The sequence below is a fragment of the Mesitornis unicolor genome, unplaced genomic scaffold (assembly GCF_000695765.1).
Source record: "Mesitornis unicolor isolate BGI_N332 unplaced genomic scaffold, ASM69576v1 scaffold17429, whole genome shotgun sequence".
NCBI lineage: Eukaryota > Metazoa > Chordata > Aves > Mesitornithiformes > Mesitornithidae > Mesitornis > Mesitornis unicolor.
Genome location: NW_010206734.1, coordinates 1 through 61,230, shown reverse-complemented (window position 1 = coordinate 61,230; position 61,230 = coordinate 1). Strand labels below are relative to the sequence as shown.

Genomic DNA, 61,230 nt, shown 5'->3' with positions numbered 1-61,230 from the left:
AGGAATGGGCATCTGGGGGTTACAGCTGCAAGTGGGGAATGTGTTCTATCACATCTGGAGCACCCGCTGGGTAAATGATGGTGCTTGCCTTTCATCCCTTCCCTCTCCAGGAGAGCACAGGGTGGAAAGAGCTGAGCTGGAGTGACATCCAAGTGGGTCTGTTCTGATGGGATGAAGCGTTGTTCCCAGCTTGTCCTGGACCGGTACAGCCTCCAGGTTCTGTGAGGATCAGACCATGCAGCACCTTTCCCATCTTCTCTTGGTTGGAGCACCAGGGTGTTTTTCAGTCTTTTTGTGCAGCTTTTTAGGGGAGAAATCTCATGTGCCCAGGCACATGGCTTTTTTTTTAATACTGTGGAGCATGAAGAGAAGGTGTTTCTGGCCTCCAGGGAGGAATGTGCTGATCCATCTGCCCCACCAGTGCTTTAGACAGCGAAGTGATGGGGCTCCTGCCAGTGCAGCTGGGAGCCTGTTTTGTCATCCAAGGAATTTGGGTTTTCCTGATGTTCCCCACCTATGCTGTGCTCTGGGACTCACTGGGATCAGTCCCCTCTCCTCTTCAGTCTCGGTTTTGGCTGTAACAATGTGCTCTGCACTGATGTGCCTGGTTAGTCTTACCCCACAAGGAACACCACTTAATTTTGGGCGTTCCTAATATTCTGTGATTCTGTGATTCTGTTACCACTGGTTTATCTGGAGTTGCACGGTTGCAGAGTTGGTGTAGATAGAAATGCTTTCCATGTGTTATTGCTGTTACCTGCACTTGCAGAGCTCACAGGATGTGATCCTCAACTGCGTTGGGTGCTCTACAAACAGGACAAGTGAACCGCTTCCACCACCAAGAGCTGAGTGTGTCAGGTAGGCCCAAACCCCTCTTCAGAGGGCTCGTTTTCTTCTGCCAAGTCTGCTGTGGGCATCCATGTGAGCTGGATGGGGCTGTAGTTTCTTGCCCATTACCTTCTTCCCTCCTTCTGCTCGTTACTGGGCCCAAGACGAGACCTAGCAAAGAGTCTCAGGAAGACACCCAGCACTTCTGGCCCAGCACCCTCAGCTCTCCTGGTGGTGGCAGCAGTGACGCTGCTCTGCGAAGAGCACTCTCCCAAACTTCTGCCACGGGCCACAGCAGAGTTCTCTGTGCCAAGACTTAGGTCTTTTAAACTCGCACCCCCCCGTTTATTCTTCATTTTTAGGTAATCGTTATCTCAAACCACAGTTCTGACTTCAACGCAGAGGTAGGGATGTGCGTGTGCAGGGGCACACAGGTCATACGTGGGTTTGCTTATAACTTACTGCATGGATTCAGTCAGTAAAAGACTCTTTTTCTCAGACAGTGGTACCCCTTAGTTAGCCAAAACTACTATAAAATACACTCTGCCCTCTGCACCCCAGCTTCCCTTCCGAAGGACGGCGGCTTCCCTCCAGCGCAGAAGCACACCACCATTCTCTTATTTGTCTTCTCTTTTTTCAAACTTGTTTAAGTCTTTAGGAGCCGGTCTTGCCTATTTAGCCACAAAATGCATGTGCGTGCATGCGTGCGTGTGTGTGCTCCCAGTGAAAAGAAGGGAAAAAAACCCACAGGTTTGAGTTTGTACAATGTTTGCCCCTTTTCCCAGCAGGGATGGGTTTTGAGAGCCAGGAGACAAAAAGCATGGCCTCAACAAGCTGAATTTAAAAAAGAACATCATTTTCATTATGTAGTCAATCTCAATTACAAGCAAATGTTTTCTCTGTTGAGACTTTTCTCTTTTCAGAGCATTATGCAAGCCTCTTTTGTGGGTTGAGAGAAAGGATCAGTGGTCAATAGGGAGCAGAGTGTTGTGTACAGTGGATTTTTGTATCCTTTAGTCTACTACATAATGCGTTTTGTCAGGAGAACAGCCCAACATCCTGAGCAGATTTGCTGAATTAAAGAGCACAGCAGGGATAGGAAACTTGTTGCTAGGTGACTGACAACTGCTGCATGTCAGTATCTCTGCGCCGGAGGTTACTCTTCCCTTTTCTTCCACCACTTGGTCTTGCTTTTTTAATCTGCATCTATAATTAACTCTCTTAATACTGTGCAGCCATTTCTTCCCCTTTTTGCCTCGTGTGGCCGTCCTGCCATTATTTCATCTCGAACAGAGAGGAAAAACTATTTAATTTTTGTGCTTCGCTTGGCGGGGAGAAGTTGGGAGTTCTGTGCAGCGCGATGTCTCATGTCTGCGCCGCGATGAGATGGCTCTTAAAGGGCCGCTCAGAAGATGTATGCTCTTTGTTCATCTTAATGCTCAGTGAAACGTTGCTGTGTTTACCGTTCTCTCTAAAGCCTGTTTGTTTCAGTTCGACTTAATTGAAACGCGATTGCTTTTAACTGTTTAGGTTTGGTGACTTTCCAAGCTCTTTCACTTGCGTATTTTGCGAAATAGATTTTCTTTGTATGAAGCTCTTTCTTCAATGATTGGAAATCCAGGGCTGCATCTGGCCTAGATTTGTAGTGGCAGAAGTCAATTAAACAACAATGTTTACCCTGCTTATTTTTACTCTTATTTTACTCTTGATTTTCAACCATCGGTCACATTTGCGAAGCTCTGTCTTGTTCCAAGGATGGATCTGTGTTCAAGAATCACATCCCTGGTTTACACTCATGAGTCGCCTCAGAAATACGCTTATTTTAATTTTAGTTTTATTCCAACAGCTGATCCAAAGTACGTGGTATTTAGTGAATGTCCCAATTTCAAGAATGTGACTCTTTGCTTGACTTTTTATTAGCAAATGATAACAAAATATGTCAATACTTATTTTGGGCTCTCTTTAAGATATCCCATTTTTTCTGCACTATATGTACACATGTTTTGGGGAAGCTAAACTCAGAAGTTCAGAGGAATTAAAACAGCAATGAAAGCTCTTATTTTTTCTTTCAGGTTTGTAATGAAGCCACAACCATGGAAAGCACACACCTTAGACACTATTTATACCAAAAATTAGACAGCAACTTAAGAAGAGCCAAGTCGATGTGAGAAGCGCTGCTGGCAAAACCAAGCGGCAGTCACGGCTTCTAGGTGTCTGTCCCCTGTTTGCTCAGTAAAGTGCTGAACTTAGGTAATTTAAAGGAAAAAAATCCAAAAGACAGTCAAGTAACTGTTTCTAAGCAGGAACTCTTTGCCCACCAGCACAAAAGGTTTTACTGACACCAGGAGCTGTACATTTTATCACTCTCTGTCAGCTTCTATGAAACAGGTCCACTGAGGACAGATTTGCTCACTGGGAGCCATTAGCATAATGAGCAATATTTTTTTTTATGTCCATGATCCCCAACTTTAAATGTGAAGCCCAGGAACATGAGTGAAGGGACTTCCACCCATGTCCATGGTGTTGTTTCTCCTGCCGTTAGCCGAGGTCAAAATCCTGCCTGGACAAACCCAGCTTCACACTGGAGGAGAAGGAGAAGGAGAGGAAAAATTCACCAACTCAAGTGTTTGGAGGAGCAGCACACACAGGGACAGGGAGGGCCAGGAGAGGGCAAGCAGTAAGAAGGCACTGGCATGGGGGTGTGTTGACATCCAAACCTTGAATTATGAGGTACGTGAAAACCCACAGGGGCTGATCAAGAGGCACGAGTACCCAGAAAGGATCAACCTGTTCAACTGAGGCTTTCCAACCAAAACAAGGCACAAATCTAACCACGTTAACTAACACTGACTCTCATCAACTGCTTGGAAGCCAGAAAAAGGAGCTGAAGACCTTCTCATGTAAGGCAAAGGTCTGGAATTGAAATCAGCAATTTCATCCTTTTTTGTGCACCAGGAAGCCAGCACCAATGCTGACTAAAGTAGTTTTGCCTCAGCCTCTTCTGACCACTCTGAGACCAGACTTTGCTCTTCAGCCTTTGTACAAGTTTCAAGCCACCTGGGACAGGAGGACAAATCTGGGGCCGGCTGGGGTGGGCTGTATGGTCTGTAGGGTAGGCTGCCACGTACAGTGCATGTGGTAACACGGTTTTGTTTGAGTGACGTTCAGCGTGCGTGTCCTAATTTCCTCACAATTGTAGGTCACCTACGTTTTGCTGACACATTCCGCAGTGAATTTTGGCCAAGTGGAGCAAACATCAATCCTTTTGTTCTGCTTTCTTCACTCAGGTGAACGGTCTCTGAAGTCACCTGGAGAAGGTGAGTGGAGTTCGCTCTACTACTGGGGGATTTGCTATGAATTTAAGCAGTTGCACTAGTTAGTCTGAGTTGTAATCTTTATAATAATTGATTGATATTGAAAACTTGATGATTAAATGATATGTTATTAGTGACAGGGTCAAGTTCATCGTAATCTCCCAGCCCCAGATTCGTGCTCTAAGCACAGAAGCAGGGTCTTGTCTTTCTCTCCTTGACTTTGCGAGGGCGATGGACACACAAGTGTTATGGCAAAGCAGACAAAAGTGGGAACTTCCTGCTAAGTACCTAAAAAGCTGTAATTTTCCCGAGTGCAAGCTCCAACCCCAGAAAGCAACTGCAGCATCACACGACCCATTCATTACTGCCTTCCCCAGCTCCTGCAGAAGTGCATTACTGCAGAAAAGCAGGCTCTCCAGCAAGAAAGGTAGCACAGGCCACCTCCACTCTCATCTGACACCTTTCCTCCCCTGCACCCTTGGCTTCCCGGCCCTCTCTTAGCTTGTTCTGGTTTTAATGTACTTCCTGCTGCAGAGGCAGCTGCTGTCAGAATCTGCCACTCCAAAGCTGAGTGAACCCCTTGCAGACACTGGTTCCCTCATCCAGAATGGGAGAAGAAAAAGGAAGATGAAAGGAGCTGGTGGGAAAGTAGACAGCATGGACAAGAGGAGAAGACAGCAGACAGTGGCAGCTCAAAGCAAATGCCTTGGTCTCTCATCCAACACTGAGCAGTTTCTGGACATGGTCTACACCTTCAGGGGCTGATTTTCCCAAGTGTTACACATAAAACCTATGACCCTACTGGCTGCACCTGTGTTGTCTTTGCAGGAGAAATGCGTCGTATGGGGCAGGAAGATCATGAGGGAAATGGGAGACAAGTTTCTTAAGGCCAAGACTAGTGCCCAGTGCCTGGAGAAGCTTCCAGGCTTCTTCAGGAGATAAGTTCTTGCCACGCCATGCCATGCCTGCGAAGTACAAGGATATAAAGGACAATAAGACAGATTGTGCCATTAACTACTCTGAGGTGACACCTTCTTGCTTTCTCTCCTCCTCAAGGAAGATGAGATTCAATCCCTTCCTCCAGTGAAGGGAACCAATTCGCACTTCATATCCCACCTCTTTCTCTTCTTACCTTGCCATGCGATGGATCTTCTGTTTGGCTGTATCCTCATTTGCACAGCACGAGGGACAGATTATTTATTCCTGGTATAGACTTGTTTTCTTACTTGGAAAAAACTGTGAAACACCTGGTCGTCCCCTCAGCACGGGGCAGTCCTGCTCAGGGCTGCCCAGGGAGTTGTTCTTCCACAGTGCAGTTTTTATCATAGTTAAGAGAATAAACCTAGACTTACACATGTAAATGGGATAACACAATATGTGCTTCATATCCCAGTCTATCCTTGACCCACTTAAAGGAGAAGCAGCTCTGCATCTCAGGGATTCTTCCTGACTCGTCTTGATCTCCCTTATTAATAAATTTATGGACTCTGAGATGACTCGGCCAGACTGTGTTCTTGTCTAAATTTAGCAGTCAATTTGGTTTATTGCTTTGGGGCTGCACTGAAGAAGACTCAACAAAAAAGCATCCCTTTTTTTATCACCGGAGTTGAGAGTGCATTTGTGTGAAAATGGATCTGAGCTTGGCAATAACAGCAATTAATAATTTATTAAGCACACACTGGGGACGGGCTTTAAAAGAAATAAAATCACATTGCACGTCTTTCCCTCAGAGTCACTCGTTTCTCCTTTGCTTGTCGTCTGTGTTTTGCACTGGCTCTGCCAACACAATTCCCCAAACCCAAATGATGCTACAGGAAACTGTGGGGACAAAGCAGATCTCTGAGCTGACACAAGGGAAACAGGCGCTCTCGGTGTTGGACCAGTGCTGCAGCTTTTCTGGGGCAGGTTTCTGCCATTTCAGGAGCCTGTAAAGCATCTCCCATATTTTCATCTGCTCTGCTGAGAAATAAAATTAAATCCCTTCAATGAAATCAATAGGACCAAGAAAAACTTATCTGGAGCCATCTGCTGCCTAGTTAGAGCACAAAGAGAGACAGTTTCCCAAATTACTCTTTCAATGGAAAATGAGTAGCAGGTTTTATAACAGAATTTCATCTGGCGGGAAACCAATCAGAAATGCTTTTGTATCCGAACTTAGTCCCTGGCTGCATCTCTCATAATCTCTTACTGAGACTCCAGCTCTGGCAACTGTGAAAGAGTCTGCTGTTTTATTTTATTGAAGAAAAAAGTCCAGTGGGAATTAGGTTAAGATCTCCTCGCTCTGCCCCAGATATCAGTTGTCTGAAGAGTTGTTGGTTCAGTGTCTTATTTTAACCCATTTTCAAGGCTCAAGTGTGTTGGGCTGACAAAAACCCTCACTGCATCTTCACTGTGGTCCTCAGTCCCTCCTTCTCCACCCATTTAAAACCAGACTCAGGGGCTGGGGAGTGGGTAGCACCCAGTTTTACCCCCCCTGCACCCTGACTGTGGCAAGTGGGTGCTGAGGCGGACCAGGGAGCATCGATGGGGGTGAGCCCTGCAGCACACACCAGTTGCGCACACACAATTTTTGCACCCCAATTTTCTATGTCTTTCTTGGTATTTAATGAAGGAGAGGGGTAAAGGTAACGCAATTCTTCTAAACAATCCCCCAAAAGTTCCGCTGTTTTGGCTGGGGAGATGTTGGCAAATGTTCTGTTGAGTCTGGGCTTTTCTTACACTGTATTTCAAAACACGTACAAACGACACAAATGTAGAAAATGATCAAAACTGGAATTTCCATTCACCTTTTTCCTGCTCAAAAATGAAGTTCTTCAGAAATGTAACCAAATTTGTGTTTGTTTATGGAGCAGGGAGCTCTGATGCCGTTAAATTAGTTGTGACATTTTAATGTAATTAGACAACATTAGTGTCAGATAAGATTCATTAATGGACCTTGATCTTTGGTGGTTGTTCAAAATTGATTTTTGCACTGAAAATCCATGTTGTATGAAAAAAACCCCAACATTTCATAAATTCACCTTTCTGCTAAAATGCTCAGCTAATTGACATAAGCACATTAATGAGAGCAACACGCTAATAGGATTATATCAATATTCCCCCTGCATCAGTTAGAGACCCAGCAGCAATGGTCATTAATTATTGCCTTACAGTAATCCTTGGCAGCTTTTGCAAGGGTTGGATTGTCCTTTGAGAAGATCTTTCTCCTTTGCTATTTTCCCAGATTTGGGGCTTTGCTGTTGTTTATACCAACGTAATCCCGTTGGCCAAAACGTCAAGCCTGGGTGCCTGAAATTAGTCTCCTAAATCTATACTTTGATATCTCTCCAAAATATAGTCTGATTTTCTACTCTCAGAACAACTGTAATTCAAAGGCAACAGGATAAACATATTTAAAATACGGGACGCTTTTGAAGTCAGAGCAAAACTACGCATTTGGAGGGAAAGAACAGGAAAGAAGTGGGTTCAATTCTCACTAAGTCAGATTTTCTCCTATTTTTTCTCCTATTTTTTTCTCCCATTTTTCCATGTCCAAGCTGAAAATTTTGGCTCAAGATTTCAGCAGCATTACCTCTAGTTTATACTGACACCTTTATATCCTTTGCCTTGACTGTGTTACACCAAAAGAAAATGTTAAAACTACTGAGTTTTAGATACAGGCCAAAAGTGATGAAATAATTCTGGTATTTTGGAACTGACTTGGTTTTGTAATGTTAAAACCAACAGTGATATCTGATTATAAACAATGTGGGTTTAGTGATGCTTGTTTATCTTTTACACCAGTTTTTGGGTTTTTTTATCATCTCATTCCATTTGATTTTCACTCCATGAGTGCAAAATAAAGCAGCTCAGTGTCTATTACCACACTGGGCTGCACATAATTCAGCATTTTAGCTCCCATTATCTGTATCTATATAACACAGCAGAGACACAAATAGTCCCACCACTATGTACAAGAAACTCTATGTTTATTACCAGTACCACTTGTCTGTTCAGGCAAAGGCAGTCTGTAAATAGAGAAGATTCCTCTCTTTATAAACTAGCTCGCTGTAGTTAGATTTAATCCACGGTGTTCAGAAGCCTTGGGGAAAAAAAGAATGCCATTAATTCCAGGTAGCTTTGGACCAGGCTCTGTCTGAAGGGAAACATTTCCACTTGCAGACACTGCTCCACCAGCAATTTTCCTTTCAGAGTCCGAATCTGATGTGTGCCAAAAGCATTTATCGCTGAAGTCGAGGGGCAGATGCAGAAGAGCGACTCTCAGCAACGATCTGAGACAAGAGGGCTGTTTCTCAGTAAATATTGTGAAAGGAAATATTTCAAAATGCTGTCTATGAGCTCAGGAGATCGGTGTCAGTGAAAGCAAACCTTTACAGCCGGTGCCAGACACCTTTGCACCAGCAAGCACAAGCGAGCAGCTTTCCAGAGAGGAGTTGTTGAGGCCATCTGAGAAGATACAGGGATAACCCTCTCCCTGACCGGTCAGACATGGCTAAATATAAATTGCCTAAACAGTGAGGGGTCAGACATGCCTAAACCCCAGCTTCACTGCTGAGTCTGTCCACACAGTACTTTTTTACGCAAACAACTCTGTTTTCTGTTGTGCTGTGCCTCAAACATGAGCTTTTAAACAGGGCCAGAAGGTTGTACTGCTGAGCAGATAGGCATTTAGCGTGTCTCTGTTCTGGGAGATGGTCCTACGTAGAACATCATTTGCACAACGCATACAATGGCCAGTGCAGATTTTCGTTGTCTGGTAACTTCCACAGTATCTTGCATACGTGCCAGAAGCACAACCAGCAGCTGTCTGACTTTACAAGCACTTCACACTCCCCATGCAGAAGGGATCACTGCTCTTTGCTCCCTCCAGAGCACATCCTCGCTGCTGAGGGGCCCGGAGCTGGCACCAGTACCTCAGGTAGCTCTGTCTGATCAGAGGAGCCAACAAGTGAGGGGTAAACACTTCCCCATCAGTGGTCTGCAGATCCTCAGGGAGTCGTCTGTGATGTTTCAGAGACCCATGGAGGGTAATTAGGAAAGATCAGCCTTTTAAAGGCATAATATACTGGTGAAAAAAAAATATTCAGACATTTATCAGTCAAAACAAGCCAAAAAATCTTTTTTGCAGAGACAGCCTACCTTCGGAGTGTCTGTTCTGTCTGACCTTATGAGCCACATCCCCAAATCCTCTTGTGGATAGGACTCGCCAGGCACAAACCCTGTCCCATGGAGGTCTGTGGGGTGGATGGACACAGCGAGGGCTTCCTGCTGTGGGCAGGGGACCAGCAACTGCCCCAGGCTGACCCCAGCGGCCTCTCTCTGTCCTCCAGCCCTACCACCTCTCACACCCCATACCTCTGCTGCAGGAGCTACAGCTGCCCCCTCCTGCTGTTGTCTTGAAGGCACCCAAATCTACGTGCCATTCCTCACGCATCCTTCACGAGTAGTCACCAAGATGGATGGGCCAACGCACCAGCACTGAAGCTACGTATTCAGTGAGGCTAATGCAGAGGAGGAGCGACGATGCCTGTTGTCATGCAGCAAGTGGATGAAGCCACCAGGAGCTGTGTTTATTTAAGGTCATGGAAGAAAAGTTCTTCAGCAAGTATTGAAAGTGGGTGAGCGGGATGACTCTGTGAAGCACCTCAGGAAAGCTGTGAATGGTGGTGGGAGGGGAAAATGCCAAGAGGTTCGCAGAGAAGCAGATGCGCAGGATGCTGAAGTTGGTACCTAGGGCATGGAGGATGCGCGGGGGGTAGCACGCAAAGTGGGGAAGAGCTGGAATTATGCAGGGCACAAAGGCAAGGACAAGGAGCTTGAACAAGACGCAGTAGAGAAAGGGGGAGTTAGTGAGTGATTGAAAAGGGCTGGGCTGATCTTGGCAAAGGCAGAAAGGGATTTCAACAGCTGTGCTCTGCCTGGGTGGCAGGGAGGAAGGGAGAAAAGGAATTTTTATTTAATAACTAATAAGCGAATAATTAGCCTGGATTTTTTAGCAGTGCCATTCGAAAGGCAGAATTCAGCCCTTTACTTTGCTTTCTCCCTGACACAGACTTTGTTTGACTCCTGTCATTGCTGGAAAGAGCTGTGGCATTTTATTCAGCTTTGCTTTCATTTGTATTGAATTTTTCTCCCTCAGCCACATGCGTGGTAAATGTTTTCATTTCATCTTGGCTCAGAATTGCTCAGGACCCACGCTGATCTCTTTTACTCCAGCTCTGTGTCGCTGCAAATCCATCAGCAATGTTGCAGCTGCCTCAAATTTTCTGCAGATGTAAATGCAAGAAGCATCAAGCCTTGTATTTGGATCAGGAGGCCTGACTGCCTCTTAATAGAAGCATAATGAAACCATCAAGAGTTTTCATTCAATTAGACTTTTTTTCCCCCTGGCAAATGATTATAACACATTTATAGCGTAATGGGCAATTACTTTATACTCCTTGTCTGTTGACATCTTATTAAGTCTACATTTTCTGTCCCTAACAAAGAGATCAGATATAATTGTTAGGAACTATGAGGAACACATAAGAACTACCAGAATACATTTAAGCAGAATGAATATGTATCTGTTAGTGAGATGCATGATACGCAGTGGCAGTTTTCTCCACTCCTTTCTGCTCTGGGGAAATCTCAATTACATATTCTTTTATTTCTTCCTACATTAACTTTTCCTCTGGTGTCAAGAATGATCTTCGTGCTGAGTGGGTGTGGATTATACAGTGAATTCTGTGCTTGTGAACATGAGACTGAGAGATGTGCTGAAGGCTGCAGAGGAAAGTTTTGCCCCTGGAAGCTTTGAAGATACACAGATCTCCGGGGCTTTTCAAACCTGTAGCTGGGAGGCAGGGCAGGGGCAAGGGCTGATGGAGTCAGCTCTGTTGTGAAGCACAGCAGATAGCTGTAATGATGCTGATGTTTTCTTTAGCTCAATAACATTTTTTATCTGGCCTCTGAAGAAAATGAACCTTCCTGCAGTGCTCTACCACCTTGGGATGTCCTGGTGTCAGGCAACAGGCAGATGTGTTCAGCATGAATGGGTATCGATGGGAGCTGTGTGTACATATCTCTGAGAGCGGAATACAGCTCCTGGCCTGGGCTGGTGAGCAAAACTCTGACATGAGGATTTTAACAGCAGGTCATCCTTTTTGAGCAGCAGCCCACAGAATCCACTCTGGTCACACACAGGCTACCACTGACCTGGGACTCGCCTGTCTCAGCAACAGTCTGAGATCTTACATATGCGTCAGTTGTTCCCCTTCCAGCAACCCCCTCACCCTGCTGCAGTGCTCCAGAGTCTCCAGAGTGCAGCTTACAGCAAAGAGCAGGTTTAAGAAGCAGTGACAGAGTGGTCCCCCAGAAAAAGATGTCACTCAGATGCTCTGCCTGGGGTCGGAGGACAGAGCCTGTGACAATTTCCATGGCAGCAGAGTCCGCACCAGGACGGTGGGACGCCTGAAGGAGACGATGAAATCAGCAAGTCAGGCAAAACCGCTTCATCTGCAGATCCAAAAGCCACAGACAGAGACATTTAACTGAGCACCCAAGTCCTTACTCTTCTTGATCCTTGCACACCTCCCTGGAGCTTGAGGCAGGCAAGGGTGGACCCGTGATGGGCAGGGGCACGCTTCTCTTCAATGTTCTTCAACATTTTAATTTTCGTGTTCTCATCCAAATACCAAAGCACTTCCCTGTTAGCTCTTTGCTGCTAATTCTGACCATTTGAAAGAGACTGAAAGGATTATTTTTTTTTATCCATAATGCCACATTTGTGGGTTTGGGTTGCTCTTCTCCAGCCTCTTTTGAAGCCCACCTGGATGCTATCCTGTGCTACCTCCTTTAGGTGAACTTGCTTTGGCAGGGGGTTTGGACTGGACAATCTACAGAGGTCCCTTCCAACCCTGACCAGTCTGTGAGTCTGTGAAACACCCACATGTAGATGGATTTTCATATGAGTTAAGCTGTTGCTTCTGTTGATCCCGAGAAACCTCTCAAATAGCTGATGATTTACCACAAAGTTGGGGTTAAACTGATGACAGGCTTGGAGTCAAGAAGGAATTGGTGCCGTAGATCAGATGGACACGTGCCATTGGTTTAGGGCTACAATTTTTTGCTTTTACCCATAGCACAGAGTAAAATCTTCTGCCCAGCTCTCACTGACACACAATAGAGGTGTTAAAGACACTGAAGGTGTTAATTTAACACACTGGAGGTGTTAAATTTGATGTCAGAGGGGCACGCAGGGACATGTCACGACAGCACACGGGGACTGGGCCGCACTGTGATTCTCCCTGACATTTATCACCAAACTGCTTGTGATGCCAGGGCTGGACTTAGGGGAAATAGAGATCCCTTTCCAAGCCTTTGTCCCCATGTATCTCTATAGAATGAGAATGCAAATATCTGTGCTTCTGTCTACTGTTGGCTCTGGTCTCTTCCTGCCATAGATCACAGCATTACTTTTTTTTCATGCTCTGCCTAAATCACCCATTTTGCACCCATTTGTCACAGATTTCTTTACTAAGGCAATTATCTAGGTTTTCTTACATCAAATACCTATATGCATTTCATTTTCAGAGTAAATATGAATTTCATTATACTTTTATTATTGTTTAATAGCACTGGGGACACGACGTCTGGAGGCAGCCTGAATTTTGATTCAAAATGTCAGGTCTTTTTCTAAACAGCTCCTTCAACTGGAGACCTTCCCCATCAGCTCTTTCATAAAGAGAAAGGAGACAAATGGGAAGATAAGCTAACTAGGAAAGAAAGAGATATTCCTTCCCTTGACCCAGAAGCCTGACAGGACTCTTTTTCAATGCAGTGCATTATGTAGTGGTTTCCACTGCTATGCATATATTTAGCAACTGCCGCTCGCCAATCTGCAAAGGGAGTAGGGTGGTGAAAGATGGAATTCAAGGGAGGGAAGAAACACAGGAGATGTTTTGTTTCTGCTTTTATATCACAAAGATTGCACTGGAATATACACAGGAATATATCTCCATTGTAACGTGGAACTCTGTAGCTTTTAAAACCTTTGGCAGCTCTCCATTAAATACTTCCTGGTGACAGTTCTGAACAAAAAACCACTTCAAACTGCTGTCAAGACCAATCAAAAAGCAGCTCTAATTATAGGCAAAGGTAAAAAGATGCACCACAGAGCAATGAGGAGTGCAGGGGCCTATAAGAGAACGTATATCAGAACTGTCCTCATCCTCCAGCCTAGAGAATGTATATCGAGAAAGACATTGTCCAGCACCTGGATGTTGAGCTTCTTTTAGGCAGGTTATTTTGGCTCAATTCCTACTTTGCATGCAGTATAAATACTGGCTTACAAGCAACTTTCACCAATAAATTATGGCATCTTGAATGCTAGTGTTTAGATTCTCTATTTTAAAGTTTCCTTGCTGTTATCCCCTGGCAGATTATCCAGCTGGCAGATAAATCACTCCTGCATACGGGTGCTGAGCAAGCAAGGTAGATGGAGAGGGTCTAGTGCAGAGCCACAGAAATGCCACTCACCTTTTTCTGAGTCTGCTCAGTTATCTTCACACCATGTAGTTTGGAGCTGTGTATTACAGTGCAACCCACGTGAAGTAGGTGAATAGTGAACAGAATAGTGCAGGGACTGTGCTTGCACAGCTCCTACTTCACCCTGCCGAGGGTTCCTGGATGAGTCCACAATGGACATTATAATGTGCAACACTTCACGGTGGGCTCTGCAAAACAGCAAAGAGGATCTGGTTACTCACCCGTTAGTTTTAAAATATTGCAGACAGACCATGAAGACAGAACTTGGTTCTAATGGAGGATAAGAGAGTAAATGTCCTGCTTCAGTCATCATGTCCCTAGTCCTCATAAGGACAAAAGAGGACAACAAGGGAGTTTGGATTCAAGAAGGTGAAATAAAACCCTGAATCTCAGGAACATAAAAACAAACAGGAGGAAACGCACACCTGAAAGGCACGGTAAAGCCACATTAGATAGGAGGAAAAGAGAAAAGGTTATGAAGGTAATTTAAAGATCTTAAGCTTGTAACTGATGCAAGCTTATGAAATAGGACGGTTCATCTCAATAAACATAGAAGCCAAGAGGAAATAAAGCCAAGAGAAGAGAAAATTTTCAGTGTGCAATGTATGTAATTAATACATGGGAAGTGCATCTTGCAGCATGCCTTACTTCCCGTATGTGTTCAGGTATTTGATGTTATCTTTGCAGTTTATTGCAGTGTCTTTGTTCCAGCTCCCATCTGGTCACAGGCAGTTCATTGTGAATATTTGGTGCTGGAGAAATATTCACTGAAGTAAGCTGAACATGCAGTGAATGTTTAATCATCAATCATCATCCTTCACCATCAGTTGTGACCTGCTGGAATCCCCCTGCAATTGCAGCACGAATTCCTATGCAAAAGAATTGGAAATACGTGTTCTGGCCAGAGAGGAACAGGTACAGAGGACACACACATGGCCTGAGACCAAGACCAGGAGTCAGCCCTTGACCAAACAAACTCAGAGAGGGGCTGAAGTAGAGCCACGTGGAATGGTGTCTCTTCACTGTATTCAGCACTGCACGTATCGCAGCAGATGAACATTTCTGTGAGAGCATCGATGAAGAGAATAAATCAAAGTGTTGACCAGGTGTCTACTAAGGACTCGCTCTCCATTCTGGCAACGTTCAACCACAGACTGGAGAATAAAAGCCTCCAGGTGAGCCTCCATCGTACACCTCCCGTGTTCAATGGCTTGTACTGACATCGTTTCTTCAGGGACATTTTTTGTTTACATTACAATGACAAATCCAACTCATTTATGAGGCGTTTAGTCTCTTTTAAAGGCTTTTAGAAGCAAAATGTGACTCAAGTTAATTCTGTCTTTGGCTCCATAGTAATCCCAGTAATGAGAACCATTTCCTTGGTTATCTACCAGCCATTGCAGGGGCTATTTTTGAGCAGATGCTGAAGTGACTGAGAAGTCCATAACACCTGGGAATCACTTGGTAGATGCAGTATTCTGAGCCCAAACAGCTGACAACCAACCTTTCAACAAAAAAAAACCCAAATTTATTTTTCTTTGTCAAAGTGATTATTGATTGGCTTAAGGCAAAGCCGGTGACTAACCATATGGGGTTGTCTGTTATACGATCGGATTAGTGTTTGCATCTAACTGCACTCCATCTCTATCCTTGGGATCAATAGAAGATGATAAAGAATGATTAGCCCTGCAGCTCCATTGTACATTGCAGTTCTTCAATCATACAGCCAAAAAAAATTGAGAAACTAATCAGGAGATTTAGAAAGATAACTATTAGCTCTAAAATAACTCAAAAACACAAATTCATGAAGTCATTATAAGGTTTTATCTATATTCTTTCAAAAGTATACCACATCCCCTTTATTCTGCTTTTAGGATATAGCACAGAGCTTTTCTTTTCTGCTTTGAGATGAACATGAAAGAATAGATTTTAGTGTAGAAGAACCCCCTACCTTCTAATACTAGGCATGGCTTGAGTTACTAATCACTGTTTCTAGGAGCAGATGCTGATTGTCCTATTAATCAAAGCAAATCATTAGGCATTAATTACACTTAGTAACAGAATAATTGCTTGGTTTACCTAAACTGTGGTAGGAATGGTTTTTTTCTTTCTGAGTAGGATAAGCTTATTTAAATTATGTCATGTGCACACTCACAAAATACAATGAAAGTAGATCAAAATCTGGTTTGTTTTGCACATGTTCAAGGTGAGCTGATCGTGGAAAACAGTGACAGTGGGTTGAGATATGCAGTCTAAGAAAAGATGCATCTTGGAGGTATTCTGGCAGAAGGGAAGATTGTTGTGATATAGGAGGAAACGGTCAATAAATCTTGCATCTTAGTTGGTGGAAGTGCTGACAACTTGGGGTTTTTGTGCTTAGCCCCGTTGAGGTTTGAATGCTGGGTGATCAACCCTTCCATGTACTTCTGACAAATCTTGATTTCGGTAAGAAATCTAAATATTTCTCACAACACTATGCAAGAAAAGCTGATCAGCAAGATATGAACAGAGTCAGCATCAGCTGCAATATTTGGTTTTCCTCAGCACTGAAAAGTTTACCAGATCTGGCCAGAGTCACAGAACTTAGTGTTCACATTGTCATTTCAGCTTTTTTACTTTTTACACTGTAATGAAATCTAATTTTTAAGTACTTTAAATAAAAAATGTTTAAACTGACCCCAGACATCCACAGACCATTTTCGTTGTGGAAAACTACTCCTCTCGTGCAACACAGAAGAAAGGTAATATTTCAGTGTCAAAACCTGTCATAAAACCTTCCATCGCCTGCACAGCATTAATGACAGGCTTAGGTGGCAGCAGTGCAGGCAGTGCCCTGGGTTCTCCCCTCCAGTGCTACAACCCCAGACTTTTCCACCTTAGAGTTAGTTTGAACTGTCCTTGCAGACAGCACTGCAGCACGGCAGATATCAATCACGGGTAGAGACGATGTTTTCAGATGAGACCTTGGAAAGAAATGTGCAGAGGCATCTACAACATCCCTAGACATAGGAATCAACTTTGCAAATTACAAGTTCAGCCTTTATGAACGAGTGGGAGACGCTGCCAATGTATGAAAAGAGGGGATAGGAATGGAAAGAGGCGACGTCAATGAGACGGGCTGGGCACATCAGTGGAGAAGCAGGGCTGTGGCCTGTGGCTCTGTTTTCACTGGGAATCCTGGGATGAGTCATGCTTATGTATTACTAAGATCATAATTCAGCTATATAGGAATCATGACTGCATGTTCAGACACTAAAACCTTTATGTGAGAGGCACTCAGCTCACTCCCAGGAAGATGCTGATCACGCCCTGTTCATTTGCAGTCTAAACACCCTAAAGATGCACCACCACAGCTGAAGCTAAGTCAAATGAACTAAGTTAGCTTTTTTCCCCTACTTCTTCAGTCTAATAAAAGACATTATCTCTTCTTACAAACCTTGTAGTGCAGAAAAATAACAATTAAGATGACAAAGCCATTATTAACATGTTAATTTCTACTCCTTGAGAAAAGAGATACGAGAAGACCAATGGTTCACCCAGGGACAGCCCCAGCTTCCCAGAGGCTAAATAAAACAAATACATGTGGGGCTTGGCCATTGACCTTAATAAAATAAGTCTGGCCCCAGAAATGGTGACACAGCACTTACAGTTGTTCTAATTAGAAATTTATATAATGGCACTAATACACAAGGCTGCTAGCGGCTTCACAGGCATCCAGCAGTTTATTTAGGCTCCGCACTTCCTATACCCACACGTGCTTTGGGAAGTTGGAGGCTGACAAGTGAAGTGTGTGTGGAACAGGGACAGTGCTGCAGTTTGTTTGTGTTTTTTGTCTGCTCACACATACTTCAATCACGGAGATAATGTTCTTGCCGATCACAAACGCGTGAACAGCCAGGTCTGCCAGCCACAGGAGCATGAGTGGTACTTACACCATGCTGTGAGTATCGGCAAGTGGAACAAAGTTGAAAAGCAACGTGTGCTTTGTCCTTGTTCTACTTTCCAAGGCTCTGAGAAAGTATCAGGCATGAAACTAGACTCAGTTAACACCTGGCTTCTTAATGAACAAACTCATCATATGAAACAAATTTATCATATGGTAAGTATTGCCACTTTTGGAGAACCCTGTCAACAAACTCCTTTGCCGAAATTGGCTGGTACCTCTAACTGTCACAAGGAGATGGAGAAGGAAGTGAGCTCTGAGTTTGGGTGATTAGCTCCATCCACCACAAAAATGCCACCTCAGTGACACAGGTGTCCTCCATCCCCAATGCTCTGCATGTCCTTGCATTCCTCACAGTATATCCAAGAAGCCAGCCAGACATCAGTCCTGTGCTAGCAGCGTGCAAGCAGTTCAGAGGCAGAAATCCATTTCAGCAGAGCCTGCCGGGATGGAGCTGCACCTAGATTGAGTGCAGCCCACTTCACAAACGAGCGACCACTTTGGCATGTTCAGGTCAGCATTGCAGAGGGAAGAGCTTTGGCACTGCGGAACTGCAAACACCGAATGAAAAGATACTTCATGCCATGGTGAAACCAGGCCAGTGCGGCAGTATTTGGCTGGCACTTTGTACAGCGGGGGAGTTACAGAAGCAGCAGCACACAGAGACAGGCATTTCTGCATCAGGATTTCAAATTTTCTTTGCTACTGCCCATCTCAGCAATGGTTTTACTAGCTAAGTCTTTACTTCAGCATCTCCTCGGATCACTGCTCACCTCAGTTGATGTAATCAGCCATTGAGGTCCTAACAAAAAGCTGAGGTCCCTGCCTAGCAGTAGTTGGCCATCTCTTCAGAGTAGTGCCCAGCGTTCGCTGGAGCCAACACGCAGCAGGGAGGAGACACTGAGGAGATAAAGCATTTGGGTCAAAGAAAAGTGGCTCAGCTGGAATTAACAGAACCCATTTTGGGATCTGTTTTCCCACCCAGTGTTCCTTCTTCATGCTTTGTGATCCTGTTCTTTTTCTGATATCCTGTTTCTCACCTTTTTCTGTTTTCCTGCTTGTCCTCCCTTGCTTCAGCCTCTGTTTAAATGCCCTCCCTTTCACTTTGTTAACGTCTGTCATTCTGCTCCAGATCTCATGGCATGTGCAGTAACTAACACTGCATCTTGGCCAAGCAACACTCTCAGCATCTTAAGAGGTCATCAGCAGATAGATAATAAGTTTAGTGAATCACATCTATTTCCCCAAAAGTTATTTTCTCTCACAAGGGATGGAAAAAATTAAGCTGGTGGCCTGAAACAGTGGCCCAAGCCTGCCTGCCTGCAGGTTGACGCTGGCTTCAGTACCACTGTTGCGGGGGAGCAGGCGACGGCAGCATATGACCCTGTGTTTTTCACAGTATCCCGTGCACATCTGTGACACTGTGTATAATGGAATACAATCAGAATTGCCAGGGATTAAGGGGTTTTTTCTGCTCCTACTAATAAACGCCAAAATCCCCATTGACTTTGCTGAAATAAAATCAGGCCTTAAATGACCCGCCATTGACATTTGTAAGAATCTTCCCAAACACAAGACACCTTTGACACGATGCGCAGCGCCATATGGATGGCCGCCTTTTCGCCTCCCACAACAGCTGCCAGAAGCCATAATGCCGACTGTAGCAATGAAAATAAAAATAACCCCAACAGAGATGGTATTTATTACAGGAAAGATAAGGCCAGCTTACCAGGCCACTTACCCGGTACACTGCTGCTGACTGCAGTACCCTTACGCTCACCGACACATGGATGACTGCGCACCACTGCGACGTAGTGAAACGTGGTGAACGTGGCTGTGTGCACCTGTGCTGCAGATCTGCCTTACTCTGCCCAAATCCAGCTCTGAAAGCATTGGAGCACACAGATATTGATCAAACTTACTACAGCCTTACTCCAGTCAGGGGTTAAGAAGGAATAAACATGTTGTACCTCTGGCACTAATTGCCAGACTGTCTTTTTTTCAGTGACTTTTTCCTTCTTGCTATTAGACTCCCTTTCTGTCATCAGATTTGTTCTTTCACCATCTTTCTAGACTGACATGCACTTGAAAGGACATTCAACAGTTTGAAAGCCGCTGTTTTTCAGATTTTATACATTTCTCCCAGGTTAAGTTCTTGATGACAAGTCTGCTCAGAGCGTGGCTTGTCAGTAACACTGATCTAGTGGAAATGGCCCAGTCTGGATTTGGTGCACGATGCTTTCCTGAGACATCCTAACAAAACCTTGCCAACAAGAGGACTCCTACTTTATTTCCAACTATTACATTTTCCAAATACCTAGTATTTTAAGGCTTTTTCTCCTCTGTGAATGCTATACAACTAGCAGGCGAGAGGAAGAGGGAATTGTTTATTCTTCATTATTTTAGTTGATCTTTTTTTTTCAGTGAGTCCTACGGGCTTGATGGAGCAGTGACAGGCCCTGAGAGGTGCTAAGGAACCTTAGCACCCATTGGCTTCACTGGAAACCAAATGAGCCCAGCACTTGTGGGAAGTACATGCATTTTACGATCCAGCCCATCACTGTCTGTCCAGTCTTTTTAAACTGTAAAACATGTAAGGCTTGGACTCTCATCATGCATAATGCAATGCAGCCCTAAATGAAGCTGTACCCTGTGGGCACTCCTGCAATATGTGGTGATTGCTACAGAGGTCTCCCAGCTATAACTGCAAAGTAATTCAGACACATGCTGGCTTTCACTGATGAAGGGAGAATAGGAACAATTGCTCCCAAATCAATCTTCCAAGTCGTAACAGCAGCAATGTTTTCCCAACTAGGGGTATTTACACAAAGTTTAAACAGTTCTCATATACAGTGAGTAAGAAAGTCAACCCATTTTTTATTTGGGAGTAGCTGATTGCATAAAACAGTTGTATTGGTTTATTTCTTACACAGTTCCTGAAATAGCCATATTTTTTTCCAATACCACAGGCGCACTGTTTAAACCTTGTAACTCCACGAACCTACACTGCAATTACAGCACAGTGCAGTTATATCTCTTGACACTTAATTATCATTTAGTCGTATGAGCCAAGAGTTAATTATGACTTCAATATTTAAACTTTGCCATTCTGTTTTGTTTTGTTTGATTTTTAATATCTTGGTACATAAATTAAACTGCACTTCCATTACAACCCTCAATGACAGAACTTTCTGATTTCAAGGACTAGTGCTTCATCTAGGGGAATTTATTGTGCAGCTAAACGTTGCCTGTGTAGATCATTAGGTTATAAAAGTACAACAGCATTACAGCTACTGTACTGCAGTACATGACAAAACCAGCCAACAGCAGCACACATCTGTCGTAATGACAACTTCTCTCAGGAACCTGCAGAGATCCAAGTATTTCCAAAACACCACAGGTTTTCAAGAGACATGCTCAGCATAGCATTTTTATCTTCCCTGCTTTATTATAGAAAAAAACCCCCACCTATTTTCTGAAGTTGTTAACTAGTACCAAGAATTTTACCAAGTCCGAATATAAGTACATGACAAATAATCCCATGGAATTAAGCTTATAAAAGCAGAGAGATGCATTTGCTGCTCCTAACTTCATTTTGTAATTTATAAAGACAATATATAAGCACTGACTATCAACTGTCAGTCCTGATATGATGATAATAACAGATAACTTAACTATTTCTGAAGCTCTGGAAGAAATCACTAACCCAGCAGCACTCTCTTGTCAAAAACATCACCATAACTGACAACGTAAGCCACAAAAGACAGAAAACAGAAATTCAGATCATTATTTTACTTTATGCCAATACTTGCAAATGATGAAAGCGCTCTGCCCATCCTTTGACAATCTACGTTATTCCAGCAGTGTCAGCTCAGATAAAACTCAACGAGGGGAACTGTAATACATACAGTATCCACTGGAGCATCTTTCTCTTTTTTGGTGAAGTAAAATGTTCTGTGTTAAAATATTGACACTGCAACATGCGAGCTAGCTGTGATAAACTTGCAGAGCGGCGTATGCTGCTGCCAGCCTTACGCTGCTGTGAACGTGTAATTTGCATACTGAAAAAGACTGATGCCGCAACCCTTTGCTTTCGCTGTGTATCACAGACGTGACACAAAAACAATTCTGGCAACACAGAAATTATTCCGGTTTAGATCATCTGTGCCTTCCTCCTTCTCCAAAGTCAGCATGGGAACACGAGCAGGCAGTATGTGTGGATCTTCCATACCCCAGCAAACTCTGATTATCACAGTGACACAGACTTTAGGCCAAACCCACAGATGCCTTCTGCATAAAGAGGCCTGATCTGTATCTCATCATCCTGATGCAACATTTCTGATTCTGCAGACAAAAATGCTCTTGTGGCCCTTTGATGCTAGAACAAAAACCTCTTGCCTACCATTAATATTTGTAACTCTTTTATGTGAATGTGTAGCTGTTGGAAATGTTACTGTTGACTGTCATGGAGATAAATGTCCTTTACATACCCATAGGTGGGCTAGCAGTTCAACCAAGTTTCAGAAGATCTGAGCTAATATTCTTGCTGTGATCCTGCTTGTCCACCTGTGGGAAGCGTACAACAATCCAGTGTCTCTCAAAAATCTGACCTCAAGCTCTGTTCCTCATTATGTTACTGGAGATTGTGAGATGCTCAACGACTGTGATAATGTGGCAATGCCATCACCTAAGGCAGCTCCATAGGTTCAATACAAGACAAAGGTAATCCACATGTTCTACTGATAAGAGTGGTCTGCACGATTCATCCCTTATGTCCATTGAATTACTGTTTTTTTAAACGATTCTTAAAAAAGAAGTCACTACAATTGGTAATTTTGATATAACTCTGCCTACAAGCCATAATACTACTACATTCTTACTGCATGTGGCACCAGGCACTCATCAGATTGTAATTTTTAGTCACAACTACTTTAATTTGTACTTGGCAAACAAGAACTACAGGCTTATGCAGCCACAACATCAACCCCTCCAAATCCCGCAGCGCAAAGCCACTCTCATAGCTCTCAAGCCTATGACGTTTGCCTAAAGCAGAAAAATTTGTTCAACAGTTACCTGTTTTTGCAATTAGAATGCTTCTCTCGTGCTAGTGAAAAAAAAAACAAAACAAAAAAAGTCTGGGTTTTTTTTTTGAAACCTGGTAAGGGCATAACCCAGGGTAAAGTGGAAGTTTACATGAACTCACGACCTGCTTCAAAGAACCTGCTTCTTTTAAGTGCTCTGGGTAGATGGCCATCGTGGGTTTAAAAGCATCTCTGAAGTTCAGCGTTGGTTTTCCACATAATCTGTGATTTACATCTTTTTTTATCAGAACTCCACTGCTCTTTGGCCTCTGATGATGACTCACAAGTATTAGTTCAAGATGGGGAAAAAAAAAGAAAGCACCATGTTCTGCATCACTCTTCCTACAACAAAACAACACCAGTGCCAAGCAATGGGTCTGCAATGAGCACTGGTGGTCAGAGCCTCAGTTTAACATCTCACCTCTAAGGTCATATTGGTAATAACTGGGACATTTGTGAGAGCCTCTTTCAACTGTGAGGGACAAATAGAAACAGGCAGCTGTATTTGATAACTCCTTCAACATATGTAGCAGCGAGAAACATTACTGGTCAAGTGTTTGGGGCAAGATTCCCTAGGCAAAAAATCACCTTGAAGTGTGTATTGTATCCTGTGACAATTGTGGCGTGACTTGAAATCGTGGTGTGCACCAGTTCTGCTTGGATGACAGCTAGAGTGCTCCAAAGGCCTGGCATCTCCCTGAAACGTAATGGAAACATTGCTTATAAAGGATTTTGTGAATAATTGTTAAGAAACATTTTTAATCACTTCCGATACCCATAGCTTCTGGACATGAGCCCTTTGGAGCTGTGGCAGCGAGCAGCACCACTGATCACAGCACCATGCATGTTGTGGAAATAGTAAAACTAACCAAATACATGCCTCAAGAAAAAGAAAGAAGCAGCAAGAGACCACGCTTAGCTCAAGGCAGTCCTGCTCCAGCAGAACGGAGTAGACAAGATCTGCAAGCTCCAAACCGAGTTTCAGTATGGACTGTCAGCTACCAAGCTTCCCACCAGTCATAACAGCTGGTTCCCCACTAGAGGAACATTTCTTACTTAACCCTGTAGTTCTTTTGCTGATTTTCCCCAGCCTAAATCTCAGAGGACTATGGAGTAAGTCCTGTGCTACATGAAATAATTTTGTGGCTGCTTTGTAGATTGTGGTACAATACAGAATATTAAGTTCATATTAATAAAAAGTTTGACATTATTTCTCCCAGGGAACGACAACACTCAAAGTATTTTCCTTTTGCATATGTTTAAACGTTCTGTTAATATGGAAAATTCCATCTTTTGATATTTTCTTTCATACTCTTTTGGTAGCATCTTTTGATTTGAATGAAACCAAGTAGAACTTACCTATTACTGCTGAATTCAAGTGATTACTGAAAAGAAGAAAATCTGGGCTGTAACAAGGTGGGGGAAAATTTACCTTTCCAAAGGTAACATGTTGCAAATGCTAAAAAGAGCATCATCTTCACATCAAATCAAGCAAGGTACAGGATTCAAGAAACAACGTGCCAAGAGGCAATTTCTCAGCAAGATGTTAGCATCAGAACACAAAGTGATGTGTCTGGAAGCAGAACTGCTGAGCTGCAAACAACCTGGGTGTGAGTCAGAGAGTATTAGGACAGTGCCTGTCCACCAGGAATACAGACTTGATTGCATGTGACTTGTGTCAACTCCGGAGACATCAAGAGCAGAACATAAAAGCAAGGCAACAGAGATACTTCTAAATGAGCCACTCAGCCTCTGAGGCAACCAATGTGGCAGCAGCTCAGGTTCCAGGAGAAAAAGTCAACATGCCAGGTTTGTGTTCCACAGCTATATCCTTCATTCATTTTTTCAGGAAGAAGGTCACTGAAACATCACGTTTTAAATCATTAAAAGACATAATCACCCCCTTTTAAACTAGCCCAGAACTTTGAAATGAGAATCCAATTGCCTGTTCAGGCTCATTAGTGTCTTTGGATCCTAATGACCCACTCAGTTGCAGTAAATGAAAAACTAATCCTTGTTTTATGCCACTGGCCGAAAAGGATTAGCCAACTCTTGCTACCCTTGCAATCAGCCTTGCACTGGGGAGATTACTACCATCTAATACAGTAAGTCTACACATTCCAATCTGTTACAATAAGTAGCACTTAAAGCTTATTTCCTTGAAATGCTTAAGCGTATTAATGCTATAGTATAAGACTGTTTTCTTACAATGCAACGATTCTTCTATCCCTGCCCGCAGAGTTTGCGTTTAGCCACATATATGCAGTGATGTCCCATTGCACTGTTTTAGTTATGTTCATAGTCCTGAAACAAAAAATGAAATAGAATTTTTCCCTTTGTATCGTGCCCAAACTGGACAGGCAACCACGCACAGAATGTCAATGGGGTTCAGTGCAGTAATTTTCGTTAATTGTGTGACTGTAACTCAGACTATAAACAGTTGTAACAGAAACCAGAGTTCTGTTTAATTGTTTGATATTCAAAGATCCAGGTGATATTTTTTTGCACCCTACTATTAATCTTAGCAGGTAGCTAGAAATAGAGCCGCTACTTACATTTCATGTCTCGAATCAATGCCGCAGGTTGTAACTCACTTTTGTGCCACTTGGATCACTGCAATTTTTCCAACCCAGAATTCCAGTTGCTCTTGCTATATTACACATAAAATGAGTGAACAATTCTATGAGATGAGGCTACAGTGTGATGCTATAGATATTTTTTTCCCCTTGAAGTATTCATACAATGTTATCATTGAAAATGGTAAAGAACCAGTTTTAACACTATGCCCCATTCATACTTGAACACTGAACAGTTTTTCTCACATAAAATTAAGGAACTCCTGCATTTTTATCACCTTCAGTATTATATATAACAGCACAATGAAATTTGTTATGCTTTGCATATATGCTTTATATTGATAGAACTATCAACATAGACTCACAAAGTTACAGAAAATTAATAAATTGCTCTTATCTGGTAACCAGATTTTTGAGTGGGAACAGTTTGATGGATGTCTAATTTTCTATCAAAGGTGGCGTGTGAAGCCATAAAACAACATTATATTCAAATAAATGTTATATACCACAACTGCTGGATGTCATTCCATCAGACTCTACCTCCTAGTTTCTATTTTAATTTTTTAGCAACAGATCTGTCCAGCTGTTGCTTATTTGTTAGCCAAATATCCTGGACTGCTTGTAAGTGTGCTTTACATTTATGAATCAGTAAAATTAATGGTAAAATAGTGGATGGGACTTCAGTTAAAGTGTTTCTCTGGGAGAAAGAAAACTGAGGCATCGCTGTCTTCCTCCTGGCAACAGCAGGCAGGAGTGTAAATTTCACTCTTCACTGTTCAAAAACTGTACTCAACAAATTCAAAACCTGATTTATTCAAATGTTATGATATTTCCTACCATTTTGGTGACATAACTGCACTGACCTTATGCTGGGTGGTACACTAGCTTTTCCAAGGAATTTTCAAGTTAAATAGTTTTCTGTCAAAAACATCACTAGAAACTGAAATGGAACAGTAAAGATATCAGGGCCCTAAATAAACATTTGCCTTCTGTTTAGGATACTCATGTAAGATTCAAAGTCAAATCCCTGCTCGGGTTATTTAAGAGAGATGTTTTATTGTTATTACCTTAGGGCTCAGCTGTGAACCTGAACTGTGCTTCACTAGGTGCGACACAAGGACAGAACAAAAAGACAACCCCCACCTCCAAGGCTTGACAGGAGAAGCACGCAGTACAGCCACATTACCACTCTGCAGACAGCTGCACTGCTTTTAAGAGATTACAACTCCCAGCTGCCATTGCAGTCCCGCTGCTGGAGGTTACTGGTCTTCAGTTAAGCTGTAGTCATGTGTGTAATACCTGTTCCTGACCTACTGGAGCACAGAGTCAGCTAAGTTAGCTTTCCACAGTGATACAAATTGAACTTACAAACGCCACGCTGAGGAATGAGGAACAAGCGCACAGCCCATTTACTGCATCTGCACCACAGGGGCAACAACTGCAAATAACAAGTGGTAATTAACAAATTGCATTTAGCTCTCAAACAGTCCCCACTACATGAACAAGAGGATGTGTCTAAACTTTCAGATGGGTGTAGTCAGGTGTGTATGTGAGAGGCAAACCAAACTTACATCAGTCAGTGAGACACATGCGAGTGTCAGCAATCCAGCAACACAACTGCTAGCGATTCATGCTCTTAGATCTCAGAAGAGTATTCCAAATACTGAGTGGTTGCCTCTTCTGAAGTAGCTTTCTCTTTTATGTTACTAATCAGCATATCCAATCTGTGTAAGTAAACATCCAGCAAGACCTAGAACTATGGTTATCCCCACTTCAGCCAGCAGCCTTGACTACCAGACTGTAATGTCAGAGACACGGATGACAGAATTCATCAGAAGACAGGAGTGCAAGCTTCAGTTATGGAATAACTGAACAAACAAAACTGTACTTTCTGGCTTTCTAAATTATGTCAGAATATCTGCCTGTAGTGTACCCTAAAACACCACCCTAAATAACACAGATAAGCTCACAAACTTGCCTCTAGCTAATGGTTTTCAGATTGTGAGGTGTGCAGTAGGTTAGAAAAGCTGTTTAAAATAGATTAACATGAAAGCCCACATTTGGAGAGCATGAAGTCCATCAAATCCATGTATCTCACATCTTGCTAGCTGCATCTCAGCAGCACTTCACTAAAAGTTCCTGAATCCCTCTCCAGTAAAAAATGCCCAACTTCAACCAAACTCCAGGCACAAGTACTTAAGGAGAAGCTGGGCTGCACAAAAATAGCCCTAAGGCATTTAGGAGTTCAGCAGAAAATAAGTAGTGGCATAGATAATAAAGCTTTTGGTCATGTAGGGCTTTGCAGGTCAGCAGAGGAAAGGGGTTTTTGAAGTCCTCTTCAGACTATCCTGGTAGGATGCTTTTGTCAACATGCGCCCTTATGACTACTTTGTGTATTTGCAATGTCTTTTGTGACGTCTGCTGAATGATGTGGTCTCCCCTCTATTTGCTCTGCTTACATCTCAGCATTTCGCTTTCCTGCTGTCAGGCAGGCTGTTTACTTCATAGCAGGTGACTGAGAAATCCCATTCCCTTAGGAATTCATAAGGAGATATTAAGAAACACCTATGAAGCATTACATTAAAATCAAGAAAAATGTTTATTTCAAAAGTTCTCTGTGTATAACAACAAATTTAAGAACATAGTCTTGAACTCAAATCCAGCTTTTACCACTACAATAAACAGTTGTTCTTACTAACAGTTTCAATGCCAGTTATTTGGTTTATATCAGAGCCTGAAAGTACTCATCTAGAAGTTCTATGATCTCTCACAGATACTGAATTAACTCAACACACTACTGTAAAATGGTATTTCTGCTGCTTTTAAGTGCCAATTTAGCAAGAGTGTATCATAACATTTTATGGAAACAACATATTTAGAAAATAAATAGGAAAAACAAAAGCCGCATCTCAAAGCATGTGTGCCCGATGAACATACACAGGCTCCTGCAGCAATTGCAATAATGTATTCTTACACGAAACGAAAGGAGAAGATTAAATGCTTTGTACGTTTACTTAAGAAACTGAAGACATTTGTCAAGGCTAAGTAGGAAAAGAATTTAAAAGGAAGTCAAAGGTATTCAAAAGAATGTAAATGGCTTTGTATTTTGTAAGGAAGAATGAAAACCTTTCACAGAAGGAGATTGTGTTGATCTCTGATCCTGTCCAAATGCAAATGGAAAATTAAAGTCATCTTTTCCATCTCCAAATGCATGAGAAGTCAATTCCGAGGCGAAGGGAAAGGCAAATGCATCCTCACTTTCTGATTTCCCAAACAAGCTTCCTATATGGAACACATATTATATTTATTATTAGGTTAAATCTTACTAAAAGAATACTGCATTCAGCATAATACGTTTCTTTAATAATGATGTACTCTCAACATCCCACTGAGTATCAGCCTACAGTTGGGTGTTTATTTATGCACCAGAAATGGCACTTCAAGAAGGGCATTATTAGAATCTGCACAGAACGAAGTGTGAAGTACTTGAACGGTTTAGAACAACAAAACACTTCTGCATGATATACTGGGTGAAATATCTTGAATACTAAGCAATAGAGGTCTTTGTAAACTGATATGTTTTTGCAGATTCTTTCTTCTCTAAAGAACAATGCAACCAGCCACTGAAATTCTTGGATAAACAAAGCTACAGACAGAAAAACACCTGAGTTGTATGTTTAGTAACACAAAAGTCAGACACTTTTCTCTACAACAGTTATATCTGCATACAACCTTATACTTATCCACTTCAAAAAGGTAACTTTGCACTTGCAGCACCTCTAAAAATAAGAGTAGATTACAGTACCCTTCAGAAAAGTGATTGATCAAGAGGAAGTTTTGATCTTACTGATATCACAAAAAAATTGACTTTTCATTTCAGTACAGCCAGCATTTTACACAGAATGTGTACACGTGCATGGCTCACTTAGTATGAGTGGAAGATACTGTTTATTAAGTCTGATTCTCCTCTCTCACAAATACTTGTGCTATTTTTACATTGTGCACCTCCAACGGGTTGAGGTTTCTTTGACTTTATTTTCTGTTTAGCAGAGGGAGGAAAAAACTCAACAGATGTACTCTTTCCAACACTTAGCTGGTAGACTTAAGTTAAAAAGTAGTATTTACAAAGTACTGTGGCTTTTTAGATTAAAATAACTCTTTTTACCAGTGAAAAAGCTCTAACATTTTAATTTTTCTTCTCCCTTGCAGCTCCTCTCAGTTTGCTTCCAACACACCTAATGCTATCCCCATTTCTTCCTTTCTCATACCTGTTTTTTTATGATATCTCATATATTTGAAGCCAAACAAGCAGGGAAAGATTTAAGCTAGTCAAAACACAAATGAACACAATAAAGCCCTGAACTACAGTATCACAACTGAACATCCTTTTAGACAACCAAAGGTGCCTTGTAAAGCAGGATCATGAGCTTGTCAGTCACTTAAGCACGAGTAAAAGACACCTGGCACGCACAGCATGCGTTTCAGACTTACCAATATCTTTTTGTGGGGACAGAGGGTTCAAGTTTCCCACAGAATAACCTTCCTCTGTCTGAAATGCAAAATGACATTTTATTTTAAAAATGAAAAAGATAACAGAAAAGCCCAAATGCAGATACATAATTTCATTTGCTTCTAGTGAGAAAGACACTGTCCCAGTGAATGTGAGCAGCCTTCACAAAATCCGCATTTAAATGTATGTATCAGTCTCTAAAGTTGCGAGGTAAACTATGATGAGGTAGGTTTGGTGATATTTGCTTACTTCTGCAAGCACACTCCCTCCGTCCTTTTGGGAAAAAACCTCGGAATGAGAACAGACCAAAATCTGATCTGGTTTCTTGCTATTTTTTAAACTGAAAAGATTCTAAGTTATTATGTTCTGTGACATTTTAGAAAACCTCTAAGCAACAACATAATTACTGCTTAGTGAATAGAACCTGATATTGTCAGAAAGAGTAGCAGAATAACCACTCATCGCTCCTGAGAAGAGTTCTTAGGCTAGATTTATAATAGATACTTAAATCCAAAATCAGAGCTTCAAAGCTCCCATCTAACTTCAGGGAATTCTACATGACTGCTAGAGGCTGGTAAATCCTTGGTTTCTGCTGCTCAGCAGGCACAAAATAATGTGGGTTCTGACAGCACTGGGTGACTTTATGTCTCCCTCATTCCTAAACAATTCACAAACCCCTCACTGGCCTATTCTCTCCTACACACAGCTGATGCTAGGAGATATTAATAACACACATCTTGCCAAATACAAAATAAAATGGTGTTTTCCCTCTTCCCTCCTTCAGCTTTAGTAACCTCAAGACTGAGCACACCCACTGAAACAGGTGATACCTGGGTTCAAATCCCTTCTTTGCAAAATGGGGTTTGAATCTACATTGCCAGGGAGTGGTACAGAACCACTGCACTACGCACTGACACCCATCAGTCTTGACTATGCAATTATCTATCTGTCAGCCCAGGAGAGTACAAATTACTGTAGAGCACTGTAGTTAGGGAACCCGTAAAGGAAAAGAAAGACCTGGATTCCTGTTTCAATTAGTTGCCTACATATCTCCTCCATTTAACTACAGCTAATCCACATTTGCTCTTGAATGCTCCTATCAGATAATAATTTCTTCTTTTTCTCAGTGTTCTGCATTTTGTGAAAAATGGAGGGAAAAAAACCCCACTACTTTAAGTACCTCATTCTCCTCTTCAGCAAGAAGAAATCTAACAGGATAGGCGCACACAAGTTGTGAATTCTCCTAGGGTACCTAAATTTTTGCATTGCAACACTGAACCAGAAGCCTTCATGTGAATCTAGTCACCTGTGTATTTCCACAAGATCCAACCTTGCCCTTATGGGAAAGACTCATGCTTGATCAGAAGTCACCACAGGGGGGTCACCAGGAAAGAAGATACACATTTTCAAAGAATATCAAATGTAAAATTAAGCAAGCTAGTAAAAAAATACTTGCTACAAAGACAAGAAGTCTGAAAAACCTCCTTCACTGTCAATGCTGTTTTCTTAGCATATTTTGCTTTTTGGAACTTATATTGTCAAGTACTCATTTTTACCTCGTCAGATGGATTTTCTGCCTCAAACACAGAAGAATCAAATAAATTAAAGCCAGGGGACTTCTGGGAGAAGTTCATGAGAGAAAAGAAAGCAGGAGATTTCGATGTTCCTTCTTCACAACCTAAATTTTGAATGCTGTAAAGACAGAAAGGAAGAATCTACATTAATAGTTTTTAAAAGTAGAATAGATGGCTTTTTTGTTCTATTTTTTTTTCTTTTCTTGTTTTGTCACTTTTTAGATTCCATTAGGTTCCATCAATAATTGCTTCTTGAAACACAGAATGAGCAACACAACTTTTTAAAGTAAGTGAGATGTTGTTCTTACCAATTCCCTACCCTTTTACAAAAAAACCAAAACCTGTTTAAAGACAGAAATTGGTGTAACAAATATAACCATAGGAAATAACAACAGTTTTAGCAAAGGAGCTACAAAGAACCTGTGCTTCATATATTTCTAAGCAGAATCCCCCTCCTTCAAAACAGCTTCAAGTGGAAATGATACTGAAAGAAGAAAATCTAATAAATTACCTAGAATAACTCAGGGAAAAAAAAATAATATTTTCAGAAGAGCTTTCCAGAGAAGTCTTTCTACAGTGTCTTTCAAAAACGGTGGAAATGCTTATACAGTAAACATCAATACAACATCCCTCACAAAATCAGAATAAAAGCTGAAGTCGTACAAGTCAAACGAAGGTGTTTTAGAAAACTGGGTTTTCTTTCCCTTTGAGTCAGACGTTCCTACAAACTCAGGTGTTTCAGGTGCTCTTAAAAAATGTTCTGCCCTTTCTTCTGCTGTGTCAGGATTATCTTCATTTGACTTAAAACATGTGCCCATGTCCTGTTAAAAAGAAATAGACAATGTTTAAGGCATATAAAATGTCCCAAAATAACATCAGTCCATTTACCTATAAATATATTAATTATGGTTTACGATTAGTCAGTTATTTTCATTCTTGTGAAAAATAAAAAGGATATAACAAAATGCTCACAGGAACACATTCACCATACTTAAAACTGTAACCTCAATGTATCTAATTTAAAATGGACTTCTTTGGAATAAAACTATATGCAAAAATTTTCATTCAAAAAATAAACTTGTGAACTGACTGAAAACCCTGATTTTTAATAAAAGAACTGTATGTCTTAGCACAATGCTTAAAGTCACACCGGAATCCTCTTGATACTCCCTAGTGAAATAAAGGAACATCACCGTCTGAATATATTTCATTTGACTGAGATATTTCCTCTTCTTTAGAAAACATGATAACACAGGGATGTTTTAGTTATTGCTGAACAGTGCCCACACAACATCAAGGCCTTTTCTGCTTCTCATGCTGTCCTGGCCAGTCAGTAGGTTGGAGATTCACAAGAAGCTGGGAGGGGACACAGCTTGGTCAGTTGGCCTCAACTGACCAAAGGGGTATTTCACACTACATGGTGTCGTGCTCAGCACTGAGAGCTTCAAGGAAGAAGGTGGAAGGGGGGAGATGTTTGGAGTTATGGCATTTGTCTTCCCAAGTAACTGTTATGTGTGATGAAGCCCTACATTCCTGCAAACAGCCAAACAACTGCCTGTAGGTGAGTCATAGTGAATGAATTCCTTACTTTGTTTTGCTAGCTTTTGCTATACCTATTAAAACTGTCTTCATCTCAACTCACAAGTTTTTGCACTTTTACCTCCCTGATTCTCTTCTGCATCCCACTGTGTGGGAAGTGAGTAAGCAGCTGTGTGGTGCTTAGCTGCTGGCCAGTATTAAAACACATCTTGATACTGCCTATAATGCAAGCTGTACACACAACTGGCTTGAATATCATGGCATGGTGAGCTTGATCGCACATTCAGGCACAGCAAGTAAAAGCAGTGCCAGTGGAGTCATACAGACTCTGCAGCCAACACAAAGCCTATTTACTATAGTTTTGTGGGAGAAATTAGTTTCAAATGCAAACATTTCATAAATATGTTCCATCAGCTCACACTGATGAAAATTAGATGTATCGATTTACACAAAAACTACAATGTGCATAGGATAGTCATCCTAAATAGCCTATTGTTAAGGTAGCATAAAAACCCACAGAACACTGACATGATCAAGGGCAACAATCACTACATTAGTAATCAGAAGGCATGGATCAGCTTCTCATCTGTTGGGAGCCTTATAATGAGTCACTTTGCCAGTTTCTGAGACTTACCTCCTGCCAATAGATTCAAATATGTCAAGATACTTTGACTATTCTAAATAAAATAATTACTTATGGCAGAAGAAATGCTTTGCTTACTTGAGGTATATACGAAGAATCCTTTGGCTCATCTTCTGCTTCTTTATCATCCCATTTGGCTTCTTGGTTTGCTATACAAAAAAAGACAGCACTGCTTGTATTATAACGGCATTTTAAATGGTTAAATAAAATTTACATTCTGGGGAAAAAATCCTTGAAAAATGTTTACTAACTTGGGATTGCTACTGGTAAGGAAGTGTTCTTTCTGTAGTTTTCATAATAACCCACTTTGTGGCTATGTTCATTATAGTTACCTCTCGTTCTGCCACTTACTCGCTATCGTTAAAGCAATGCTTAGGCTGCTTCCTATGGTTTGATATGCTCTTCAAACCTAGCTATTGTCCCCTGAGAGTGCTATGTTTGTCAATTCAGCTACTGCCCTCTGAGAGTGCTAATACCAGTCAATAGAAACCAGGTGGAAACAATATAAAAAGCACATCCATCTCACACTGATGAAGTGTACCTGAAAGAACTGAGCAAAAGCCAGGATGAGACATGAGAAGAATGTTATCCTGTATTACAGGACACATAATTAGTATCCTATTTGTGTTTTCTGACCATTGTGAATGGAGGTTTTATATATATATATATATAAAAAAATAGACCACCATTTCTGACATGCATCTAAATTAGCAGTTTAATTAGAAAAGGTATATTTAAACTGAAGCTCAGTGCCTTGTGATTTTGAAAACTATACACGTATTTGTAACTACCCTCTTTTGTTTCTGTAAGCATTCTGTATGGTTTTTTTGAGTTAATTTTCATTTTTAATAAACTGATGCTTCAAGATTCCTAAATTTCTTTTATTATATCCCTTTTCTTTTGCATTTTCTCATGCCTTCTGGGCAGATTTTCAGAGTGGATTTCATTTTACCCAAGTAACTTGAGACTGAAGTGTGGATTAACAAGAGATGCTAGAAAGTTCCTTTCATTGACAACGGTCAATGCAATTAATCCTACATTACTAAGCAGTTCAGTCTCTACTTAAATTAGGACTCTGCCTGTCTGCTGTGCTCAAAGTTTGAATAAATAATCAAGGTGGAAAAGGAACACAAATGGTGGACCACTTAATACCAGAATGAAATTTTGACCCCTAGTATTTTCTCTTTTATAATTCTGTGATCCAGCACACAGTAACTGCACATCCTATCAACAAAAATTACAGTGGTACTTTACCTATTACTGCATTTTCACTCTCAAACTGTTGATTAGAAGTCGTCTGCATTGGAGGAATTACCAGTCTAAAACACAAAAATTACCATTTGTCTTAATATGGATTATTTTCATAAACCTTAATCTCAAGAATGAAAGCCACTTTATTAAAGAGAAGTTACCTGAATTGCATTTGGTTTTGTAAACTTGCTATTGATGGAACTTGGGCAGTTTGTGGGTTATTAGCCCCAACGGTGTCAATAACCATCTAAAACACAGCAAAAAATTCAAGTAAGGCTTACATCTGAAATTGTCACTTCAACAACATCACTCTGATTTCTCCACAGATTGCAGAAATCCCTTCTTTTAACCTCTCTTTAGGGGTCAGGCAACATAAAAACTTTTTAGCCTACCTTTGCTTTGCCTACATTTTAACAGCATGATACCCAAAACAACTTCTGTAATGTTTTATAAAGTCTCATCCACAGCACGGATGACTGGAGGTGAATAATCACCTTTTCTCTTGTACAAATAACATTACATAATTTACAAACTTTATCCAGGTTTTCCACTACTGCAGCCAGCTTTCTCCCACTTGACAACACAGGAAGGGCTGGAGCCAGGCCTGTCTCTACCTCCAAAGGCCAAAGTGAGTGAAATGTCATCAGTGAATGTCTCCCGAGTGTACTGAAAAACTGCAGAAAACACGGAAATATTCCCTCCTTACAGATTTTCATCAGATCGGCGGGCATTAACTCTCTTACGTATGCAGCTTTTATTTGTGCCTTAAGGGCAGAGTGGCACTAAGCATCAGGTAACGCATTATTTCACAGGCAGCTGCTAGCTGTTTGTTGTTTTGGTGGGGTTTTTTTGAATTTGCAAAATGTATCAAATACATGCATTGAATACAGTTCGGGGTGGGGGACAAAAGGGCTGGTTATGCAGAATCTATCTGCCACTCAACTCCTGTAGCTTACAGCACTCCTTTTTGTAAGCATAGCAATATCCTTTCTTCTGACGTTTTTTTATTTTTCCTTAGACTCCATCTTCTTTCCTTGTTGCTATCACCCTTTCTTAAAGTTCCCTTAACCTTGACTTGCTGCTTCCCACTATTCTCTAAGTGCAATTCTAGGTCCCAGATTCCCATCCTCATCTTTGGATTACCCTGGCAACAGCCCTTCCATCATCCTCATCATGTTCAACTTCCTCAGGCAGTCACAAGCAGAACCGTTTGAAATGTCTTCTGGTCCTGTTCTATTCAGTCTAGCCATTGCCCTTCACGTTGTCTTATCTTATGAAGGCTGCTTCTTCTACCACAGGCTCCAACCTAAACCATTTAGTGATTCACGGACTTCATCCTGCAGTTCCCTTGAAATTTTTATGAAAAACAGAACTGGTTCTGTTAATTTTTTACTTGATCGTTTTTGTTGTTCATTAAGATGTGGTATTACATAGATCTGGTGAGATGTCCCTCACAAAGAAAGGTTTTGGCATAGAAACTTCCCCAAGCTTCTGCACGGTGAACACAGTTGCAAACTATTTGTCTCCTGTGGCCTTGCCTTATCTACGTAGTCCTTTTATCCTTAAACAATCTATTGGTCCTATGAGTGTTCTTGCACTGAATGAGATTTTATTAGTGTTTTTCATAATTGTCCAAGTTGTCCATCCAACTTGTTTCTGGATTGTTTTATTGTGGTTTTATATTTAAGATACTAAGCTGCAATATACTTCACCTTTTCAAGAAAAGTGCCATGGGAACTATTGGTTTATGCAGTGAAAGATGGAAAAAGTGATCACAAAGGTGATCAGAGGGCTGAAGTACCTCCCCTACGAGGCCAGGCAGATCGAGTTGGGCTTTTTTAGCCTGGAGAAGACTCCAGAGAGACATTATAGCAGACTTCCAGAAACTGAAGAGGGCTTACAGCGAAGATGGGGAGGGACTCTTTATCAGAGAGGGTAGTGATAAGATGAGAGGTAACCGTTTTAAACTGAAAGGGGGGAGATTTAGACTAGAAATAAGGAAGAAATTCTTTATAGTGAGGGTGGTGAGGCACAGGAACAGGTTGCCCCCAGAAGTTGTGGATGTCCCATCCCTGGAAGTGTCCAAGGCCAGGTTGGACAGGGCTTTGCGCAGCCAGGTCTGGTGGGAGATGTCCCTGCCCATGGCAGGGGGGCTGGAACTGAGTTATTTTTAAGGTCCCTTCCAACCTAAACCATTCTATTACTCTAGGAAAATTATTTAGATAGATGGTCCACCTCAAGTTTGGCATTAGAATGCCTACTATGACTGCCAGTTGCACTTCATAAGAACATACGGATTACCAAGATTAGTGTCCTGGTTCCAGTGTTAACAAATTTTATGTAAGACAGAATAGCACTAGGTATAGCTGTAGTGTCTTAAATTTAAACAACCACCTAAAACCACTATACAGTCTCATGTTTTCACCAGTGTGAGAGCTGCATACCTGTGACGAATTTTCTGCAAGGCTGGAGGAACTGCTAGTGGCAACTGGAAGTTCCATATGCTTTTCTTTTTCTTCTCTCCCTAAATTAACAAATATTACTTAATATTGTCAATAGGATAAAGTATCCAAAGCATGGCACTGTTAAACTGAACATGGTAACAAAGCTTATAAATTTTCCTCTTGATAGAGAGCTAAAAGAAAATGATAACAAAATATGAAAGTATAAATTAATTTACTGCAAATAACACTTGGTTAATATTTACTGTATTTACGCAAACAGAGCTAAAGGTATGTTTCAGATTTTTCTGACACTATGTATCAGGTATACCTGCCATGCTACTTCACTCCTTGCACAGATAAGAAAGGAATCAGACACAGAAGATTCTCAGAACACAAAGACAGGTAGTACCCAACTGCCCATTGAAAGCCTGGCTTCAACTGTGACAGCAGGAGCAGTTCACCAGATTTGTTACCACGGTTTCCTTTCATTTACACAAAAAGAATCCAAAATCCTCACATTAAACACACTGCACCTGTTTCTGTTCGTGGCATTGAGAATCTAATACTCTGTACAGACTGGACTAATTTCTGAGGAATGCAGGGGACATGCAATGGTTTATACAACTGATGCTTCTCATTTAGCAAAGATGGATGTTTGCTCTCTTCAAATACCCTAAAAAAAAGTTTTAAAAAGAAGTTAACAACCGATAAAGGAAAACATGAAATACAACTGCTTCAAGTAAATGGAGTTTTCAAGGAAGATGCATGCTGCAAGGAAGGTTCTATCTCTCAGCTCCAGCAGTTGATAAAAAAAAGAAGTTTTCTTTAAATAGTATCAGACAGACAGAGAATATCGCTGCAAGCAGACAACATAAAGCAGTAATAAGCCAATCATAAGAACACTGCTGACTTAAATTTTGTCAGTATCAAAGAGAAGTATTAGTAGTTTGGGGTCTTACTCTTTTATCAAAGTACTTCATTATTGTGGTTCTGAAATCACATTTTCACATTTAAAAACACTTTTTCTCTCTGTGATTGTCTGGAATACTCACACTATACACACACAAAAGAGACAACTGCAGCAAGTGTTTTCACTTGTGGGGTAATTATCTGTGTAGGGTAAATAGCCTTTCACAGTGTAGAAAGACAAAGGTTAGTAGAACAATGCAGAGTAAAGTGGCCATTTGGCACAGGAACATTTACCATTTTTAAAAATAATGAGTTCTATTTTATTTTCTCTCTGGCATTCCGGCTTAGCTCCTCTGTGCCTCTAGCTACAGCATCTGGTTTATAGCTGACTAAACAATGCTATTCAGAACAAATGAAGAATTGAGTCAGTCTTCTTGTTCTTCTTGAAATTTTCCTTACATAAAAGTAAGATAAAATTGTCGGATGCACTTTATAAGGTAATGTGGACTAAAATTAGCAACACTATTAAAAACCCACCAAACTAGATGCACTGGTTAAGATATATGGACCTACCAACACATTAAACTAAAATACATGCACAACTGTGATCACACAAAACCATGAATGTACCTCAGTCAAATGACTGGTGAAAGGGACCACCTTCACCTGTGAAGTTACAGATACACTCAGGGCTGTAGGCTCGGCTGATACCTGACAAACTATATAAATCAGTATAAATCAAACTATATCAATCAAAAAAAGGAATGATAAAAGATTTTTCATTCTTTATTACAGAATTTATCTGTATTTCTTTCAGTTACTGCAATTATAGTTCTTACCTGTGTCGGGAATGAGCACTACAGGAAACAAGATGTGTATATGGCTGGTGTATCCAAATTCAGATGCAGGGAGCACAAAAACAAGGGGAAATAAAACCAGAGCCAAGCACAGAACCCTGGCTAGAACTGCGTCACTTTGTTCAAAAGGGCTTATTTGGCCACTGTACCACAGTCATCATTCAAAAATGAATTGAACAAGGTCTGAGGTAATGAGTTAGATTGCCACAACCTTTTTTTCTTTTTTTTATGGAACTTAGGAAGCCAAATTGTGTTTTCAAAAGTTCCTGGAATGAGTTTGTGTGTGTGCCTCTGTAAAGCCTAGCAGACAACTCTGTTACTAAAAATTTGCTCTCCACGAAATAAAGCATTCTTTTACAGTGCACATCTATTCAGAAGAATGTGTTGATGGCAAAGTTACAGACAGGACTCAGAAGCTCTTAAGACATGTATTTTCTAAGTAACAAACCTTCCAAAATATCCTGCAGTTAAATCCTATGCACATGCAACACTCCTGCTCCCTTCCCTACCCAAAAACACTACTGAAAAAGAACCCATGCACATCTTCTGACATAATTAATAACCATTGAAAGAAAAATCAAACTGCATACTGAAGCTCAAAATAGTCCAAATTGCAGTAACAACAAGAAAGATAATTTGTCTTCTTTCTCTACTTCATTGTTAGTAGACATCTGAGTTGATAAAAATCTTTATCTTGATCCATACTGCGAAATAGATAACATTTTTTTTACTAAAGTGCAAAGAAAAAAATAGATAATCCTGAATCAAAATAAAATCTGATTTCTTTAGCAGTAGTTACTTCTTTGTGGCGTAATGAAGCCCAAAGATTAATATGACTTTATCTTCACTGTAGGAATCAAGTGCATTTGTTTGTACAGATGAAGAATCACACTTGCTACTGTGGTATTCACTACAAGACACTCAACTGGAGCCATGGCTCAGTATTCTAATCGGGCACAAGCCAGCAAGTCCTTTTGGAAACTGGACTTTTAATAACTAGCTGCAGTAATAACTAGTAACTAATAATTGCCTATGAGCCTGTGGTCAGCACAGGGTGGACTCTTCATGTGTGTTTACATTTAGAAGTCTAGAAACAGCTTTATAAGTATTCTTCCAATAATTACATTACAAAGGCTTTTCTTTGGTTAGTAAAAGCTAATTACTAATGCGAAGATATTGAAAGAACTGCAATAATCTGCCATGTAATATCTTTACAAGAAGTTTTAGCAAAAATCTCTCACTTGAAATGTAAAATAGTAATAAATATAATCTCTAACTGAGAAATCAAGACCAGAGCTTCAAAAAAGTTGAGCCCAATTTGGCGATTGATGAGAATTCTTGATTTGGAAATGTTAACTATGGCATCTGTCTGTGTAACTGGTGAACTATGAAAGCCCATTAATCAGAGAAAACAGCTGGTACAAGAAGAGGAATGTGTGTTTTGCAGTGAGACTAACCAAGGACTAACTGGCCAGCAACAAGTGATTCAAATTAAAATGCTCCAAGCCTTTTAAAAGAACAGCTACCACTGCCACCCTCCTGTCTACAGGAGAACATGTATATCAGCACCTATTCATTAACTTGCAAGATGGTTTCTTGTCTTGTAGCCTCCTAAAGCATTTCACGGGTATTAATTTGTACATTCTTCTGCTCAGTGCTTTCATTGCTGTGTGTAGCCCTTTCCCTCGATGCTGCTGGTTTCACGCTGGTCAGCATTAAGTTCATGGAGATTCACAGTACAACTCTTTTTTTATTGTTCTCCTTTCATGGCAGAAGATGAAGACATCTCCTTTCTTTTCACAAAGCTCTCTTTGCTCGGTAGTAACCTTGTAGTGACTGCAGAACAGCTCACAAGAGACTACTGCCTTTTGTGCCCATATTCTGCTGTTATATTTTTGCACATTGCCTTGAGTCTGCAAAGGTTTTAAATCATATGACTCATTACCTTGGCACATTTTCTGTTTGAGGTTTTTTCCACCATGTTTATAATCACAGATTCATAATACACCTATTTTTAGCTTCAGTAGTTCCTTAATCAGACTTTTCTATGCTTTCTAGTGAAGACCTTTTTTTTTTTTTTAAAACACACTATTGCCAAATAGGGATTTTTAAAAACACTTTTAATGCCATTTTCTACAGGCTTTTATGTTATGGATATCTTTGACATAAATAAGTTTTAAAATTTACTCTAGGAAAACTTATTAATTAATAATCAGGTTATGGTTTGATACCATATGTTGTATCACATCAATGCATCCATGGAGGTTAAAAGGCAACGTGAGTTAGGACAGTCTGAAAAGTTTACAACACCCTATAACCATGATGCAAGCCATGGAATTATTGCTCCGATAAGGGCACCAAAAAAATCTACTTGTAAGCAATCCAGACAAAACTTCAGGTGAAAGCACAAGCACATGAAGACTCCATGACACGGAGGTAAACATACAAACGGCAGGTCCAGCAACACACCCTATGAATTCCTATCCATGAGGAGGCTGACCGAGGGCTTCTTACACCTCCACATGCACAGCATAGACCTCTGCCTTTCATAAGACGTCCTTAACTGGCATTTTGCTTTCTGCAGGCTGCACATACATGGGTTTCTTTGAAAATTCAATTGGAATCCCATATTTACTTCTTTTTAACCTAGTCTTAAAATAAGTGGATTTCTTGCTCTCCCATGTTTCTGAGGTCTTGCCAATTTCAAAAAGCTTATATAAGGGCTTACACCACACAAAAAAAATCATCATAGGTCTATAAGAAAATACTAAAGACGTAAAATGCCCCCGTGGAAAGGACCTTAGGGAATATTAAAATGGCACACTTCTATAGATACAGTCCACTAAATCCCTACTTAAAACCTTAAAAAGCTTCTTCTTCATGCACACCATAATGTAAAAACACTTGGACAAAGTCTTTTGGACACATTTTTAGTTTAAAACGGATTGTGGTCCAAAAGCATCAGCTCTAAAGGTGATGTTTAAACGTTCACAAGGACTCCAGATAAGTGCAAGATAGTCCTGAGGTAATATTCAGTCACTGCAATTGAGCTCAAATCAAAGTGAGTCTCAGTTGTAAGTGACCACTGACTCGTCTGCTAAGCCATTAATCCTGTCCATGAAACTTTAACTCATGCTTGTTTTTAAGAACTAAACCAAGAGTTAAATTTCTTAGCATGCATTTAGCAGAGTTAATGTATTTTATCTCTGACTGCACAGTCACTGCAGTTGTATTCAAAACTCATAAAACTACTCACATTCTCTGTCAGCAGTAGCTGTGAGGAGCAAAGGTTTCTACAAAATACTTTTGAATAGTAAGTTTCCAGATACAGTCAGCTTTCAAGAATCAAAATACGCCACCATCGTAACCCCAAGAAATAGAAAACTTCTTCAATTACACAATTAAATCACATGACCAGGGTTAGAGAACTTTGGCAGCCATTTAGCAACACTGTGTGTTTTGTGACAGTCTGTGTAAATGCTGAAATAGTACTGTGGATGAAAGCAAGGGAAATAAACAACTTTTCAGTGTACCTTTCTTTAAAGTCCTTTGGCTTCTCTAGACTTTTCTGATTTTTTCCTTCAATAATTTTGGAATTATTTTGATCTTCTGTAGTCTCTTCAAATGTCTTAAGAGATAAAGAACAAATAACAAAAAAAAATAAAGAGAACTTGAAAAAGTATAGCTACATGCTGCAATTGCTTCCTAAACCTGATGAATCTGTGCACAGTAGTTGAGTTTTTGTAGCCAATATGGTCTGAAGAAATAAGCAGAACAAGGTTAAAGCAAGGCAGTATCTTTTGTTGGACCAACTGTAACAACTGGAATAAACACAAAGTATTGAGCACAGACTCTACGTATCTATTCAGAACAAGTCGTTCCTTACATGCTCTCCTTCTACCTCCTACAAGAGGAGTGGTTCAAAATACTGTCCTGACAATGTCCTTTTTTTGGAAGACTATGCCTTTGGAATCAGTGCTTCCTTCTAGACAGTGGAACTGCACTGATCTCCTGTCCAAAACCAGCCAGTTTTACCTCTGTTAGTTACACAGTTATTGAAAAAATAAAAATTAAAAATAAATTTAAACAAGGAATTTGCATTATTCTTGTTGTAAAGCATATCTAGTTAAGCATATTCCTATCAACAAAACCTTAAAACCCAGCAGGACCTGGGAAGGCTGTATATTCAAGCCCTGGGGCTCACTAAGGAATGGCCCTGCTATATTTTGGAGTGTATTCTCTGGCCCTCTTGAGCTCACAAGAAAGTCTCCCTGACACAGTGCCTTGGCGGAAATTAAGGTGTAAACTGAGGTCAACAGAAATCAAGCTTCAAGAGCCTGCACATTCATGGACCCCTCTTTTCTAAGAAAACATATGTGATGCTATAGAAACATGATTACTAATACTGGAATCACCCTGTTGGTCTGTGTGCTTGAAAATACACCACTTTTTTATGTTTCAGAAAATATAATGGTGGTATATCTAACTAAGTATATAAAAAGTATTTATATAAAATAAAATTAAAATAGTTACCTTTTTTATATAGTTAATTTTCTTTTCTAATTCCTCTGCTTCTTTTTGCAGTTCAATGGATTCTCGTGTAGCAACTGCAGCGAGGTTTAACATTTCCTGTGTTTTTTGCCTTGAAGAAGCACTTTCACGTTACGGAATATAGATTGCAGCGTTACTCTTTTCAAGCAAGGGATACAACCAGATCCCAGACTTCTCCGTGCCACAAGTGCAAATGTTAGAGGTGTAGAAAGCTCTGACAAACCTGCATTTCTTGGACAAGTCTTCAAATCTAATTCAATTAAGCTCCTCCTCTTTAATGAGCCATTTCAACGGATACATCATTAAGTTAAATTTTCTTTTCTTTCCTCAAAATGCTCCCATAAATTTAAACTCGAATATTATTATTTGACCTTAAATTTTCTCACATAGAAATGCTAATACTGCCCCTCTAAATATAAATATATAACTAATTAGAATACTTTTTAATAGAAAGTTATAAAAGGTAAATATAAACTTTCTTCCTTCCATAAGCACTACAAATCAAGGATACATCTTTACAGCCCAGTCATTTAGGGATTTAAAAGGAACAGACTCTGCAGAAATAAAAGATCATTTCAGATCATTAATTCACAAATCTAATTTTCTTTACAAATACAAGATAAATTAACAGAGCCATTATGTTTACTTAGTATACACAACAGAAATAGAAGCATAACAGAGAGTAATGCCATTAAAAACAGCACTAAAAATATAAGAAAAATAAACTTAAAATTCTGAGAAGCTAGTTCTAAAGTAATTTTAGGACTTTTTACCCAAGAAGCCCAATGGCAAACCTCTCCCTGTTACATTCATGGGTTGGAGGAATACATGTTAGTATGTATACACCAAATTCTTGTTCAAAGTATGTTTGCTACAGACCTCCTAAAAGTGGTGCAATAAAAAGAAGACTTGTTATTAGCTTAACAGAAACTAGAAAATTAGAGGACTTCTGTACAGAACTTTTAACATACAGTGCACTACCAATAGGCTCTACTGTAAAAGCACTGATAATAACAGTACCCAGAATATCCAAGCAAGTATCTTCTTTCCATTTATATTTTTCAAACTGTTTCAAAACTCTGTTTTGGATTTCTTCAAGCTCTTTTTTTTTCTTGTAATACTTCTGTGCAAGAGCAGTTTCTGCATATTTTGCACGGTGTTGCTTCAAAATCTCTTTATACTGGGTTATGGAATCCTGATACATTTTCCTGTAAAATACATGCAATTTAATTTTTTTCACATGAATACATTTTTAATAAGGAAGAAAGCTATTAATTTACGGCATTAGCTCAATTAGACTTGTTGCTGTCCTGGAAAAATGTCAGATTATATTTAGTATAGCACCCTTTGGCTCTATTTTTCATCTTCCAGCTATTTTCACAGTTGTAGTATGTAAGAATACACTCAAGATGTAAAAAATGGACAAACCTCATTGCTCTGAAAGTAATGTAGACCATATCATATCCAAAGGCAGCTAGGCAGATAGCAATTTTTTTCCCCCTATGTAATTATCATGAAAATCACAGCAGGACAAATTCTCTGCTTGTATATGTTGGCACAACTACACCTGTTTCGTTGGAGCTGTATCAAACTTACAGTAAAAGGGAATCTGGCCCAGCATCCCATAGTTAGAGCAGCCTGGTGCATCGCTGGGCTGAAAGCTGCCCTCAAGGAAATGCTGCGTAATCTGTGTCTGACTCAGGGACACACACATTAGTCACACTAAAGTAATAGGACTATTCATGCTTAAGATGAAGCAAACACTTAACTTTTTAAATGGCAAAGAACCAGAATGCTCACCTTTAGACTGCCCTCTAAATTAATGTTACACTAACATAGTTTAACTGACACCATGTGAGTACATAGCTACAAATTATTAAAGTAGGCAGCATCAACTAATGTTCATGACACGTTAAAAGTTTAAATCAGCTTTTGAAAATAATTGTACTATTAAAACAAACAAGTACCATAACAAGTAATAGGATATAACTCATCACAAAAAACCCGAAAATTTATCAATATTATGTTTGGACAGAAAACGAGAACGAAAAGTGCTGTTGCACAGAACAGCCATCCTCTTGTGTTAAATCAATGACAATGACTGCACTGGAAAAGACTTTTTTTTTTCCCCCTTAGGTTTTTTCATTCAGACAAGGAAAGTATGGGGTATGTTTAACAGCCATCCTCTTGTGTTAAATCAATGACAGTGACTGCACTGGAAAAGACTGGTTTTTTCCTTAGGTTTTTTTCATTCAAGCAAGGAAAGTACAGGATATGTTTATTTGCTTACGGCAGATCAAATATTCAACCACCTCACTGGGATGAGTATTTTATTACACCAATAATGCTGCTAGACATAACTTCTATTACAGGTAATTTGCAGCGCAAAAGCAGTATCTTTTGGGAAAGCTGAATAATTAACAGTGCAACCAAGGAACTGGTTCTGGTTCTTAATGTCACACACAGGTAATCTAAGCATAGACCTGCAGGAAGTCTGTATTTCCCACACAGACAAGAGTTAACTATTAATAGTTTTAAAAATTATGAATACCATCATCCAGTGCCCAGTAACTGTATTTCTCTTTGCACTTGAAAGCAAAAGGTTAATCGCTGCTTAAAAATGAAATTTAATATATCAATTTTTTAATATGTTGATATTCTATGCCCCTTATTCCCAAAAGAAAAAAAGATAAAATTTAGGTATATGCAAAATACATTGTAAGAGTTTGATGGTGAGCATTTATGCATATGGCACATGTTTATTGAGAGGTATCACAGCTAGAAAAATCCAGCATGTATCATTAATGCAGAACAGTCATTAATCTGAGAAATACAACACAAAGCTGCCTGATATTAGAATAAGCCAATATAAAATGACAAAAGGTGAAGAAAATGTCATTCTCTAGAAAAAGGTTATGTGAGCAACAGAGAGGGGCAAATTTAAAAATGTTATTAGTACACCTGTACATGAGACAAAAATTTCTTTATGAAACAAATTATGATGCATAACAGCAACTGAAGCCAGAGACCCACCTGTTTACCTGCACCATGAATAAGGCCTACATCAAGGAACGGCTCTCACTGCTTATGAAGCATACAGCATTCCTCTTTAAAGAACACAATTTATCTCACAGTGCTATTAATCATTTAAATGCAGTATGACTGAAAGGTAGACACTTCTGGCTGCCCACTAGCTAGGCTAGTCAATGGAAGAGAGAAAAAATCCGTGTCCAAATTCAATAGTAGAAGCTTCTGCTCTTACAAAAAGAAACCATTTTTTTATTGTCATGGCAAAAAGAAAAAGTAAGATCTCAGTTTTCAAATACAACTACTCTCCAGGCACTAGCTGCTGTTAAATTGACTGAAGTTCAATACACCTGTTTAGGGAAAAGAAGTTGTAGATCAACACTGTGAAACTAAAGAACTGAGACTTCCCAGACTTCATGTGGAAAATTACATTTATCTATTTGCTTTTCTACATGGGTGGTCTTGGGAATCTAAGTTTCTTGATTCACTGAATATTTCACATGTATGAAATGGAAAATATCCAGTTCTATTTAATAGATGCTACAAACAATAACTGAGCAACAAATAAAATTGCTGACGTGCAATTAAGAATGCATTACAAATAAACTTTAAAAAAATAAATAAGTAAAATAATTTGTTGTAGCAGGTACATTTCCACCTTCTGAAAATAACCCTCAAACTTTATATTCTTTTCCCAAAATGTATTTTCCACAGATTAATATATAGCATAGTACAGTAGTCTTGAGAAATTGTCGCTATTCTTTATATTTTTCCTAAGTAACTCACATCCTCCCATTCATGCAATTAAACACAGGCTGTTTAGAATCCAGCACTGTTCACATTAAAGTCATTAGATAAAGCTTTAATCTAATGACAACGGGAAAAGGACAACACCCAGAAAACCCCTGAGCATTATGTGGACAGCTATGTATTCCTCTTTCCTTCTTTATATCTCTTATTTTCAGGATACCAAGTATTCCAGTACTAAGCGTTTCTATTTGTTCTTGAAACCAATAATAATGAAAAAAAGGTGTAAGGGTTTTACAACCTCCATAATAAGTGCCAATTACATGCAAACTAATCTGCCCATTTCTTTGAAACACCTCCCCATCTAAAGCAATACGTCCTCAGTGCCCTCTAATGCCAGGCTAAAAAGAACATTCAGCGCATAAAATTCTAAGTGTACTTATTTTTCTTCCTAATTTAAATATTTAGAATTTGCTGAATGCACATCTTGCTGATTTGAATACATCATCAAACGCTTCGGTACAGAGGGACTATATTTGAGAAGACCACTTCAGTAAAATACATGAATTAAATTTATTTTGTGATTTATAGCCATGATGTCTTATAATTAAGCTCAGGAAAACAGACCAAACACTTTCATGTTGGAATTGAAACTAGTTATCTAAAGAAGCAATTTAAAAGTAATGCTTCTCTGGCTTGTCAGCTCAAATTAGTGAAAGCCAAAATGGCTTAATCATATACTCATAGAAAGCAAATTTAGCCTTATTTTTCACCAAATACAGAGCTCTGAACAGGAAGAAGACAGATAAGCTACTAACTGAGTTAATTAAAGGCTACCAGGCATGCTATTTCTGCTGTCTTGGATAACTGGCAAAAAGAACACTTACAAACGAACCAAAGCCAACATTTCAATTACCTAAAGTTGCACCTCTAAATTGGTATTTAGGTCCACCACGATCTTTTCACTGTAGGGCTGACCAACCCGTTCCCTTCACAAGCAGATCAGTGAAGGTGAGCAACCTCACTAAAATGAAGATTAATTTTCTCCGAGTGTAAACAGAACTTCAGAGGGGTCACTTGGCACACCACATTTTGAACATGATTCGCATCTGATTAACCATGACAAATTCTAATCATCATATGTAAACCATATTCACAAATAAAGAAAAGCACATCATTATCTGAATGCCTCTAATAGTTATCGTAGTCATGTATCTTACTTCATTCATACATTAATGTAAAGGCTAAGGTTCAATTAAATGATGCTTCTGAAAAAAACATGAAACTTGAGTATTTTCAGAAAAGTCTTCCCAAACCTGAATATCTGAAGCTACTAAAATTACAGTACACCTGAAGACATCTCACAATAATGGCAAAAAAATCATTTGTAGATAAAACTTATTTATGTTTTTGCAAATAAGCTCTGATATTTCATATTTCTGCCAAAGCTGAAACATTCATTACCTTTATTTCAGAGGGCTTTTCTTGAAGTTGTAGGCAATTGAACAATGTTCTGAAAAATTGTAACAGGCATTTGGGAAGCAATTGGATTTGAAGAAGCCAGATTTTATACTATTCCATTGGTAACTATAACATAACAGATGACCTCATAATAATGTAAGCTGAAAATTATTTTAATTACTCAGTCTCTTATACTATCCCAAAAAGTTTACAACTTTTTGATGCAGAATGCATTATCATTACTGGTCAGTTTAGACAGGTTAATAAGCACTACTACTGGAAACCTCATTTTATGTGATCATAGATACCTCTCATTTTCTGTAGCTTCTTGTAAAGCTTCAAGTTCATTTTTCAAATATTCTTCATGCTTGCTAAGAATTACGTATGTGGGCTTCCAGCTTATTCCAGAAAATAAAAAAAAGGAAGCATATAAGTGGTCTTTCTTAATAAAAAGGCATTTTAAAATGAAAACATCGAGTTACTTGAACTAGCTTACTGGAAATAATAATTTACTTCATATTTTGAAAGTCAAACATAAATGGTTTTAGTACAAAAAGCTTTTACATACATACATTTATTTCCTTAATATTTTAAAGCTGCAAATTCAAGAACATATGTATATAGCATTAACAAAAAATTACAGAACACTTTTTAAGGAATAGAGTGAGCTTCACAAATTTTTGGAGCCTAATGCTAAGCAGTTACGCATCTAACTCCACATATTAGGTACTCAGAACAGCACCATCAGTAAAACCTTTAGACATGAACAGTCTTGTTGGAGATGCACACAGCTTCGTTCTCACTTATATCAACATCACTTATCTCATACCTGAATGTGAGCAGCAGTCACAAACTCAGAGTTTCCTCCATTTGCTAAGCAAGTCCTGCTCAGAAAACAGCCAGAAAGAGATGCTGTCTTTCAGTACACTACCCCAGACACTGGGCACACTGACCTGTCAGTTTGGAGTCACAGGTTCACATACCACCTCTTACTGACTAGATTTGAACCCAAATTCTGTCCCACAGGAAAACACACCAGCTAATAGTTAATAATAAATTAATGTCAGATGAGAACTGAACTTCAGTTGCTGTTAAGAAACACCCTTTTCTGCCTCTAAATCATCATCCACATATGCCTCTTTCTTGGATGCAGGGACTCTAGAAAACAGGCAGATTCTGACTCAAGCACAATTCAGATGTGATCTTTAGGAGAGGCATATAATGGGTCTTTAAAAAGAAAGCATCCTGCCTGAAAAAAGATGGGGCAAGGAGCATGAGCCGCCCAGGCCTGGATGCCTGCTACCCTCTCAGCTGAGGTAACAGCTACCAGAAAAGACATTTTCAGAGAAAGCTGTAACTGAACAAATGGCCAGGATCTTGCTCAGTTAGAGATGTTGAGAAACAAATTCAGAAACCTCTGCTGCATGGAGCCTCCAAATAATGAGTAATACCTTAGTAAGACTTAATGCATACCAAAGTGTTGTGAGCTGAGGGAAAGAACAGAAAAATTACTGAAGTCTACTGAGCTAAACTGCTCTATGTGCACTGACAGACACTCAGCTCATTCAGAGAGAATAACCTCTGTAGGGACAGGTTGAAAATAGGCAACTTCTGAGATGCTGGGAGCTGAGATTCAGATGAGGAAAGATAAATCATCTGAACGGACTGGGCTAGAGTAGGACAGAGATCCTACTTCCAATGAAAAAAACCAAACACATGCTCCCTCCATGAGGGAGAACTTTTTCCATAGGAAAAATTAGCACACCCTCTCTCTAGTCAAGGCTTACAGTGATCTATAAATTCAGCTTCTGTCCAGAACACAAGCCAACCCTTAGGTGACACAAACACCTACAATGAAGTCTGAGTGGAACTGTCTGTCCCAGGAGATGTACACACAACCCCCAACTTCAGGAACATATATGTAGATTCTGTCAAAGCTAAACACTGAAGAAACAGGAGAAGGAAAAATTCCTAAGGATTGAAGAGACCAAGTGAATCTGGAACAGCAGAGACACAGTTACATTTAAAGTTTTATATCAGCAAGGGGAAGAGAGAAATTGCAATGCAGGACAAGGCTGCCATCAAATAAAGCAAATAATTAATCACTGGACAGGTGAGAGCAACTGAGGACATATGGATCACTTTGCACTGCATATTCATGAGTGGGGTAAGTAAAGGGCATTTTTGGATGTGAGCATGCTATATGGTTCATAACTGGAGGGTTTGTAGCATGCAATCACACAAAGTATAAATGTGCATGTGGACGATTACTCCAAAGGTGGCATAAAATAGAGGCTTCCATAACAGCTAAATAAATAAAGAACAAAGACCTGACAATTAATTTGCAGAACTGAAGTCAAATAACCTTGAACATAAAATAACGTACTCCCAGTGGTGAGACAACACAACGTATAATAAACATTTACAACAGCAGTACAGTTAATGAACAAAAAAGCCAAACGAGACATTGCAGCATCCACCCAGGAAATCTAGCACTACTGGCACAAATTGTTTGACGCCATTGGTGATCAAAAATGTAATTACAAAACGCTACTTCACCATATCTACTGCAAATTTAGCAGAAAGCTGAATTTTAAAAGGGTCAGGTTTTTTAAAAACTAGAAATCAATGTACTTATATACATATATTGAAATGTACTGGCATACAAACACTGTGGTCTTCTACCCAGAAAACTCCATGCCTTTTTGTTTGGAGGAAAAAAAGAAAGAAAACAAACAAACAGGCAATGAAAAAGTCATAGAGCTTCTGTTAACCCAGGCACAAACCATGTTGTGCACTAGGTTTCGTGTTCACATCTGTTCTGCAGACATGCAAAACCACACAGTACAAGAACACTGTTTTGTAAACACAACAAGGTATACAGGATTCCAGTAGCTCATTTAATGGTTTGCTAAATGCATCACTGTTTCCTGGAGGCTTTTGGTAGCTATCACATTTACTTGTCCCTCCTTTCATCAGCTAGGGCACAAAAAGATCTTTATCCACTCTAATCAGAAAACAGTAAAATATCCTACAGCTTAGCTAGCAGAACAAGACAACTTCTTTTCTAAATTAGGAACATTCTGAGTTCATCTGGCTTTTTTCCTTTAATTTCCATGAACTTGCACAACACTTGAACCCAAATTTTAAAAACAGAAGAGAAAGAATAAAAGTGGAATAGGTTCCCTCAGCAGTATTTCAACACTTATTGTTCTGGGATCAACATTTCTAGTTTGAATCATTCAAGAAAATAAATGTTAGAAAAATGTCATGACTTGTCTAAAAATGTATATTACATGTTGGTCATTTTGTGCCTTCAGTTCTTTGTTACATAGACCAAAATGTGAACTTGTTTAGAAAACACAGTTTAGAAACAGTATCACAATATATCTGTCTCACATACCATATTTTCTGTGGACTTCTTGAATATAAGAATCCCATACTTTGTTCAAAGTTACCAAACATGCTTCAATATATTTACGATGCTTAGTAATCCAGACAAAAAGTTGGGGTTTTGAGAACTCTATTAGGCATTACTGGCAATTCACCACCATAAGGGTGACTGTAACTCCAAAACAACATTTGGATTTACAAAATCAGCATTAGAACCATGCCCAGTGTATATGGAGCATCAACTAGAAAAAATTTTTAGAGGTTTACAATGATTCTACTACGTAAGTGCTCTAATTGTCTGATCTTATAGCTAGGGCTTGTTTATCACAGTTTTCAGTATGTCGTTAAATGACATTTTCAATAGTTTAAGACGCAAAGTCTCTACTCTTCTGCAGGCATTGTCCTTCCATGAATACATGTATTCATCAATGAGTCACTTCTCATTTTCAGTCTCTTTACACTAATGCCATTAATTATTCTTTGTAGGACTTAAGCCAAAACCCACTGAATTCAATGACTAAAATTTAGATCAGATCCTTCTGGTTTAAATTTTCTACCCTTAATTTTGTATTTCCTTATTTGCATCACTTCACAGTTTGTGATTTGCAAACTTATTTGCAACTTCAAAAGATATCTAAGGAAGTAGTGTGAATGGTTTCAGAAACCTACAGAAGTGCTCATTTTATACTGCATTGGAGCCAAGAATTTAATGTAAAGGAAAATCGGAATTTTCTTGTCAAGGTCTTTTCCTAATCCTGTTTATGATAAAGCTGCAAATCAGTAAGAGATGGCGACTGATTCAAACACCCAGCCACTATATCCATTTCGTCCACTAATGAGTCCATTATGACTTCTGTTTTCAGATAGTTCAAATTAAACCTAGAAAGGACCCTGATGCTATCTTTACTTCTCTTTTTATTCCTAGAAACATCCACTTTCTCCATTCACATTAAAAACATTCAAGTACATGTTACAGATAGTTGTATTCAAGTACTTCTCTTTAGATACAGAATTGCAAGAAAACAAAAAGGACAGAATTTGCTAACAAATAATCACTTCAGCTGTCAAGAAACCAGACAGATTGTGGGGAGATGAATGCTGCAATAAGACAACAGGATTATATCATCTGGGCCAAACTCTCTGTATTGTCAGCTACAGCTTTGCCTTTTTATGTCCCCCTGCAAACACCTGAGATTTTTGTTTCAAAAAAATATACATTCCCTATCAGTAAGAGGAAAGTCCTTGTAGCCAGATTCTTGCTTGAGAAACTTCACATTTCTAAGATCCAAAAGTGATCTGCATTTAAAACTTGTAGTAATGATCTGAGAGGAAAAAAATCTATGAAGAAAACTGAACTGCAGCCCAATATATTCATCAAAACAGTGTGCCTAGAAGAAAAATCTTGCAGACTGCAGTAAAAATTATACCAAAATGTGCTAGCAGAAGTACACATATACCTGTATGTAGGGGCAGGTATGACACATTTTAGAGAAAACATATACAGAACAAAAAGTAATGTGAAACGTGTTGTGAATAGAAAGATGCTTCAAATTCTGGAAGCCAACTTCAGAATTAAACAAAGAAGAACATAATGGAGCCTTTACTGTCACTGATGGTTATTAAATTTTTTAGTTAAAAACATAACTTTTTTTGAGCAGTACTCTTAATAATCTTCAAATCTGACAGAACTTTGCATTCTGCAAAGTCAGTACCTGTCTCTGAAAACTCTTGATTCTAATAAAAGACTAAAACAAACTTGTATGTTGTCTGTTCCTCAATAATTTACTTTTTCAGGGGATGGGTAATACTGCAATTTTTGTATCTGATGATTTGCAGCTGGAAAAAAATAAGAGAATACTAAAGCTTTCTTTAACATTACTCCTGTCTGAACACACACATACATATTTTTACTCTGCTTTCTCACTGACTTTCTGAATGCCATCTTTAATTCCCCGTTCAGGTTGCATTATACTTACACGTTACAGCTCTCCTTACTTCTCTCATTTTGTTTGTGCAAATCAGCAATTGCGTCATTGCTGTTATTTATATCTTCCTCCAACCTAGCGACTTCATTCTTTTTTTCCTTGATCTGTGCAGTATATACTGGAATGAAAAATAAAAACTAAGTATATGTATTTTCAACATACTCATGAAATAAAAAGCCCACATTCAGAATGATTCACATTTTCATCCAAAATACTTAATCTCAATAGTGCCAGATGAGTGGAAAGGCTGCAACTAAGCAAAGCAACACCAAAGTGAGTCAAAAACTTAAGGAGTTTCAGCTGTGTGGCTGAACATGATGACCTTAATGATCATCTAATATTGTGAGATTGACTTTGGAAGAAAAAGATTATTTGTGCTGTTTGTGCATCCCAGGCTATATAAAATTGAAGTAACTATTAGTGGTAGAAATCAAAGCACTCTTAACAGTTAGAGCTGACCCTTCTTTTTTTTTTTGCAGTCCCCAGCATCAGCAGATACTTGAGGGCGTATACAGGGAAACCAGAGTGTAAGCCACTTTGCTCTCAGTAATGCTTCAACTGGGGAGACCGACTGGAGTACAAAAGTTGCTTGAGATAAAAGGTCTCTTTCAAACATTTGTTTTCCTTTACAGAAGTCCAGAAACACAAATGGAAGAATAAAAACATCATTAAAGGCATATAAGCGAATTATTACTAGAAAAAGAAACAGAGAACATCAAATTAAAAATGGAATTTTCTCAAGGTGGAAATGCGCAACGTATGATAAATCAAGAGGAGACAGAGGTTAATTAATGAAAAACATGCATTGTAAAGACAAGTCCTCAAGCACCATATCTGCGGAGATTCTTAAGGCAGATTCTTAATTCTGCCTTTTCTAACACCAGCCATGATAACATTTCCTGAATGAGTGCTTAGTAGAAAATCCATATTGCTGAACATGGAACATGAACACACGTTCTCCTTTACAGGTAAAAGCTGAGAGAGCCATCACGCATCCTCATTGCAATGCAGGTGCACACTTTTTCCTCTGTGCTGTTTATTTCTTATTCCTTCACACAAGATTTATTAGTGCCAAATCATCCCTTGCTGTTACTGCTCTCCTGATGTGCTGTATGCCAAAGTTGGTGGCCCTAAACAGAAGCCAACTATGGAGACCCTACCCTTCTCATCTACTTGACCAGGAAGGGCATCTCAGTTACATCAGGCAGCCCCTGAATTGTTTGAATTACTGGTCTAGAACTTCAGGTCATCCTTAAATTTAGGTCTGTTTTTGCAGTACATTCTACATATTCACTTTCAATGCCAACTGCATTTATACCAGAAAAGAACACTTCTTGGTGAGAAATATCAGTCAGTGAAAAGCAAAAGATTCTCAATGTATTTTAAATTTTAAGTTATCCTGAATGTCTTCAGTATCTTAATATTTTCAGTCACTTAAGTCAGTAACTTCCCTTTCTTTAGCATGAAGCATAACTACTGAACAACTGACACATGCTTAATTTCTGTAAAAAAAAGGCGCATATGGAAGTAGCCTGCAGATGACATTTTGAGATTTACCATGACATAGCATAATTGCACTAACAAAATATCTATATATAAGCAAAGCTATACATTAATGTTTCATTTAGTGTTTTCCATAGATGAGCACTTCTGAGACAAGTGTGAGTTGTTCTACTCACCCTCTGCTTTCACAAGGACCTCGTAGATGAGATCCACCTCACCCAACTTTACAATGCAGGCATCTGCTTCAGAACTAGGCACCCATAGCTCCAGACACACTCAGCGGAGACAAAGGGACGTTTTTTAAAGCTTACTTTATCTAACCTACTTTAAACTCTTTCTTCAGGATAAGACAAATCACACCCTAAAAGTGTCTGTTTCCCTTCACTGGTTATAAAGGAACTCTAGCCAAAAAGCCTGATGAATCTCATGCTAAAAGTCCAAGGCTGAATGCTACAACTGCTCCTCTGCCAAGTAATACACAGAGACAAAATTGAATCAGTGGAACTATTTCTAAGTAAGTTTTTAAAGGATTAACCAAAACTTTTAAAAGTATGAGTGTTGGTTGCAAGTTCACACATATTTAGATATCTCTGAACCAAACATGGAAACAGCTGTTACTACACAGCCTTTCGATTGTCCCTAAAAGCACATCCATTTACCATAACCTTGCACAAATGTTAAGAGAAACCTCAACTCTGAGGTTCAATTATGTGACTGAAGAGTTAAAACAGAATTCCAGGTATACCAGATTTAGTGCTACAGATGTTTTAATGTTTAAGGTGCTTCAATTTAATATTCCTAATCTTCTTAATGAACAAGTACTTGCTTGGACGCACCAGTCAAGATCACTAGAAATGTCACCATCTAGAGGAACACCAATCAGACCAGAACTCTCTCCTGTTATTTTTCCTGAAGGTGACAAGCTCCAATATCTACCTCAGAAGCACCAGTGATGAGCATCGATGTCCTCAGGTTGTGCAAAGAATAGTTTCTCTACGACAACCATTCTCACAAGTGAGTGCTATCACATAGCAGCACAGTACAAAAAAGTCAGTCCAGACCTAAGTCCATAATATTATGCTGTTTGTTATTCCTAAGGAAAAAGAATATGATGTGGAGCAAGATGTTCTCATTGGGTTTACTGTTTTGAATTTCAAATAAAATTACCAGCTGCTTGATTGCAGAAAAGAAGAACCAGGCTCGAGGAGGCAGTAGCAACTGAGAGAACTTTCATTATTATAAGAAAACAGAAAGAGAGAAGAAGCAGTGAGGCAGAGGTCCAGCTCTGGAAAGAACAAAAAACATGAAGAAAGAAAGGGAGGCAAGTGGCAGATGTATTGAGCGAGCACAGCTGAATCAAAGAACTGCCAGCGACTGTGAGGAGCTACAGAGTAAGAGCAGGAAATGGCGCAGCATGAAACTGGCTGTCCATGAGACAGCTGAGCAGCATCAGCTGAAAGTCGCAAGCAAAAGCAAAGTCTGCTAGGGAGAATGAGCAAGTATTGATGGCAAAAGACGAGGCAGGGTGAGAGCAGGACACGGGACAGCTTTCATTACTAGGCTTGCTTCCGCCCCTGAAGCACAGAACGTGTACCAGGACTAATGAAACAAAAGCAGTGTGTTCAATGTCTAATAAAATGGTAATTTATTGCTACTCACAATTTATCTGTTGATTCACAAGTTCCTTGGCATAAGAAGTTTGTTCTAGCTGGAAAACTAAGAAGAAAATTAATACTTTTTATGAGTTGAGCTGTGAAACAAACGTATGTTGTGCAGCACTGATATCACAAACACTGATTAACAAAGATTTTAACAAAATATCTAAATAGCAAATTCACTATTAAATAGCTCTTAGTGATCCTCTCCATAACCTCAAAGATAAGCATCAAAACCTTAGTATTATAAATCTGAGTTAATATAACTGTTTAAAGCAGAAAACATGACCATGTGAACTGCATTAGTAATTATTAATTTTAAAGTGTATGAAATAACGACCTACCAAACTCGAGCAGAAGCTTGTCTAAGTTGCTCAAAAGCCTGTCACTCATTGTGTAAACTACAAAAGAAAAATGTAATTCAAGGATTTACACAGTCAAAAGCTTTATTGATATAATAAACAAGTCAAAATTGCAAGACAATTCATTTTAAGACAAAAGGGAGGAAAAAAAGTTTTAACTGCATGTGAATTAGTATCTAAAGCACTTCAGTAGAACTGATAGTGGTAATGGACTCATCGAAAGTCTAAACCATAGTTAGGAAAAAAGGAGGCGTATCACGTAAGTAAAGCTTTGTTCCTGGAGCAGTTCTATCTTTGAGAGGCTTCATGTTCTCAGAAGGCATGAGGAATGCAAGAAAAGATGCTTGTGTACAAAACGTGTAGCCTCTGCTCCAGCTGGTCTACCAAGCCTATCGACTGCAGTGCTGGCAATGGAAAAGCTACTTATCCGTTCTGTACGTTCCTCCTGTAGTAACTGCAAAGTACATTTAAATCAGTAAGTATATGCATAAGTGTGACTAAAGACAGAACTCGCACACAATGGAAAGAAAATTAGTACAAATCCATTCTTCTGTTTGCACAGTGCTGCTACGTGCAGAAATTCAGTTACGGGTTTGTAAACAGCTTGGGAGTCACGGTGGCTTCTAAAAAGGATGTAATCGCCATTTTCTCCGAAGACACTGAGTAAAGCTAGTTAGCTCAGATACACTTAACATTAAGCAAAGTTGTTTGATACTTCACTGTGCCACTATGGCTTCCACATACCCTTAGTACTGTGTGAAAGGTAAAGCCCCAACAAATTGGTGATGAGGATGAGATCCTAATAAAGGATAAAGTGGAGTAGAAAACAACTGCAGAATTGAAGTAAAGTGGCATTAAGGCTACATGCTGTAGCACTGAGACTGTGGAAACGGGAGGGGGTGGGGGAAGCATTAAAATGCTGGATGTTTGACAGAAATTAATTTGCCTAATAGTTAAGTGAGGATCAGAACACCTAATCCAAGCGACTGGATTAGTATAGGCTGTGATAAAAACTTTGAGAAAGAGATAATAGTTTTACTGAACGTATTTAAAAGCCTGGAACCCTAGTTCCTGGTGCCTGGAAACACTTAAGATAGCAAACAAAACACTTTCTGAAAATACTAAGAAATACTGCTGCAAGCCACAGGTTAATGCAGAATATTTTTGCTTTTACACGACCTGAAAGAAAATCCGAAGTAATTCCTTTGGATGCAAAAATTAGTTTTGGGTGTACACTTAAAATCTGTTCTCTGGAAGCAGTTTAACAATGTTTGTTAATTACTCCCCAGACAGTTCCCATAAAAACTGCAGGACATTGAGGCACACAAAGAAGGTATACAGATGAATGCACAATAAAAAGCACAAACACTACTTCAAACAGTAGAGAATTCCCACTCATCGGTTTATAAATCACAAGTTTCATCAGTACAGCAGACTGTAGAGCTGCACATTATTGATATATACTACTCTATCATCTAGTCACCAAGACAGTTGAGGTTAATTTTATCTTTTGAATGCTTTTGTAAAAGAGAGAAACAGAACTAAAGTGAGTGTTTAAAATATTTTTTTGTATTTTTGAAATACAATTTATGTAAAGGGTAAAGCTGCAGAAAATGGCATTGCTTCTGAAAGCATGCACACGTAAAATACCTGCTATTCTGGATGTTGTTAAAATGAAGTAACACAGCAGCAAACGACAAATGCTATTCTGTGTTGTGAATTAAGAGGATATTTGTGTCACCAGTACAAAGGGCTGAAAGATTCAGTTGCACCAGTTATCTATAGGATGTTTGTAGATTTTAAAAACAGTAGTTAACACCAGCCTGAAACAAAAGACATTCAAATTTGGGGCAATTAATGACTTCCAGGATATAACTGTAGTAAAGATTGATTCTCGGTCCTACTGGAGAAAAGTAGCATCAAAAGATGTCCTTGTATGGGACTGTTGTTTTTGTTAAGTAAAGCACTGCAGAGCAGGAGGAGGGATCCATCAGCTTGTGCTACTGCAAAAATCAAGGTCTTTTTTAGGAGAACGTTTATTTTCCAAACAAATCGTAAATCAAAACATGTAGCCGATATAGTATATTTCACATATTGCTGTAATTAAATTGATAGCTTTGGTAAGAATGCATTGGCCATTTTTCTGTATTTTAATGTTAAAGAGAAATATGTAATACACAGCTTCAAATTGCATATATTATTTCTAATGGTGCTATTCAGAATGCTGCTGGAAGAAAAATATTATTATGCATCTTGCGTATTTGTACTGCATTAATAAATGTAATTATATGGAATTCAACTGTGGCAATAAAGTTTCATGTATTACAAGACTACACTGAGTGCAGAAATCACAAACTGTGTGATGGAGTCCCTAGCCATTATCATAACACTAACATTAATGCCACTTCTCATAGCAGTTCCAGCAGTAGTTCCATATCCCTTCTGACAACAGCCATTTCTAGGTTCGTCATTAAAAGGTGAAAAATACCCCTACCCTATGAGGTAAATTTGTTTCTTAACATCAAACACTCAATTCTACCCATAGCCAGCTGTGCAACACTATTCATGTCTATTGGCATTATGTAATTTTTTTTGTTCCAGCAAGGCTTTTTTTGGAGTAAGCCGTATTTCTCCTGTGCTATCCATTACTGCTAAGACTCTCTTAAGTGACTGGTAATCTGAATCTTCTTGAAGTTTAGCAGAGTTCACATTTCTAGACTTTTTATCTCTGTGAAAAAAGAATTAATTAATTTAAGTGCCTCCCATCATGCCGTTTATGTTTCTTTGCCCCTCTTCTGCAACACCGTTTCAGGAACCTTGTGAGGAGACTTGAACCTTGCTTTCAACGTGAGGACGTGCCATTTTTTTTTCAAATCCCGCTGCTGTTCTCACTGTTTCTAACATCATCAAAGCCCTTTCCTGATTGGTGGCAATTCTAATTATTACCTCTGAGTTAACATAATTGTAGGGCTCTTCATTTATTAAGTATCTAACACTTATGCTTTAAAAGCGCATCGCCACAGTGCCTTATGTACCGTACTTTCATTACTAGCTTCCGACGTCTTTCTCAAGCCCTCAGAAAGTCAAACATCTGCTGGATTGCCACATTTTACTTTGTCGGGCACAGACCAAACAAAAGGATATTGCCGCAGACTATTCCCTAAATTCCTGGAATTTAAAATTGAACGGATTTTTGTTAAAATGGTACGAGGGGAAACGATCCTGTAAAATACCACAGGGGCTGCAGATGAGCGCCACAAAATGGCGGCGCGATAGAAGGGGAGCAAGTCTCTCCCGGCAGAGAGGGGTGGCGACGTCGGAGCGGCCAGGTGGCCCCTCTGAATTTTCGGAAGCCATCAGCGCTAGGAAAGTGACCGGGTCGTGGTGGTCTTGCACCGTCTGAGGCGCTTCCAGAAAGGGAAGGGCGAGGAGTGCCATGACAGCCGTCTAGGGCCTCACCCAGGGCTGTCAAGTGGAGCGGGCCGGAAAGACGGCCACCGTCCGGCTTTCTCAGCTTCGCCCCCACCGTCCCGGAGGGGAACGGGCGGC

At 39.7% G+C, this 61,230-nt stretch overlaps 1 protein-coding gene across 1 annotated transcript; it reads right to left on the bottom strand.

Moving 5' to 3' along the window:
- Positions 1 to 28,105: 28,105 nt before the first annotated feature.
- On the bottom strand, positions 28,106 to 61,119 carry LOC104546483 (chromosome unknown open reading frame, human C14orf39). Its single transcript, XM_010191887.1, has 18 exons — positions 60,915 to 61,119; positions 57,664 to 57,720; positions 57,324 to 57,380; positions 54,153 to 54,279; positions 49,092 to 49,181; positions 44,569 to 44,756; positions 44,060 to 44,102; positions 43,531 to 43,651; positions 42,531 to 42,625; positions 37,765 to 37,904; positions 37,232 to 37,311; positions 34,949 to 35,034; positions 34,791 to 34,855; positions 33,615 to 33,685; positions 32,018 to 32,175; positions 31,337 to 31,472; positions 29,762 to 29,819; positions 28,106 to 28,552 (listed from the first exon to the last, which is right to left on the bottom strand). Exons 1-18 carry the CDS (start codon positions 61,117 to 61,119, stop codon positions 28,350 to 28,352), a joined length of 1,980 nt encoding a protein of 659 aa, XP_010190189.1. The 3' UTR covers positions 28,106 to 28,349.
- Between the last annotated feature and the right edge of the window lie 111 nt (positions 61,120 to 61,230).

Bases quoted from the DNA above. Each gene is read 5' to 3' on its own strand.
- LOC104546483 (XM_010191887.1), bottom strand. From the start codon at position 61,119: ATGGCACTCCTCGCCCTTCCCTTTCTGGAAGCGCCTCAGACGGTGCAA. The intron at 57,721-60,914 runs GTATTTTACAGG...TTTCTTTTGTAG, and splicing joins GCTCATCTGCAGCCCCTGTG to TTTACACAATGAGTGACAGG. The intron at 33,686-34,790 runs GTAAAGTACCAC...TTTTTTGTATAG, and splicing joins GAGTGAAAATGCAGTAATAG to CAAACCAAGAAGCCAAATGG.